At 32.4% G+C, this 52,467-nt stretch overlaps 2 protein-coding genes across 5 annotated transcripts; one reads left to right on the forward strand and one right to left on the reverse strand.

The window, feature by feature from the left end:
• Positions 1-547: 547 nt before the first annotated feature.
• Positions 548-21,373, forward strand: LOC139528751 (sphingomyelin phosphodiesterase-like). Its single transcript, XM_071324928.1, has 13 exons — positions 548-1,350; positions 2,030-2,194; positions 4,662-4,782; positions 5,310-5,416; positions 5,697-5,866; positions 6,195-6,305; positions 7,043-7,123; positions 7,785-7,872; positions 13,186-13,268; positions 14,297-14,489; positions 15,260-15,349; positions 18,125-18,219; positions 20,911-21,373. Exons 1-13 carry the CDS (start codon positions 1,009-1,011, stop codon positions 21,035-21,037), a joined length of 1,773 nt encoding a protein of 590 aa, XP_071181029.1. The 5' UTR covers positions 548-1,008; the 3' UTR covers positions 21,038-21,373.
• A 486-nt stretch (positions 21,374-21,859) lies between these two features.
• Positions 21,860-50,688, reverse strand: LOC139528755 (transmembrane protein 120A-A-like). Of its 4 annotated transcripts, none has more exons than XM_071324939.1 (12): positions 50,526-50,686; positions 43,717-43,835; positions 42,842-42,958; positions 41,872-41,931; positions 41,282-41,377; positions 38,665-38,754; positions 37,880-37,945; positions 33,606-33,667; positions 30,433-30,525; positions 28,867-28,931; positions 24,798-24,866; positions 21,860-23,643 (listed from the first exon to the last, which is right to left on the reverse strand). In XM_071324939.1, the coding sequence occupies exons 1-12, from the start codon at positions 50,634-50,636 to the stop codon at positions 23,497-23,499; spliced, it is 1,095 nt and encodes a 364-aa protein (XP_071181040.1). In that variant the 5' UTR covers positions 50,637-50,686; the 3' UTR covers positions 21,860-23,496. The 4 variants fall into 4 exon arrangements, with proteins under 4 accessions (XP_071181040.1, XP_071181039.1, XP_071181042.1 ...); XM_071324938.1 differs by lacking the exon at positions 33,606-33,667 and adding an exon at positions 33,727-33,788; XM_071324941.1 differs by lacking the exons at positions 21,860-23,643; positions 24,798-24,866; positions 28,867-28,931 and adding an exon at positions 29,030-29,115 and having other exon boundaries at positions 50,526-50,688.
• Positions 50,689-52,467: the final 1,779 nt, after the last annotated feature.

A 52,467-nucleotide genomic window follows, 5' to 3' on the forward strand; every position in this document is an offset into this window, starting at 1 on the left:
TATAGATTAGACCGTTGGTTTCCCCGTTTGAATGGTTTTACACTAGTAATGTTTGGGGCCCTTTGTAGCTTGCTGTTCGATGTGAGCCAAAGCTCCGTGTTGAAGGCCGTACCTTGACCTATAATGATTTACTTTTATTAAATGTACACTTGGATGGAGAGTTGTCTCATTGGCACTCGTACCACATCTTTCTACATCTATTTGGTAAGTTTTTCTAACGACTTTTGCGCTGTTTGGAATTGTAAGCAGGAGAAAATATATTTGGTAATGCTTTTATCTATTGTTTTGTTATTTAGTGAATGAAAATTTTATATAAGAAAAAAGGGATATAAACGTCTTTTTATTCCCAGTAATTGTTATTTTTTATTTGAAAACAATCTACAATGTATATGAATGGACGAAATAGAAATAAGACTCTCCACCCACCCATGCCTAAAAAGGAACCGATGCGTAAAAAAGTGCTGATGTACTTAATTTCTATATTAGAAAACTTTAAGAAGTAAATTTGGAGTAAGACACTCCGTTTATTTATGATATGTATTGTGACATACATTTGAATCATTGCCAGGTTGAAAGGAGTTATATTTATTATGATAAATTTACCAAAATAAGTTTGATACATGTATTTGATAAACTATATACACATATGATGAATACATGTGACGGTAATAAATTTCTTTTAGGTTGAAAGTTTATTTACTTTAACAGTTTCCTTATGATCTAACGTATATATAGTACATAATTGAAAATACTTTGTTTCGTTTCCGATTGATTAGGGGTAAACTCGACCAGGAAATTCAATTTATTCAAACGCAGTATATACATGTATTTTAATCTGAGGTTAACATGTTTAACATATGTAATAGGTTGACATTGTCATCCGATTAAGTGGTCATATGTGATGTTATGATAACACCTTATATACACACCAGTGATAAAATAAAATGTTATCACATGGACTATCAACCTACTTTTGAATTTAGACGTTTAGTTACATAAGTTATAACCATGGACAAGACATACTTCTTTGTTATTTCGGCAGTAGTCTCTACATTTTTCTTGTCAGTTGGACCAATATTGTACAACCGCTTTTTGGGTGGTACCGACTCGACACATGACTCGAACTCAATTATAGCTGGAAATATACGACAGAAGCCTCGGATAAAAATAGTTTGTGGCAATCTAGAAAATATACCGTGTGATGTCTGTAAATTATTTGTGGTTGGACTACGCGAATTAGTAGGAAGGCAAGCACCAGAAGCTGACATAGTAAAATTTGCAATTGAACTTTGTGACACATTTCATATTGAAGATGAAAGGGTTTGTCAGGGTATTGTTCGAATGTTTAAGGTAAGTCTGTATACGTCAAAAAGCACTTTTAAATAATTTATTTTGTATTATCAAATGCAATGCATTTACTCCAGTCTACGTATGAATCGGAACTATATGTTAAAGTGAAAGTTCTGGATCATGTAAAAGTGCTGAATAGTAAATATAGAGAAATTGATACATACATAAATACTAAAACATCACATAAAAGCACCACTTGGAACAATACAAAAAGTCATGTAGACATTACTATTACATAACTAAGAACACATGCGTTGAAAAGCAAGGATACTTGTATACCTGTTCTAATATTTGAATATACCATACTATACTTCAAAAGAATGGTTCAGCATTAAAAAAAGTCCATAGATGGTCAAATGTATATTTAAACGAAACACAATTTATATTTAAATGAAACAAAATATATTAAGCTATGCATCCAAGTCCTCTTATAATTATGTCATATCACAAAATCTAGTAATGATGACAATGATAACTGATAAGGGAGATAGAAGAAAGACTATATGATTTGATCATGTTTATATATCTAGTACAGTTTTTACAAGTTATCTCAACTTATCTACCTTTAGACGTGGAAAAGTACTAAATGACACACAAGACAAAACAAACAGAAAATAGTCTTTCAAACGAAGACATATGAAGGAACCAACCTAAATATAAAGATGTGTTGAATTTACAGGATGAATTCGTCGGAGTAATTGAAAAATTGGTATTGTCTCCTGAAGAAGCATGCGGTCTTGTAGTTGGAGAAAGTTGTGGAAAATCTTACAACCCAGAAGATATGTGGAACATCACTCTACCAAATGTTCCAAAACCTCCAGTAAAACCATATGTACTCCCACAGGTAACTTGTTTTAGACCCAAACGTTATGTGGAACATCACTCACCAAACGTTCAAGCTTCAAGCGAAACAACACGTTCTCCTAAATCTTTCAAAATTTCCCAAGAAACCACACATACTCCTAACGGTAACTTTGTTAAGACTGTATATTTTATGGTTCATCACTCTCCAAAATATCACAGAACTCCAATGAAATCACATGTACTCCGACAGGTTAAATATTTCAGACTTAAACATTACGTGAAACATCACTCACAAAACGTTCCCAGCTTTAAGCGAAACAACACGTTCTCTCAAAAGTGAATTGTAATCCAAACGTCATGTGTGAAACATTCGTCGCCAATTGGTAATTTGAGGGAGAAATCGAAATAGGTGAAAACCTTTCTTAATTTTTTGGAAAGATTAGAACTTGTTCTAAATCTTTACTTAGGCACCGACCTCCCTAACAACAGGACAGGTTAGCTACTGTTACTAAATGTATTCACACTGAAATATAGTTCCCTATGGTTCTCATGTATGTGCACATAATACACATATAAACTGAAAAAAACTCGGTATATTATTGGAGCAGTTCATTCAAGAATGTATGTTATAAAGGTGTGTTGATGTACAGGCTTTTAAAAAAAACAACATTTTGATTAGGTAACTGGGTATTGATTCAACTAGTATGATTGACAACTGTCCTTATCACTAAACAATCAGAGACAAGGTGGACTTTTGATTACAATGCCCCACCTCCTAAACTGCCAATCAAATTGACCTCTTACATAATTATACAAACCACTCAATATACATATAATTCTTAATACACAAGTATTTGACCTCATAATTGAATACACAAATGTGTATATTAGATATTTGATATTTATAGGGATGATAGATTTATTTATTGCCAATTACTTTTGATCTACATTACATAAAGTGATTCTGTAAATTATATCTGAAAGATAAATGATTAATGGATTAACAAGATCTTAAAAAAAAAATGAAATTTGAATATAAATATGAATAAATAAAAGGTATTAAAGTAAGGCCTATAATTTACTAGATAAATTTCCAATAATCATCTGTAATTAATCAACAATTAAATTAGTACACTTTTTTCAGGCATTGGCTTGAAACAGTTTAAAAATTTAAAAACTTTTAATTATAACAAACCAGTTTATTAGTTTATTTCATATCAATCATTATGTCTATTTTAGTCATTTGAATTTTTATTAGAAGTGAATATATATTTTTGCAATCAAGAAAGAATCCACATTTCAATAAGATAAGTTATTTAATTGGTTTACGTTGAAAAGGTACATTTTCAATGCCCTGTGTTGAAAAATATTTTAAAAATTGATCAAAAGGCACTTTAAAACTTTTAATCTTCAATGGCATATAACCTCTGTTTCAACTTACAAAATCATCGCCCCAAAACAACATTTTTCAATTTTTTTTGTTGACACTTTAAAGTTAAGCTGTTAGTCCAGATTTATGTCTTACAAGGATAGTTGGTAACATTTACTAGAAGAATTTTTGCATTTTTTTTGTTTTTTTGAAACATGTTCAGAACCGGCAACATAATTTCGATAAGATATAAACTGCAGTTTAAATAAAATTGTGCAAATTAAGAGACCCATATTATTTAATTTGAGCTCATTTTATCCTCATACCGGAAAAGCAAGTTTCCTTCTAAAGACCTGCAATAAATGCAATTTTCAGCAATTGTGCTTTATAAATGTTCATTTTTCCCCACCATACCTTAATATGAAATAATTCAAACTACTCTTCTAATCTTTCCATGAGTGATTTTCATCACTTTGATTCTTAAAATCACTAAATCTATAATTTCTACTAGTTCATACATGTGTATTCCAATACTATGCTGTTGATACAGAAATTTCCTTCCATTTAGATTTACCAAAAAAATATAATGCATAAAAACTATCCGGTAGAAAATAGTCAAACAATGAAAATACCGAGCTCAAAGGAAAGATCAAATAGAAAAGTCCCTTATCAATTGGCAAAATCAAAAGCTCAAACACAACAAACGAATGGAAAATCATATTCCCGAATTGGTACAGAATAAAGGTAAAATAAGCATACCGCTGTTCCAAAAGTCATAAATTGATTAAGTGAAAACAAATCCACGTTCCAAACTAAAACCGAGGGACTATAAACTATAATAGGAAAAAAATGGAACAACAGAAGCACGTCTGAACTGCACCAAAAACAATGGCCAACATACATAGAAACGGATTATTTAATAAGTTATTTAGTACATATATTTCATTATGTAGAAAACTGCAAATTAAACAATAGAATAAGACAGCAAACAAGATAAATGATTAACAAGAATTTATAAAATAAAAAAATAATTAATTGTTAACTGGTTGTTTACTTAACTTGCTTCTTTATGTGCTTCGATTTTTCGGCGGGAAAACCTTTCTCATATAATCAAGGATATTATTTTTTAACAAACTAGCCTGGATCTCCTAAACTTCGGATACTACACCTAACAGATATCCATATCGACTCCCAGTATCTGGCAGGGGCTAATGCTGATTGTGGTGAACCATTGTGCTGCAGAATAGGAGATAAAATGAGTAAGTGTATATAATGAAAGTAGAAAAATGGAAAGCTCATCAAAATATTTTAATATTTTTATTTGAATAATGATACAAACATGATTGAAATTTAAACATCTAATGAGTTGAAACAATATTCTTCTATATAGTTACTCAATGATAACAAAATCATATCATATTGAGCATACATAAACAACAGTAATTCATTCCAACTCATTCTTATTCAATTTTCCCATAGTCTACTTTTCATTCATAAGTAGCGGCACTCAGGGCCCACCTAGCTGTTTATATCATATATATTCTCCAGGTGATACGATTTTTAAAAGTTTACCATTATGAAAATCCGTGTCAGAGTAACTGTCTTTTATTTTTGCCACCTTGATGTCTTCCTTTTATGTATTTTTCTCTCTTGGTGTATTTTCAAACATTTTTTCCGAAGCTTTTATTCTTATTAGTGTGGGATTGTTTTCCTCTCAATATATATACTTTTGATGTTTTTTATATTCACATGTTTATTACACATCTTTATGTCTTTTCTTTTTTAGCAACTGGTGCAATGGCTGCTGGTAAATGGGGTTCGTTGAATGATTGTGACCTTCCTTATGTTACATTACAAAGTTTATTTGAGTATCTCAGGAGTATCAAAGATCAGGTAATACCTTCCTATTGTATTTATATATATATATACGTAGTTCAGCATATTTGTCATTTACTTTAAATTGAAGATATACATTTTCTTGAACGTCTCAGTCTTTGTAGTAGTTTGCTAACATTTTGACATATTCTTTTGACAATCATTATATAGGTGTTTTTTTAGCTTCTTTTAAGGTAGATGGTGTTTTTTAATTTAGAACTTAACCTTTTACATAAAATATTTTATGTTGACCGCATGTTTCAATTATCATATTGTTGCACAATCTATCTTACTGTAGTTTGACTATGTAGTGTTTACTGGAGACCTACCAGCTCACAACGTTTGGAACCAATCAAGATCAGACATTACGGGAGCTATGGAACTTGTTACCAAAATGTTCCTAACATATCTTCCGGGTAAAAAGATTTACAACACACTAGGCAATCATGAAAGTGCACCTGTCAACAGGTACGTTCTTCATTCATTCTTGAATTTATGTCTTTGTTTCCTTGATTGAAATCCTAATTGAGATGAATGTCGGTTCAGGTAAGTCTTTGTTGTTTTTAATTATTGGTTTCTTTTAATATACTATGCAAATGTGAAAGAACTTGAAAACCTCACAAAGTTCATTGAAAATTTATTTTTCAGTTAAATATGTCTTAATTTTTCTTTTCTTTTCGTAAGAAATCTTTCTTGTAATGATGATTAAATTATCTTCTACCTCTTTCGGGGAACACATATTCCAATAGAATGAACTAAAACATGTTTTGAAATATGGTCGGTTTCCTAATTTCAGTTTTCCACCGAGCTACATAACCGGAAACGATGCTGAGACTTGGCTCTATAATGAAACAGCTAAACTATGGAAAAACTGGCTGCCTGCAGATACCATGAAAGATATAAAAAGGTAATAACACATTATAATTAATTCATTTATTTTGATAATATATCAACTTGACACTACCATATATGCATATTTATCTTAAAATAAAGTTAATGGATTGAAACATGAGTTTCTGCAAAACCGGTTTCAATTGACCAAATCTAAATTTTATCTTAATTATCTGACAATTAAAGTAAAAAAATTGAAATGAACTATTTCATTTTAATTGCATTTTATTTGCATGGACATACACTCAATGGCTTTGCCTCTTTCATTGGGGGTATATAAACATACAAAGACGGACGTCGCTAAAATGAATAGACATTTTAAATACGTAGCTAGATTTATAAAGACTTTTTAAATGCTCATGATTATAAAATATGCATAGCCAAAATATTAAAAAAAATACATTTAGACTTTGAAAATGCCTTATAACTTAAAAAGCCACAATGTTATATAAATATTACACGGATACATTCGGAAAACAAGTTAACACTGTTTTCAAATCTAGTTTGTACTTTACATACATAGATGTGTGATTCAGTGAAAGTATTTCTTTCAATCATAATTGTGAATATAGTCCTTTTTTTAAATCTTGTTCTGTATTTTCGGAAATGTAGTCAATGTGAATGTATCAATGTTATATTTTATTTCGAAAGTCTTGTGGTGTCTGTAAATTCTTCGGCATAGTTTGATGAGTTTAACCGTCACATAGTTTTGATCATAAAATATCGTGTCATGGGATTTGTGTTTCGTTGTAGAGCAGGATATTATACAACAATGATACAACAAGGGCTCAGACTTGTGTCACTCAACATGAACTACTGCAATAATCAGAATTGGTAAGCAAAATCATTAGTCTGCCAGAATACTAGGTTGAAAATTATATCAGAATACTAGGTTGAAGATTATTTCACAATAGTAGGTTCAAGAGGATTTCATAATTGCCTTTGTTAACATAAAGGAGTTTTAAAATGAGTATTTCGATTTTTGATAACCATTTAGCCATTTAAAAGTTAGGAACAATTGAATGTGATTATGTATTACTTAAAATCTTGCAAAGGATATGACTTGATGACAAATGTCTGTGTTAATCTATGTTTTTTTTTAACTTGTTTCCTACTGTTGACGACTTCTACTTATTTGACGGAAATGAACAAACCACCAATAGGATATTTGTTATATTATGAGTGTGTGATTTTTGTTAAAAAATAAAGTTAAATTATGAGAGAGACCCAGTAAATTGATAACAACAAAATCGTTAAGGGTCTCCTAAAAATGGTAGTTTGCATTATTTCTAATTTATAGTATTTGCTATTTTTGTATATTTTGAAAGAGGGACAAAAGATACCAGAGGGACAGTCAAACTCATAAATCGAAAAAACTGACACTGAACATAGTTAAGTTAATACCCATAGACTTTGAGATATAAGTTCAAATACGTTCAAATTTTCGTAATTAATACACAATCAACATTAGATAAATAAAATGTTATATCTGTAGGTGGTTATTGATAAATACAACTGATCCAATGGGACAACTCAGCTGGCTTATGAATGTTTTACAAAAGGCCGAGGACAATAAAGAAAAGGTACGACACATATGAAATACAGCTGATAAGTATCAGTACAAGATATGTAAAAAAATAAAATTGAGAATGGAAATAGGGAATGTGTCAAAGAGACAACAACCCGATCAAATAAAAAACAACAGCAGAGGGTCACCAACAGGTCTTCAATGTAGCGAGAAATTCCCGCACCCGGAGCCGTCCCTCAGCTGGCCCCTAAACAAATATATACTAGTCCAGTGATAATGAACGCCATACTAATTTTCAAATTGTACACAAGAAACTAAAATTAAAATAATACAAGACTAACAAAGGCCAGAGGCTCCTGACTTCGGACAGGCGCAAAAATGCGGCGGGGTTAAACATGTTTGTGAGATTTCAACCCTCCCCCTATACCTCTAACCAATGTAGAAAAGTAAACGCATAACAATCCGCACATTAAAATTCAGTTCAAGAGAAGTCCGAGTCTGATGTCAGAAGATGTAACCAAAGAAAATAAACAAAATGACAATAATACATAAATAACAACAGACTACTAGCAGTTAACTGACATGCCAGCTCCAGACTTCAATTAAACTGACTGAAAGATTATGATTTCATCATATGAACATCAGGCACAATCCTTCCCGTTAGGGGTTTAGTATCATAACATCATAACATATATGAGAAGAACATAACCCGTGTCATGCCAACAACTGTTTTTAGAATAAATGTGTTTAGTTCCGATGCAAAGACCTTACCAGTGACTCAATATTAACGCCAAAATATGCAATCTTTAATGACTTGACAACAGTATCGTAATTATATCCCTTCTTAATAAGTCTTTTCAAAGGTTTTGTAAGTTTCTGAGGTGAATACTGACACCTTTGTACTTTATAAAGAATATTTCCATAAAAAATTGGATGTGAAATACCTGAACGTATTAGAAGTCTGCATGTAGAGCTATATTAACGAATGATAGATATAGGAAGATGTGGTGTGAGTGCCAATGAGACAACTCTCCATACAAATAACAATTTAAAAAGTAAACCATTATAGGTTAAAGTACGGCCTTCAACACGGAGCCTTAGCTCACACCGAACAACAAGCTATAAAGGGCCCCAAAATTACTAGTGTAAAACCATTCAAACGGGAAAACCAACGGTCTAATCTATATAAACAAAACGAGAAACGAGAAACACGTATATATTACATAAACAAACGACAACTACTGTACATCAGATTCCTGACTTAGGACAGGTGCAAACATTAGATGTCTTTATACCGATGATAAAATTTAGTAAATGTTTTGACTAGTTTGTGATATCGAAAACCCTGGTGTAATAATTTTTCAGTAATACATAAATTTCTCTCGTTAAAATCTAAAACATTGTTACATACACGAGCGAATCGTACAAGTTGAGATATATAAACACCGCAAGGGAACGTCACCATCTAAAAACGGATAATTAACGATAGGAAATGAAAAATCATCCCTTTTATCATAAATTTTAGTATTCAGCTTTCAATTAGTGATATAGATATCAAGATCGAGAAAAGGGCAGTGGTCATTGTTAGTATTAGCTTTATTTAAAGTAAGTTCAACAGGATAAATTTCATTAATATACATACTGAAGTCGTCATTATTGAGAGCCAAAATATCATCCAAATATCTAAAAGTATTATTAAATTTGTTTATCAGATGTTGTTTCGATGGGTCTTTGCTTATTTTTGTCATAAATTGTAACTCATAACAATACAAAAACAGGTCCGCAATAAGTGGTGCACAGTTAGTCCCCATTGGAATTCCGATAATCTGACGATATACGGAATCCCCAAAGCGAACAAAAATATTATCTAGTAAAAATTCAAGGGCATATATAGTATCAAAGCATGTCCAATTAACATAGTTTTTTTGTTTATTGCTACTAAAAAATGACCTAAAAGAGTTTGAACATATATATTCACATTCTGATTTTTTGAATGCCCATTTAATTAGATGTGTGAATTTTTTCTTAATGAGAATGTGAGGCAATGTGGTATACAGGGTAGAAAAATCTAAACTTTGAACAGATTCAAAATCACTAATATAAGCATGCAATTTATCAAGTACTTCCAACGAGTTCTTGACACTCCAAAAGTAATTTATTCCACTATTTTCGAAGGCCTTATTTGAACAATTTATTATCAGGTTTTTAATTGTACCAAGTGTGCTGGTAAGAAGAATAGACAATTTAGTAGTTGAACAATGGCTTGAAGACGAAATAAATCTATATTTGTAAGGGGTTTTGTGTAGCTTCGGAAGCCAGTACATAGTTGGGACTTTCATTGTATTAGGCTCTGCCTGTAAAGCGGTGGCTAAAAGTTTATGTTTGTTACAGATTTCGTTTTCTGAAAATGTTGGTGAATTGGTGATTTCCTTTTTCAGAACCTCAATGTAAAATTTACGTCAAACAATAATAATATTATTAGCAGCTTTATCGGCCGGGACAAAAACAAATTCCTTGGCTAGTTATTTTAGTTTATGTTTGATACGAGAAATAGGTTTATTGTGGTTATTGTTTATTAGTAAAATGTTCTTTAAAATGTTGAATACGTATATCAACTATCTTCATTACTGAATTAAAAAAAGAGTCCAAAGATTTTTTGTTAGCTTTTTCCCGTTTTATCCATTTCATACAGTAAGTATGGAGTGAGTCGTGGATGATATTACGACACTCATTCCAATTAATAATTGACGGGGGACGATATTTAGGTCCTTTACTGAGGAATGATTTTAACTCTCGGTCTTGAACGATGTTAAGATCTCCTGTTATAACATGGGAAATGGGTCCATAAATATATTCGGAATTACTGCAATTACATGAAGTAGGTGTATTTTCACTGATATTAACATCTTTACACAATTGACTATAATTAAACACAAATTTCCGGGTAGATTTCTTGTAAATATAACAAATAAGAGGTAGCTCACTATTGTCAAAATATCCAGGAATTTGTTCTTAAACAGAATGGTCGTTAAATATACCGGCAATATTTACAAAATCAAAGCCTTTATTGACATACTTAATTTTAATAAAATGTTTTTTATGATCTTCAGGGCGATCAATTTTGGGAAATAATTTAGAATAACAATATGCCATAATAGTTTGAACAATTTCATACTTAGGACTGCTATATGAAATTGTGTTGCAATCCTCCAATATTTTATTTAACTTATTAACCGGTAAAGAACAGAGTTTTGTTAACAGATAATGTCTGCCGTTGTTTTTTGAAATAGAAATTAGGTCCGAAATATTGGTATGATTGGCCCGAAATTTTCTTTGATTGCGATTTGTTCTACGACCGTGAGAACGTTTTTTACGAACAGTTTTAGAAACTATATCCAAAATGTTAACGGAATTGGTTCTAGATATATTACCAATTCCCATGATATTATCATTTAGACCGAGAGGGTAAACTGTCTGTAATCTTTTAATCCAATTTAATTCAATTATTTTCCGTGATCGTACAAACTTTGAATGCGATTCACCAGGCTGCTTATTTACTACTTCTAAAGGTTGAACTGCTAAATATTTAAAAGGATGGTTGTGCTTCTTAAGGTGTTGGTAAATGATACTTTTGAATTTATTGGGTCTTTTAAACCGATACAGATGTTCTTGAGTGCGTTTAGATAAATATCGTCCAGTTTCTCCTACGTACTGAATACCACACCCCGGTTTGTTTCATGTGAGTAAATAAATAATACTGTTTGTTTTTCAAGTTATATCAGTTTCAAAATTTAAAGAAAATGTGCGACCATTAAATGTATTTATAATAGTCCAATTAAGTAATTGATTGAAAATTTAAACCTAATAACAGATACAAAGTGATCCATTCATTTGATGTGTTTCATTTTGCCCTTTGATTAGGGTCTTTTCGTTTTTTTACTTTCTTCTGAGTTCTGTCATTGGAATTTTACCTTTTTTATACCCACCTTAAATAAAAGCAACATAAGTTTACCGGTGTTCAAAAGTCATACATACATTGAGAGAAAACAAATCCGTGTAACAAACAAAAATCAAAGGGAACACATCAACTATAAGAGGAAAACAAAGGAACAACAGGAACACTGAAGTGCAACAAAAACTAACGCCAACATACATAGAAACGAACTATTTGATGACATTAAAAAAAAAGTGGGTTGAACCTGTTATTATGGCTAGCCAAACCTGTCGCTTAAATGACAATGTAAAACAATATCGTTAAAATGACAGCACAAACACAAGCAAGAACCTTCATAACAGAGGAACGCACAAACAAATAACATAATGGTCGACACAACATGCAAACAGCAGAACAACAACGGACATCTTACATCAACAAAACATACACCAAAGGACAAAACGAACAGTGACGCACTTACGGAATGAACATGCAATCTCGAACTTTATACAATTATTTACAAGTTACCAGTCCAAACAATTTTCGCGACAATGATAGTATTGAAAGGCATTTTTTTTTTAATTATTTGGAATACAAACGATAAGACATAATACTATCCAACTAACTGAAACCATAATAGAACTTCAAATATAAAAAAAAACCACATTAATGTTGGATACACAAAATACTGAGACACGTCGTAAAGAATCGCAAATTCACACTCGATGTACTAGTTATACTCGGTAATATATATTGTCACTTTCGGTACTTATAACACGGATGTAAATTTCTTATATAAGATTCATTTGAACGGAACTTCCAAGTCTGTTGTAAACTGAAAAGGGCGCAGGGAATTAAACATGATGACTCTTTACTCTTTCACATCAGCAGATTTTAGTACTATTATCTCGGACTAGATAATTTACATACGCAGAATAAAGGACCTTTCATTGACAACATGACACTTGCAATCAATAATTATATTTCAAACCAAAACCATAAAATTATTGACAATAACAATTATAAAATTGAGAATGGAAACGGGGAATGTTTCAAAGAGACAACAACCCGACCATACAACAGACAACAGCAGAAGGTCACCAACAAGTCTTCAATGCAGCGAAAAATTCCCGCACCCGGAGGCGTCCTTCGATCAGCTGGCCCCTTAACAAATACATATACTAGTTCAGTGACAATGAACGCCATACTACTAGTAATCTCCAAATTATACACAAGAAACTAAAATTAAAAATAGAACAAGACTAACAAAGGCCAGAGGCTCCTGACTTGAGACAGGTGCAAAAATGCGGCGGGGTTAAACATGTTTATGAGAAAACTGTTTACTTATCGTATTTCTTAATGTCATTTTCAACAGTGTCTCTTAGATATCTGTCGCCTCTCTTTTATCATTATTTGACCATTGCTCTTGTATAGGTTCATATCATTGGCCATATCATCCCCGGTGGTGGCAGTTGCTTAAAAGCTTGGAGCTGGAACTACTATAAAATTATCAACAGGTATATCTTATTCTTTTTTTTAAAACTTGCTAGGAAGAATGCAATTTTTTTTTAGAGTGTTGTTTGTCTAATATCTTTTATTATAAGAATATAACTGCGTTGATCAGCCTGTATATTTAACAAGCTATGACTTACCGTGTTATTGATAATACTCCTGGATTTACGCAGTATATATTCGTGCAGCTCAGTTTTGATATTTGTATCAAGCTTTATTTTTTACCTGTATTTCATGATTGTATCTATTTTAGCTTATTTTTATTACTTCAAATAAAATCCTCTTTTCTTTACATTATAAACTCGTCATAGATTTAAATTTAGTATATATACGCCAGACGCGCATTTTGTCTACAAAAGACTCATCAGTGACGCTCGAATCCAAAAAAGTTAAAAAGGCCAAATAATGTACGCAGTTGAAGAGCATTGAGGACCAAAATTCCTAAAAATTTTGCCAAATACAGCTAAGGTAATCTATGCCTGAAGTAGAAAAGCCTTAGTATTTCACAAAAATTCAAAAATTTGGTAAACAGTAAATTTATAAATATAACCATATCAATGACAATTCATGTCAGCACAAAAAAGTGCTGACTACTGGGCTTGTGATACCCTCGGGGAAATAAATCTCCACCACCAGTGGCATCGACCCAGTGGTTGTAAATAAACTCATCATAGATACCAGGACTAAATTTAGTATACCGTTTTCAGTTTTCTTATTCGAATCGTATGTACAGACTACCCAACAATGTAGAACCGTGTCTTGCCAGTTGCTGTCGCAATACATATAAGGAGATATAAATACGACTCGACTAGCTCGGTGTATTTGGATTTCCGATATTTGACCTCCTATAAAGGTTTGAGCTATTGTTTTGTATCAAATATAGGTATCAGCCTAACGATGTAGAATATTCTAATATAACTGTGGTGCTGTGGTTTTTGTTTAAACAAAAATAAGTAAATATTAAAAGATTGATAGTTCATAATTCTTATTCTTATTTATTGTTTTTTTCTTTACAAAACTGTTTTTTTACCAGATATGAGAGTACAGTTACCGCACAATTTTTCGGACATGTCCATAATGAAATGTTTACTATGTTCTATGATGAAGTTCAGTTTAAGAGACCAACAAGTGTCCTCTATAACCCAGGAAGTGTCACTACGTTTTCTAACTTAAACCCAGGATTCCGTATATATGAAGTAGATGGGCATTACAATGGAAGTTCATGGGTATACATATTATTTTAATTTTCTACTGTGTAATCCTTCTTCCGATTGATAATGCATATCATATTTCAGCTTTACTTTTACTAAAGGTATCTATTTACTCCTGTTTTACTTGGTTTACATCAAACACCTGATGAGTAATTTCGAAAATGCTTCGGTTTAAATGAAGCAGATATTAAGGGGCAATCAAAAACCTCAAGTTGATGAATTTATTTTAAGAATAGCTACTTACTATTATTGAAGATAATTCCCTCTAAGAGAAATGTCTCATACAAATTCAGAAACAAGCCTGTTAGAATAAAACATATTCCAAACGCATTGAAAACACGCATAACCACATGTAACCAGTGTGTTGTCATTAAAATCATTTTGATTGCGTAAAGATATTTTTTTTATTTACAATTCTGATTTGTTCCTTCATTATAGGTAATGTTTGTATCTACGTTGGGCTTATTTTTTCATGGAATAAAAAGTTGTCTCAATTTAGGAAAGAGGATATGTTAAGATTGGAAATAAATTTATGCTATAATTTTGCACACGCAAAACGAATTAAATTGAATGTGCTTTAGCAGATTCTTGGATTTCAATATAAGTGTCACGTCTTTCAACATTTATGTATCGATTGCTTATGAAATAGATCTTATCAATTTGGAAATAGATTTTGTGTAGCATTGAATAAAAAACATAGATGAAATATATCATAGTTTTGCACCAACGATCTTCAATACATATACTAGTAGTGATACAGGTTTTATCCACTGTTATCTTTTCAGTATCCTCTAAATTACCAGAATTATTATTTGAATTTGACAAAAGTAAATAAAGACAATACGCCAGTTTGGGAACCGGAATACAATGCAAAGGTAAGAATTTAGATAGCTTCACACAACTTAGCACACAGAAAAATATCAGATTGTCAATTTTATCTTGAAATCATTGTTGCCTGAAGAGTTTGCTTTACACACTTGATAACGTTGCCCATGTTCAAATCTTGTCAATCGACAAGGAACAGACAAATCAAGGTAAACAAACACCTGGAATTTTAATAATTTCAAAAGGAGCGAAACCAGGTGCATCGACAGAGTAAGGGTATCCTGCTATGCAGACATCACTGTCGTGCGAGTTCACACTCAATCAAATTCCACAATCGAAATAGGACAAATAAAGTCATAAATCGATTAAGAGGAAACAAAGCCGGATTACCAACTTAGATTGAGGTAAACACATCAACTATAAGAGGAAAACAACGAAACAACAGAAACACTGAAGTGCAACAAAAAAAAACCAAACACACAAACGACCATGTAACACACAAACGACCATGTAACACACACATAAACGAACTATAAGATAACAACTGCCATCTTCCTGACTTGGTACAGGACATTTTTAGAAGGAAAAAAATGGTGGGTTGAACCTGGTTTTGTTGCTAGCCAAATCTCGCACTTATAGGCAATGTTAAATATAACATTAAAATGACAACACTACATAACAGGACTACAGTACAAATAAATGCAAGAACATTCAGGACAAGTAACGATATTTTGACAGAGTAGATGATTATACTTGTATCTAAATATTTAGGACCACGAAAACATGGTTCAATGAGTTGAGACACCGATATGTCGTATCGGGCAACAAGTTTGTGGGGATAACCTTAATTAAGCAGTGTCGGTTTCGTGTGTTTTCCCTAGTAACTCTGATAGAGCGATACATGTGTAAGGATCACACCACTGTTAATAAGGTCCATATATTGTGATTTTTCACGAGGTGTGACTTATTAACTGAGATATGTAAAAGCCCTACAATGGAGCAGAGGGTATATCACTGCTGAGAAGTGGGAAGATGACACTGGGAATGTTTAAATCATCCCGTGTGCCATTGATTCTAGGTATAATGTATCCATCTGTGTCAATATCGATGAAGAAGAAGAACAAAATATCAAAATATGTAGCAGACCTTCTACTTTTAATAGTATCCTTAATCTCAAATTTATAATAATAAATGAGAAATAAGGACAAAAATATATCACTGCAAAATTGTTAAGATAGTAATCTCAAATTTTGGAGTAGACCTTTAGATTTTTGAAGGATCCGGCCACATCCGAATGACACCGCTGGTTGAATAACCTATGACATGTCAATAGTTAGGAAGGCCATCTTTAACTGTTGATATAATGGTATTCAGTTGAACATCTTGATACCTGGCTATGTTGTAGTGGTTCTCTATAAGGATTTTTGTGAAATGTATAAAGATGGGAGATTTTCATCCTCCTTCTTTTGATGTTAATACTATAGTAGTAAAGGATGGATTTGTAATTTTCTAAAATCTCTTTTGCGAATAATTTAGATGAGAGCGGTATTCAGTTTTGCTGTGAATTCTCTTATTATAACAGAAAGTTGACATCTGTATCCCTATTTTTTTGGACATTTTTACCAATGATGTCTATTTGTGTTGTTCACACAATGTTGTCAATATAAAGGAATAACAATTGGATGCGACTTTCATATAAGTGAGAGATTTGTCTAGCTATAAAACCACCATTTTTTATATAAAGAAATCACTGTTTTTTCCCATTTATTTGATGTGTTTTAGATTCTGATTTTTCCAAGGAACTCTCATTTTTGCATTTTACGTGGAGTTCGATGTTTTTGTCATTTTAATTTTTTCCAAGATCTTTAATGATGCATCGTAGATTTTGAATGCTGTTCTGAAAACATTGTTAGCTTTGATTCATTCAGATGAAGTGTCTATGTTATGTTAACCTGTCTTGTCTTCTACAAATTTACCAATTTCTGACATAGTCCTCAAGTGCATTCATCAGTGACCTGAATTTCTTATCTCAGATAAAGAGCTGGTGAATTCGACATTTTGAGCATTTATCTAACAACTCTCCAAGTTATCAGTAAGGTACCATGTAATAACATGACTAGAGGGATTCTACTTATAAGGGAAAGATGCAAAACAACAATCGTGAGGTTTGGATTTTACACCCCTAATTTCCTCTTTTGGTTATAGTCACGAAAGCAATAGGTTTGGTGTAGGTAAATGAAATGACAGTTGTAGATTTATCTATGAAGGAATCAGGTATTGTTTTCTATAGATTTTTGGTGTAAAATTTTCCTTTTATTGATGGCATTCAAAGGTTTTACATGTCATACACTACAATTACAATAACTTTGAATAACCTGTGGTGAACATTGTTCAAATTATTGCAACCAATATGTGCTGAGCCGAATTTGCAACAATATAATTTAAAGTGTTTAGCCTCTTGAACTAGTAAATTGAGCTTTGATAAAGGTATGGGATAGATATTTTTCCTCATATGGTGAGTTCCTAAAGGTTAAGGAACTGAGAATAAATGAAACATTTGAAGTCGATAAAACTACATCAGATAATTCTTTTAGTCTGAATTATGTAGGGAAAGTGCCGACTTTGAAACACATTTCTTTATGACAATGTAAACATCTAGAAACATGTAAATATAAATTATATTATTGAGGTCAGTTTTGATACCAATAAATACAAAGTGCTTTAGTTGAGGGCCAGTCTTGTTATATATTGGCTTAAACTGCTTCAGAAATACTAGGGAATTGATCTGAAGTTTATTTTTTAAATATTTTGTTCGTTTATTTCAGGCTGATCTTGGACTAAAAAGTCTATATCCAGAAGATTGGGATGATCTTATCAATAGGTTTAAAACTAATGACACACTGTTTCAAATATATTATAGGTAAGGTTATTAATATATATATTCGAATGGAAGATTGATTAAATGTATAAGTCATCCAAAAAGGAACAAATCAACATAAAACTTGATTCTAAACTACAACTAAATGTATGTGTCACCTACGATTACCTTGTTTTCAAGCAACACATTTTGTTAGAATTATACAGGAGAAAACACTTTTCTGCGACCTGTAGGAAAACTTCAACTTAAAATATTGAAACGAATAAGGTAGTCAGTCAGGAGTGAATCTTTTGGCAAATAAAAAAGTAACAAGAGGCTGTCACAACGACAGCAAACCGGATTTATTAACATTTATTTGTGTCCTGGCAATATCACAAGAACCATTACTGATGAATGGTGAAAGTGAAAATCGTCAATATCAAATTTGACCTCCATTTTGTCATCAGTATCAACATATTAAAATTTGAAAAGCTTAGATTGAATGGTTCATGAGTAAATGCAACAACCTGAATGGAAACGCCATTTTACGATCTTTCAAGAACCATAACTCATGAACGGTAAAAGTCAAAATCGTCATTATTGTACTTGACCTCTATTTTTGTCATCAGTAACAACATATTAAAATTTCAAAAGCTTTGGTTGAATGGTTCATGAGAAAATGCACGGACACGACTGGAAACTCCATTTTTCAATCTTTCAAGAACCATAACTCCTGAACGGTAAAAGTCAAATTCGTCATTATTGAACTTGACCTCCATTCTTTCATTAGTAACAACATATTAAAATTTGGGAAGCTTTGGTAGAACAGTTCATGCGTAAATGCACGGACAACTCCATTTTTCAATCTTTCAAGAACCATAACTCCTGAACGGTAAAAGTCAAAATCGTTATTATTGAACTTGACCTTCGTATAGTTGTCAGGAATAACATATTAAAATTTTAAAAGCTTTGGTTGAACGGTTCATGAGTTAATGCACGGACAACATTTGATTGCCGCCCGCCCGCCCGCCCGCCCGCTCGCCCGCCCGCCCGCCGTACATCCCCAAATCAATAACCGACATTTTTGTCACAAAAATCCGGTTAAAAATGAAAACCCTGAATTCGTTTTCTGGTTAATAACAACATTATAACATTACAGTATCTGTAGATCTTTTAGTAAAATATAATTGTCTGATTTAATATCTCTCCTTACACAATATGTGCTATATGTGAAGCAGGATCTGCTAATCCTTAAGATCAGTTCCTATTTTGGTGATGTGGTGTTGCTCAGACTTCAATATTGTGTTTTTCATACTGTTGTTGATTTGGTGTTGTCCGTTTATATTCCACTTAAAATTTTGAATGTATCTCTGATAACTTTGAAATATTTGGAATTTGATGTGTTCCAATTCATCTAAACAAACCCTGAACAACAACCAACAGTACATAAAACACAACATAAAAAACAACAAGAGGCTGTCACAACGACAGCAAACCGGATTTATTTACATTTATTTGTGTCCTGGCAATATCACAAGAACCATTACTGATGAATGGTGAAAGTGAAAATCATCAATATCAAATTTGACCTCCATTTTGTCATCAGTATCAACATTTTGAAATAATAATATTTGAAAAGCTTAGATTGAATGGTTCATGAGTAAATGCAACAACGTAAATGGAAACGCCATTTTACGATCTTTCAAGAACCATAACTCCTGATCAGTAAAAGTCAAAATCGACATTATGGAACTTGACCTCTATTTTGTCATCAGTAACAACATATTAAAATTTCAAAAGCTTTGGTCGAATGGTTCATGAGAAAATGCACGGACACGACGGGAAACACCATTTTTCAATCTTTCAAGAACCATAACTCCTGAACGGTAAAAGTCAAAATCGTCATTATTGAACTTGACCTCCATTTTGTCATCAGTAACAGCATATTAAAATTTCGGAAAGCTTTGGTAGAACAGTTCATGCATAAATGCACGGACACGACTGGAAACTCCATTTTTCAATCTTTCAAGAACCATAACTCCTGAACGGTAAAAGTCAAAATCGTCATTATTGAACTTGACCTCCATTCTGTCATCAGTAACAACATATTAAAATTTGGGAAGCTTTGGTAGAACAGTTCATGAGTAAATGCACGGACATGACTGAAAACTCCATTTTTCAATCTTTCAAGAACCATAACTCCTGAACGGTAAAAGTCAAAATCGCCATTATTGAACTTGACCTCCGTATAGTTGTCAGTAATAACATATTAAAATTTTAAAAGCTTTGGTTGAACGGTTCATGAGTTAATGCACGGACAACATTTGATTGCCGCCTTTCAAGAACCATAACTCCTGAACAGTAAAAGTCAAAATCGCCATTATTGAACTTGACCTTCGTATAGTTGTCAGTAATAACATATTAAAATTTTAAAAGCTTTGGTTGAACGGTTCATGAGTTAATGCACGGACAACATTTGATTGCCGACCGCCCGGCCGCCCACCGTACATCCCCAAATCAATAACCGACATTTTTGTCACAAAAATCCGGTTAAAAACTGAAACATAAACCCCCACAAAAGCTCTGGCGATCTCAGGTTCTCTGCAAATCTTATCACATTCTGCTCCACATATGGCACCAGTAGTGTGTTTCATGTGAGTACAAAATTGGTGTGCTTCATGTAAAGAACCATCTCTGCTAAACTTATACAATTTTCAAATTAACATTTCTATCTATATATATTTGTTATTTTAGGTATACTCAAAAGTTGGCAACCAAAGAAATATGCGGTACAGACTGTAAAAGTTCTCTCTTGTGTGATCTTAAATCAGGACGTTCACATGACATTGCCAATCTATGTAAAGATATCACTGGTTATTAGTATTAATCTGTGTGACAGTTTGATCGGATTCTGAAGTCTTTGAGATTGTTTATATAGACGTGCAATATACATTTTTCTATGTGAGATTCAACTAAACTATTTGTTACCATATAAAATGAACTTTAAAATCTCAGATTGTTTACAAATTTTATGATGTAAGAAATGTTTCCATTGGTCAATTATAGAAGTATATATCCATGTTTACTTTTAAATCAACTCTGAGCCTAGAACAGTAGATTTGTTATCATAACAAATGAAAATTGTTCTAGCCAACTCTGATTAATGAGTAGTTATATTTCTTACATATGTTATGTGCAATAAATTCTTATTTTTACTGAATGATTTACAGTGAATGAATGTTTACAGGACCCATCCCTACCCGTAATGCATAAAAAATGGCAGTCCTTGACAAGAGTAGAAAATGAACTTAACCAATTCAAAGGACAACTTTAATATGTATTATGCATTTTTCAAAAACAATGTTAATTCATACAATATGGAAAATGCAAGGTTCTAATGGATATTCATTAGGTAAACATCAAAGATATGCTATGTGGTATGGAAGGTGCATTTTCTTTTGAGAATAGTGCAAATTAAAATTGTTATGTTTCCCATATCAAACAGAGCTAACTTCTATGTCGTTTGGTCTCTGGTAGAGAGTTGTCTTATTGGCAATCATACTACATCTTATTTCTATTCATTGAATGCAATGTTCATGTGCCTTAATAAGGTATCCAAAAATTTATATCCAAGAGAAGTCTTGACCCAACAAAGATACCTTATAACTAGAAGTGTTCACAAATGATGACAATATATAATAAACTAAACAGATATAGATATTTTATTGTTTTCAACAAGCTGTATCTGGTAAGAATGGCAACTTAAATAAACTCTTTTATCAACTAACAATTCTGTCACAGGGAACAATTATTTTTACAGACATCTACTGATTTAATAGTACTGAAATGCATATAATAGAACAACAGCATTTAGTGGCTGGCTTAATTATCTACTATAATACTACATTTATTTATTTTTCCATTGAAGATAATACAATTATAAAAATAGAACAATATGCATTACAAGCCATTTGCCGAAAAAAACCTTTCATTTCTTAAACACAAGATTGTACAAAACTATTATAACATATAAAACAGTTTTATGTTTATTTTGTTCCCTCCACAGGTATTTACTTAATTTACCTGAAAACATGTTTTGTTGCAGTAATATGGAGCCAATGTTTCCACTTAAATCTATCAGAAATGTTAAGAAAATAATACAACAGTTGATAGCACATGTGTCTATTGAGATGTGTGTTGACTACACCATGTCTTTTTCTCTCATTTATACTGTTTGTTTGCTGTCCCTAAACTTTCATTTTCATTTAAGGGAAAAAATACCATTTTTATCATTAATTATCTGTAACATATCTATTTTGTGACATTCTTAAATAAGCACCCTACAAAGAATCTAAGACTCAAACAACTAAGAAAGCACCAATCTGAACTCTTCTTCCTACCTCAGAAAACAAAAAACATTCTCATTTGTTTGAAAGATGGATGGATGATATTGCTGCTTAATGTCCAGTAGCAAATAAAAATATTCAGTAAGAGACCATGTGATATGAATATGAACTCTTGATTTGTACTAGACTTTCATACTGAGCAAGATTTTTAATTCAAAAGTTCACATGGTGATAGTTAACAGGAAGCAGACCTGTCATCTTTCAAAGACATGTTATTTATTTTATTTGGCTCGACTCAACTGGCAACATACAGCATACCAAGAAACACGAACCTAAAAGACCAATGATAACTAAATTAAACTGATAAAAATTTATATATATAACTAACATATATTAAAGTGCATTGTCATGTGAGCTGATTTTCTAAAATAGTTTTTCAGAGTATTTTTACACATATAAAAAAATCATTGATGCCAAAAATTATATTGTTTTCAAAAGCTCTAATTGAGAATGAATCAATAAATTTGGAGAAAGTGCTTCAACCAAAACTATAATGCCCAAGTCCTTCACCTGAGATATGACAATATAAAATCTAAAATATTTTTAGATATAAAAAAAATTGAAAACTAACAAAATAACAGAATGTGCATATAAGTACTATTTTCCAAAATACTTCCAAACCACAAAATACAATTGTGAAATTAGAAAAAAATTGCATATGTACTGTTATTTTATTTTCAGCATAATAAATGGTTTCACATTTAAATTTTTCTTCTTTTGCCAATTTTGTACTCTAAAAATCTAATTTTTGGGCAAATACAATGTAGACTCATGCTTGTCAAAAATACAACTGTGTGTCAATTCTAGATCTATAAATGCAACAATATTATGGTATAAAAGTCTTCTTCGAAATTCAAAACAAATTGTGACAGCTGTACAAGAATTTAAAAATAAATATTCTAAACATCTGATTGGTCAGGATTGTGTCATGTGACTATTTTGCAACACCATTATTGAATTTGTATTTGCTTGTTAGACTACGACTTCTCATTTCTCCTTGAATCTTGCCTTGTACGACCTTCAGAGTAGTGGTAATATTCCCAACAGACAGAATAAAGTGAATTATAGCTAGGGCCGTCACCTTCAAACAAACAAAAGCATAAATTATCATGTTGTTAATTATAGAAATTATTATAAATAAGCAATCAGCTGATTTTTTTGCATTGTCCTTCAGAGAAGAATATCAACACACTGATTGTTTACTTTCAGGCACATGCCTGGTAAATTTTTTGGAATTTAAAATATACCTGTTCCCTCTTCAATACTTTTTTTCTGTAAGTCCCCTCCCTATGATGCAATTTTTGTCTGTTAACCCTCCTCCTCCTTTTGGAAAATCCTGGATCCACCAATGATCCCTTCATTTAAATTGTCAGTAAATGCATCAACGAACGTACAAAACTCTTTGGTGAAATCAAAATAAATTTGATAACTAATGTTTGATATGACTTTTGCTTGTTGATGATGGCTGTACAGTGACCTATGGTGGTTTACTGTGACTTCATTTGGTCTCTGTTGAAGAGTTATCTCATTGGCAATCATACCATGTCTTTTTTTTATAAGTTGGGTGATTCGTTGAATGAGATTGCTTTAAACTCAGGTTTCTAACTCAATCAAAAGTTCTTTTAAATTTTAGATAAAAGTGTACAAATGACAAAAGGCCTAATAAGTATTTTGAAAAACAATACACACCTGCCATTCGTTAGTTTGTGGAAGAAGTAAAACAATACACACCTGCCATTCGTTAGTTTGTGGAAGAAGTAAAACAATACACACCTGCCATTCGTTAGTTTGTGGAAGAAGTAAAACAATACACACCTGCCATTCGTTAGTTTATGGAAGAAGTAAAACAATACACACCTGCCATTCGTTAGTTTGTGGAAGAAGTAAAACAATACACACCTGCCATTCGTTAGTTTGTGGAAGAAGTAAAACAATACACACCTGCCATTCGTTAGTTTGTGGAAGAAGTAAAACAATACACACCTGCCATTCGTTAGTTTATGGAAGAAGTAAAACAATACACACCTGCCATTCGTTAGTTTGTGGAAGAAGTAAAACAATACACACCTGCCATTCGTTAGTTTGTGGAAGAAGTAAAACAATACACACTTGCCATTCGTTAGTTTGTGGAAGAAGTAAAACAATACACACCTGCCATTCGTTAGTTTGTGGAAGAAGTAAAACAATACACACCTGCCATTCGTTAGTTTGTGGAATAAGAAAAACAATACACACCTGCCATTCGTTAGTTTGTGGAAGAAGTGACAACTGGAATAATGTGTAGGCATTGTACATCTGGAAAAACTGAAATCAATAATATAGGTTATAGCATGTATGCAAAATTTCTTGAGCATAATGGTTTTCTGAAGCCACTAAATTAAAATTCCCAATGAGTTTTACAGATAATTTGAGTTTAGTCGAAGAACTAATGCTTGGTTTAAATAACGGCAATCATTATTTCATAAGATAATATTGTTTGACTTTGCTTTGTTAGTTTTTGGATTTAAGTCACACAGAACACATTTCTTTTGAGTTAAGGTGGCTCATGGGTACAAAAATTTTAGCAAAAAATTAAACCTTTATTTTTTCATTACAAATTTTATTTATTACACTATTAGTTGTTACTTTATGATATGGTACAAAAAACAACCCAAAAAAATTATTTGGTTTGGCCCCAGATGACTTTAAAAATTGAAAAAGCTCCAAATTATCTCCCTTTGGTACAAAAATGACATTTTTTGGCCTTAAATTTGAAATATCTTTTTTAACTCATCGGTGACCTATATTTTTTATTATTGTTTTCAAATAAGCTGTACATAAACTAAATAATTGTAAAATTTAAGCGATTTCTTATATTAGGTTATTTTTTTATTTCGATATTTCCTCTTTTTCTCCTATTAGTTCAACAGAAAAAAGGACATTAACAAAAATGTATGCTTCTTCTAGAGGCAGATTTTAGCTTAAATGAACGGTGACCCCATTTTTTTATTTCATTTTTCTTTTAAGTATATGATAAAGTTCATTTATGAAAAAATATAGCGAAATCCTATATTAGAAAAAAAAATTCATTTATACCCAGGAGCCCCCTTAAGTGTTTTTTTCTGTACTGATTTTTATTATTCAACCGTAGCAGAGGGGGCATCATTATTTTACCCATATCAGTATGTACATCCAAAAATTGGTTTCCATTCTCTGTCTTTAGTTTGTCTCAACCAAATGTTATGAATCTTATACACAACCCTTATTACCACAAACACAGATAAAGATTGAATTTGGGTGGTGTCCCTATACAAATTGAATCAAAGAGCTGATAGCTCTGAAGTGGAAGAAGGTGAATAAAAGGTAACTTGAATTACCATAAAAGCAGCCCCACTTACCCAGGCTGCTTTGTTCCATTATCGTTAAAATGTATTTTTTTTCTTCAAACAAGAAAAGGTCATAAGTACATGGATTTCCCATCCGTACAATCATTTTCTATGTTCAGTTGACTATGAAAATTAGGTAAAATCTTTAATTTGGCAGTAATTAAGAAGATCATTTCAAGAGGAACACATGTGTACTAAGTTTCAAGTTGATTGGATTTCAACTTCATCAAAAACTACCTCGACCATAAACTTTATAACCAGAAGCAGGACGGACGGACAGACTAGAAAACATATTGCCCATAAATGGAGCATAAAAATAGTAAGACTTGTAACATACCTGCCAACTTTTGAAAGTTCCCATATGGGTTTTTACTGCACAACAATTTTAAAGGTTACAATTTTTAGCGACGATCTGGATTGTCTAGAAAAAGTGTCATATTTGTATGATGAACTTACATGCCTTTTCCTTAAGTCTGTTTGCATGATTCTAGTTATATATTAAATCGGTAGAAAAAATATACATGAAGCTAGCAGACCAGGGTTTATTTTCCAGATTAAGAATATTAGATGCTTGTTGAAATTTCCAATTTTGAATTATGCACAAAGATGGACCTTTAACAGGTTGGGAACAACACTCCAAATGAGGGTAACCTAACTGGAAGATCATCACAACCCACTGTAAAAAATGAACACAAAATAGAATTTTTCAATAAAATGCTGAAAATAGGCTTTAAAGTATTAAAATGCATTGCAAAAAACAAATATTTCATTAAATAAATTTAAGTAGAATATTCCTATGATATTCCTTTTCATATTGGATACAAATTTTATTGAGTCTACTGCAGACACTTTGTAGTCAAAGTGTTTCAACTGAGGTACTACACAGGCGTCAAAAGGCGTCATTATGGAGTAAAGGGGGTGGCGTCAAAAAGCGTCATTATGGAGGAAAGGGTTAAGTACTGAATGGTCAAAACATCATGTTTTTTTATCGACATAAATTTTGTCATAAATGTAACCAAATGATGTAGAAATTGTGTTTTTTCTTCAAATTTCCATCAAATTGTAATGTTTATAGTTCCATTATTGCCTCTCTATTTGAATAAAATAAAATAATAAGAAGAATCTGTTTCTTGTTTTGTTTTGTTTTTGACAAATGATTGTTCACTGCTAGCAAATGAATCATTATATTTATATATCTTATCTGTATATATTTTTGTTCATGTCTTCATCTCCTTATCATTTGTAAATGTATAGACAAATAAGAAAGAAATAAGCTCCACATGTATATTTGCAACATCGTAAAATAATTAAAATAACATTCTGTTGTAAACAAAATTATGATATAAACTTCAATTTAATCCTTGAAAGGAGGTCTAGATTGCTAAAATAATTTATAAATTTTAATTTTTTTATTTGTCCAAAATCATTTAAATTCATTTAATCAACATCCTTTTATGATTATTTGATTAAAATATTAATCATTTATAGTCTTTTTACAATTTACATTTTTAAAAGCAAAATAACTGAAAACAGGATAAAACAAAGGGAAGTAACAAAAAAGTATTTCAATATTCCCAATACACATCGTTTTGATAACACAACGGCAGTTAGCCGGAGGTAAACATCGTTGATTACCAGTATGTTTGACACCCAAGCTGTCAAGTGAAGCCATATAATTATACATCTTCTTTGATGTTCAGGTAAAATTTAACACAGGTGTCAATTACACCCGTACAGTAGTAAGAAATGATCAAATATGGCGTCTGAAAAATTTCATACACGGGAGTTTTTTCTCCTAAACGGGAGGTTCACATGTATGTTACGAAGGGTATCTAATTCACATGACAAAGGAAAACCATGAATAAAGACAACACTTTATATATCCTTTTTATTTATATAAAAACAAAATCTTCTTGTCTGCAGGATTGCAAATTCGTAACTTCAAGGGCGAACTTGTAAACAGGGCGAGTTGTCCTGATACCAAATTCACGCATGCGTAATACAGTTAAAACATCCTGTTACAAGTAAACAAATAGCTTTCATGTGGATGAGATGAAATCTAATAATTTACATAAATAAAAGGGTCATATTTACGATAGTGATTGTTTTACAATCATAATTTACAAATTAAATGATTCAGATGCCTAATCATGTGTAAAAATCGGTGTCAGGAATCTAAGTTGTTTTGAAATTGTAATACACGAAATGAATGCGGCATACGGAGACTCAATGCCAATGGTCAGCCCCTTAAGTCTTCAGAAGACTTGACGTCTTCTTCCACTAAAAATTGTTTCAGTCTCTAATTTTAGTTTGCATCATTTCTAATTTGTAATTCAATATTTTTTCTATTTAAGGCCAAAAAAAATTATAGTTACGGTTACCTTGACCGACCCTAATTTGAGCGCCATTTTATTTCCGTCGTAAAGTGAAAAATTAATAAAACTTGTGTCAAAAGTAAAGTAAGGGTTTCCAATAAATTTAATCAATTGCCTGATTCATCCCAATGTTCACAATCGCGAATATGACAGCTGTTTAAAGGAAACTTGCAACTCGTGTAATGAAATAAAAAATTCGCCGCCATTTTCTTCCAACAAATAACCAAGGGGAATAATCCTATCATTAAAAATACGGGTAAAACGGCCCATGGACAACTTAGAACCACAGCAAGACGGACTGCACAACTCTAAATCATGGCGCAAAAAATAAAATGGAAAAATTAATGAAATGGAAATAGTGACTTACCTATGCTATTTATTTTGATGATGTAACCTTAAACAGACATATATTTTTTTGCCTAATGCAATGAAAACACAACTTCTTTACACATATCTTACAGGGTGGTGGGCACTAAAATTAAGATTATTGTTTTTAGACCCTTATTTAAGCACACATTCAGTTAAAAATAACATGTCTATAAGCAGTAAATATTTCATACTTACATAACCTGCAAACAGGAATGGCAACAGGAAAACTAATCCTTTAAACATCCAGGACATAAATCCCTCTAAAAAACAAATAAAAAGCTTTAAACATCCAGGACATAAATCCCTCTAAAAAACAAATAAAAAGCTTTAAACATCCAGGACATAAATCCCTCTAAAAAACAAATAAAAAGCTTTAAACATCCAGGACATAAATCCCTCTAAAAAACAAATAAAAAGCTTTAAACATCCAGGACATAAATCCCTCTAAAAAACAAATAGAAGGTTACATTAAATTTTCAAATAATTGATACACTAAATAAGAAATAATGCAGGAACAATGCTTGAATGCTTTATGTTATATAACTTTAATGAAAATGAAAAAGTCAATTTATTTTGTCCCCAACAACATAATATGGTTTTGATATGAGGTAATAATTCTTATATGATTTGCATATTAGGAAAAATGTTGATATGATTGGTCGAGAGAACTTCTGGTAGTTGATCTTGACGTTGGTTATTTTTCGATAAACGACGTTGACCAAACTCCTTTTCTTAACCAATGTAAACAAGATTGCGGCGATAACAACATCGATCTCAACAAAATTTATTTGCATTGCATGTTATTCGTTTAATTAAACATTACACAATAACATTCGTTTGAATGATTATAAGAGTTTTTGCAGTTTACTTTTTATCAGATATCAAATTTTATTGTGTACATATTTCTGCGTTAACCAACAAATATATTCATGCGCCAGGTCTATTCAATGACATAAATATACAATTAATGTGTGATAGAGGTAATGAGTGTGGAAAAATATATTCCTTCAATATATCTTCAATTTTAAAGAATTATAAGGATTAAACGCCTTTTTAAGTAAGTTCGCTACTCAGTTTCAAAATAACAAGCTTTTCATATAAACACTGGTATATATTTATACAGGATTAATAAAGAAATTAAAAGAGTGAAAAAAAGTTATAGGTCCGTATGCTTGTTTTTGAGATATTAGCCATTAAGAATTTGGCTGGAAATTGTTCCCTCTTGATTTTTCATAGCTTTATCATTGACAAATTTAAGTTCTCAAAAAGAACTAAAAAATAATAAGGATTTTATAAGACTTTAACAGATGGCTTATAATTATAAATGCAAAGATTTATAATAATAAAAATAGGGGTTAGTGGGCAATTTTTTTAAGGCTTTCAAATGGATAAAACCAGAGGATTCTGAAATTCTGACAAAAATCCCAAAAACATGACAAACGAACATCCTTAAATGAATTTATTAGTGTAAAACTGAACCAACTCACAAACATATCATAATAGTCCTTAGGACTTTTATTTGTTTGTGAGTGAATTGGTCGAGTTTATACACCAATAAATTCCTTTAAAAAGGCGTTCAATACTATAATATTTAATAACAAGGAATTGTTTGAATGTGGAAAACTTCTGAATTCCAAAAATTCAAAAATTTAAATGGGCTTCCAAAATCCCCCAAAATCAATAAAGATACTTTATATAATTTGGCATCACAAAATGTACACAGATGGGAAAGAAATGCAGACATATAATCTAAATACAAACCAACAGTAACATCCATATCATGACCCTGTCCTAATGCTCTCAGTCTGTATAAAGATCCCTTCTGGTAGAAAAACTGGAACACATATAATAAACCTAGAAGAGATGGTACATAAAAATAAGATGATCAACAAGTCAAGGAAATAAGCAGCTCAAAGGGAAGTAATCCATTTGAGGAACACATAATAAACCTAGAAGAGATGGTACATAAAAATAAGATGATCAACAAGTCAAGGAAATAAGCAGCTCAAAAGGAAGTAATCCATTTGAGGAACACACAATAAACCTAGAAGAGATGGTACATAAAAATAAGATATCAACAAGTCAAGGAAATAAGCAGCTCAAAGGGAAGTAATTCATTTGAGGAACACATAATAAAACTAGAAGAGATGGTACATAAAAATAAGATAATCAACAAGTCAAGGAAATAAGCAGCTCAAGGGGAAGTAATCCATTGAATCAATTTAAGGATTTTTTATAACTAACTTTTTTCATGAGCATTATTTAAGAAATGAGAATTCAAAACAATAAAACAAGAATTTCATACAATTATAAAATTACATACAACGACCTACAAAGATCAATTTTTTGGAGGAATATTTAATAATAAATACTAAAAAAAATTGTAATTACAGAACAAAACTTTACTTCAAATTTAATTTTTAAACGAATTGGAAGAGAAGGAAACTACTCAAGACAAGAAAAATTACAAACTAGAGGCTCTAAAGAGCCTGTGTCGCTCACCTTGGTCTATGTGCATATTAAACAAAGGAGTCACAAATGGATTCATGACAAAATTGTATTTTGGTGATGGTGATGTGTTTGAAGTTCTTACTTTACTGAACATTCTTGCTTCTTACAATTATATCTATAATGAACTTTGCCCATTAGTAACAGAGAAAAATATTTGGTAAAAATTTACATAAATTTACCAAATTAATGAAAATTGTTAAAAATTGACTATAAAGGGCAATAACTCCTTAAGGGGTCAATTGACCATTTAGGTCATGCGGACTTATTTGTAGATCTTACTTTGATGAACATTATCGCTGCTTACAGTTTATCGCTATCTATAATAGTATTCAAGATAATAACCAAAAACAGCAAAATTTCTTTAAAAATTACCAATTGGAGGGCAGCAACCCAACAACCGGTTGTCCAATTCATTTGAATATTTCAGGGCAGATATATATTGACTTGATTAACAATTTAACTCCTTGTCAGATTTCCTCTAAATGATTTGGTTTCAGAGTTATAAGCAAAAAACTACATTTTACCCCTGTTCTATTTTTAGCCGTGGTGGCCATCTTGGTTGGATGGCCAGGTCATCGGACACATTTTTCAAACAAGGTACCTCAAAGATAATTGTGGTTAAGTTTGAATTAATTTGGCCTAGTAGTTTCAGAGGAGAAGATTTTTGTAAAAGATAACTAAGATTTACGAAAAATGGTTAAAAATTGACTATAAAGGGCAATAACTCCTAAAAGGGTCAACTGACCATTTCGGTCATGTTGACTTATTTGTAAATCTAACTTTGCTGAACATTATTGCTGTTTACAGTTTATCTCTATCTATAATAATATTCAAGATAATAACCAAAAACGGCAAAATTTCCTCAAAATTACCAATTCAGGGGCAGCAACCCAACAACAGGTTGACCGATTCATCTGAAAATTTCAGGGCAGATAGATCTTGACCTGATAACATTTTTACCCCACATCAGATTTCCTCTAAATGCTTTGGTTTTTGAGTTATAAGCCAAAAACTGCATTTTACCCCTATGTTCTATTTTTTGCCGTGGCGGCCATCTTGGTTGGTTGACCGGGTCACGCCACACATTTTTTAAACTAGATACCCCAAAGATGATTGTGGCCAAGTTTGGATTAATTTGGCCCAGTAGTTTCAGAGGAGAAGATTTTTGTAAAAGATTACTTATATTTATGAAAAATGGTTAAAAATTGACTATAAAGGGCAATAACTCCTAAAGGGGTCAACTGACCATTTCGGTAATGTTGACTTATTTGTAAATCTATCTTTGCCGAACATTATTGCTGTTTACAGTTTATCTCTATCTATAATAATATTCAAGATAATAACCAAAAACAGCAAAATTTCCTCAAAATGACCAATTCAGGGGCAGGAACCCAACAACGGGTTGACCGATTCATCTGGAAATTTCAGGGCAGATAGATCTTGACCTGATAAACATATTTACCCCATGTCAGATTTCCTATAAATGCTTTGGTTTTTGAGTTATAAGCCAAAAACTGCATTTTACCCCTATGTTCTATTTTTAGCCGTGGCGGCCATCTTGGTTGGTTGACCGGGTCACGCCACACATTTTTTAAACTATATACCCCAATGATGATTGTGGCCAAGTTTGGTTCAATTTGGCCCAGTAGTTTCAGAGGAGAAGATTTTTGTAAAAGTTAACGACGACGGACGACAGACGACGGACGACGACGACGACGCCGGACGCAAAGTGATGGGAAAAGCTCACTTGGCCCTTCGGGCCAGGTGAGCTAAAAATCAATAACTTAATTGTTTACATATCTCTCTTCTAAAAATGAATTCCTCATGTCAAAGTATTCTTTTTAATTACATTATTTAACTATGAGACAAATTACCTTTATTAATGAAACAACAAAATATAGATATTAAAAACTCATTTGACAATCAAAATGAGGTCAAGGACAACACCCATGAATGTCAGACCATTTGACATCTGTGTATCAGATCAGATAGGTTATGCAACACATCTATCTTCTGAAAAAGAAGCAGTAAACAAACAGGAAACCAGCATGTGTCATATTGATAACAAACAATATTATCATCCAATACTATTGATACCTTTGTTGCTCCTTTTTGATGCCTACACTTTTCATTATGTTATAAATCTTGATTATCATATCAGTCAGAAGATTGTTACATGGCAAAGTAAACTAGCAACGGATAGGAAGGAAGTAACTGGGTAGAAATACAAAGAAAACGGTTACAAAAAAGGTATATACAGGTGTTAGCCAAGGAGGAAATATATTGGTAGAACTAGAAATGAAATGGTTATAAACAGGTTCTGCATATAACAGAAACAGGTGCTTGGCTGCAACAGATAAGAGTGCTTACATAAAAGTTAACAAGGTCTGGTTATAGGTAAATGATTTTAAACATATACATACTTAGGTACAAACTAAAACTAAGATTTTGAAATCTATATGATTGGTAGGAATATCCATCTTGCCTGAAATGTATAAAATATTGTGTAAAAATATACCAACTAATGAGTAACAATATACCTACTTAGGTAAAAACTAAAGAAAAGATACTGGAATCTGAAGGACTGGTACGAAACTCCATCTGGCCTGAAATTATCATATAAAAGTTAGAATATACATTCATAGGACAAAAGTCAGTTCCCACTCAAAAAATGTCCTATCATTCCAACTAAAAATATTTTTCGAGAGGGAACTCACTTTTGACTGACGTTGAGCAAAAGAAAGAAGATCCTTCTGAACCAATGTTGATATACAAATAAAGAAAAATATGAATTGTCACCTTCTGAATCTTTCCATTTTAAAAAAAAATAAATTGTACAAATAAATGTTACTCAATGTTGTTCTATTGTAAATTGTACTATCAAAAGTTTTTTCATTACCAATTTCTTCATTATTCCTTTCACCGATAAACACCCTGAAAGAAGCTACTTTGAGACAACAGCTCCCCTGCCTATTGTCACACAAGTCGGAGATCTTCATGTTAAATATCAATTAACTCTTGTCTGTAGTTATTTACGTCCTATTTTTATTCACTTACACCATGGAGAGAGTTTTGTTAATGTTTTGATAATTTTTTTGTCTGAAAAGTGAGGTTGGTAATTGGTCTGAAGTAGTTATCCTATGAGGTTGACTTGGAACAATTACTGCAAACTGGAACATGATAACAATTAAGATTATTCCAAGTTACTGTCATTACCCAATCACCTTTGTGGTATTTAAATACCTATTGCCTGACCAGTATAAAAAATTGTCAACACAATTTGTCCATTTAAATTGTATGATAGGTATTGTGAGAGCTCATAAACAGGTGGTCATTTAACTACCCAGTAAAAAAAATCACTAAAAGGTAAAATTTAAATGACTGATAGATAGCTTGCTTTCCTCATGTATCATGACCAATGTCCTGAATAGACTATTCTATTTAGAGATGGGACATTTTAAGCCATTTCTTTTTGTGTCTCTTTACAGTGAAGATGGAAATTCAATCAGTGAATTTAGTTTATAAAAGAAAGGAAATATATGTTTGCTTCATGGTGTTTTAATGTGGGATATATTTTAAGTTTCTGATTCCTGATATGGAATTAAAGTGTTTGTGAAATGGATTTTTTTGGATAGCCCATCTAATTGTGAATAATTCTACAAGATGAATTATGTGTGGCTTGGTGTTTTATAATGGGATATATTTTCATGTTATATTACGATTCCTGAAATGGAATAGTAGTGATGCTAAGTTTCATTTAATATTCAGGATCTTCTTCAATTGGAATTACTGTGAAAAATTTATTTTCAATATATCAAAAAAAGTACAAATGGCTTAGTGAATAGAAATTTCAGTGCTTTATTCTTCATTATGAAAGTGGGATTTACCAGCAATGATTTATTTGTGATTGTTAGCAAAAAAAAAAAATTTACAATAATTGTCTTTGTTAGAAAGAACAAATAGTGTATCAAATGTAAAATGTCCCATACCTAAATAGAATAGTCCATTCAGGACATTGGACATGAGGAAAGCAAGCTAGCTATCATTCATTTAAATTAGCTCTGTTAAAAACAAACCAGGTAAATCTACAGGTAGTTAAATGACCACCTGTTGATAATAGCTCTCACAATACCTATTGTACAATTTAAATGGACAAATTGTATTGACAATTTTTTAAACTGGTCAGGCAATAGGTTATTCACTACCACAAAGGTGATTGGATACCCACAGTAATTGTATTTGAAATACCAAGTATGCCAAGTAATATAAATATTCAAACTAGAGGCTCTAAAGAGCCTGTGTCGCTCACCTTGGTCTATGTGAATACTAAACAAAGGACACAGATGGATTCAAGACAAAATTGTGGTTTGGTGATGGTGATGTGTTTGTAGATATTACTTTACTGAACATTCTTGCTGCTTACAATTATCTCTAAAGAGCAATAACTCCTAAATTGGTCAACTGACCATTTTGGTCATGTTGACTTTTTTGTAAATCTTACTTTGCTGAACATTATTGCTGTTTACAGTTTATCTCTATCTATAATAATATTCAAGATAATAACCAAAAACAGTAAAATTTCCTTAAAATTACCAATTCAGGGGCAGCAACCCAACAACAGGTTGTCCGATTCATCTGAAAATTTCAGGGCAGATAGATTTTGACCGGATGAACAATTTTATTTCATGTCAGATTTGCTCTAAATGCTTTGGTTTTTGAGTTATAAGCCAAAAACTGCATTTTACCCCCATGTTCTATTTTTAGCCATGGCGGCCATTTTGGTTGGTTGACCGGGTCACCAGACACATTTTTAAAACTAGATACCCCAATGATGATTGTGGCCATGTTTGGTTTAATTTGGCCCAGTAGTTTCAGAGGAGAAGATTTTTCTAAAAGATGACTAAGATTTACGAAAAATGGTTAAAAATTGACTATAAAGGGCAATAACTCCTAAAGTGGTCAACTGACCATTTTGATCATGTTGACTTATTTGTAGATCTTACTTTGCTGAACATTATTGCTGTTTACAGTTTATCTCTATCTATAATTAAAGAACCTTAGTGAGCACGCTCACATACCCCACGTCCCCACATTGTCATTGGAGAAATTAAATAAGTATAAGAAAAAAAAATTGTATGAGAAAAAATATTGAATAATAATTTCCTGTCAATATACATAGTATGTACTTATTATCTACAAAATTTCATGAAATTCTGTTGTGTGGTTTCAGAGGAGTTGAGATGACAAACTGTTGCAGTAGTACATTAAAGTAAATAAGTTCAAAGGGGCTTAACTCCTAGAAAAAAAATTGAACCGTAATTTCCTGTTGATATGCACATCTACATAGTATGTCCTTATTATCTACAAAGTTTCGTGAAATTCTGTTGTGTGGTTTGAGAGGAGTTGCGATGACAAACTGTTGCAGTAGTACATTAAAGTAAATAAGTTCAAAGGGGCGTAACTCCTAGAAAAAAAATTGAATGGCAATTTCCCGTCGATATGCACAACTACATAGTATGTCCTTATTATCTGAAAAGGTTTCGTGAAATTCTGTTGTGTGGTTTGAGAGGAGTTGTGATGACAAACTGTTGCAGTAGTACATTGAAGTAAATAAGTTCAAAGGGGCGTAACTCCTAGAAAAAATATTGAATCGCAATTTCCCGTCAATATGCACAACTACATAGTATGTCCTTATTATCTGAAAAGGTTTTGTGAAATTCTGTTGTGTGGTTTGAGAGGAGTTGCGATGACAAACTGTTGCAGTAGTACATTAAAGTAAATAAGTTCAAAGGGGCGTAACTCCTAGAAAAAAAATTGAATCGCAATTTCCCGTCGATATGCACAACTACATAGTATGTCCTTATTATCTGAAAAGGTTTCGTGAAATTCGATTGTGTGGTTTGAGAGGAGTTGCGATGACAAACTGTTGCAGTAGTACATTAAAGTAAATAAGTTCAAAGGGGCGTAACTCCTAGAAAAAAAATTGAATCGCAATTTCCCGGCGATATGCACAACTACATAGTATGTCCTTATTATCTGAAAAGGTTTCGTGAAATTCTGTTGTGTGGTTTGAGAGGAGTTGCGATGACAAGAAACAGGACTGACGGACTGACGGACGGACGGACGGACGGACTGACGGACGGACGGACTGACGGACGGACGGGTCAAAAACATTATACCCTCCGCAACTTCGTTGCGTGGGGTATAATAATATTCAAGATAATAACCAAAAACAGCAAAATTTCCTTAAAATTACCATTTCAGGGGCAGCAACCCAACAACGAAATGTCTGATTCAACTGAAAATTTCAGGGCAGATAGATCTTGACCTGTTGAACAATATTACCCCATGTCAGATTTGCTCTAAATGCTTTTGTTTTTGAGTTATAAGCCAAAAACTGCATTTTACCCCTATGTTCTATTTTTAGCCATGGCGGCCATCTTGGTTGGTTGGCCAGGTCACCGGACACATTTTTTAAACTTGATACCCCAATGATGATTGTGGCCAAGTTTGGTTAAATTTGGCCCAGTAGTTTCAGAGGAGAAGATTTTTGTAAAAGTTAACGCAGGACGACGACGACGACGGACGACGACGACGGACGCCGGACGCCAAGTGATGAGAAAAGCTCACTTGGCCCTTTGGGCCAGGTGAGCTAAAAAGGCTAATTTTGACATCTTTTAAAAAACATAAAACCTACCAAATCAATGTTATACCAGCACACACCGTTGATATAAAGTGATGAGTTATCCACCAACCTTTTATTCTGTAATAGACATCATATATACAACCAATATTATATTTGGAAACGAAAATGATGTAGCATGCACTATACTGAAAATAAATATTCCTCTCAATATTAGGAATTGTAACCTCTGGTAACAAACTCAAAATGCTAATATTTAATCGTTAATTGTGCCTTATTTTTTAGCAATTTTTTTGTTATATTCTTGAAACAATAATCAAAGTCTGATTCTCTGATACTGATTTACTTATATATTTGTTGCATTACCTAACTTTATTGGGAAATTGTATTGACTGTTGTCTTGCTAGTGTTCATGCATATTTGAACTAAGACAGCTGCTATCAGAGTCTTAAATCTCTCAGAAAATTAGATTTTAAAATATCTGTTGAAACGTTCTATGCCGTCACTTACAATGCCTGTACCAAGTCAGGAATATGACAGTTCTTGTCCATTCGTTTTTGATGAGTTTTGTTATTTGATTTTGCTATGTAATTATGGACTTTCCCAATTGATTTTCCTCTGCGTTCAGTATTTTTGTGATTTTCCTTTTCACAATCTGAACTTTAAAGATGCTAAAAAACTCAGATTATTCCTCCTCTTTTGATGACATTTATAACTTCTATTAATTTTATTGATTGATGTTTCTTCTTTTTATCCTTAAATCAAAAAAAAATAAAAAAAAAATACATGTATTAAAAGATAAAATATGGTTTAAAAATATTTAAATATTTGAGTTTTACCTGGACCCATTAATTCTCAGTATGTTTTCTCGAATAGTCAATGTACAATAATACCACACCAGAAGGAAATGTAACACTGCATCCATCCATCTGCAAAAATGATGAATTAAACGTAGAATCATATAGATGATACTTGTGACACACTTTATCAAATTGATAAGCCAGTCCTTCTGATAAGAGAGGGTTCCTAGAGAGAAACCTTACAGTAGTTGAATTGTTATCACTCCTGATATATCTGAATAAGAATGTCCTCATAATACAGAAACTAGAGGCTCTAAAGAGCCTGTGTCGCTCACCTTGGTCTATGTGCATATTAAACAAAGGACACAAATGGATTCATGACAAAATTGTATTTTGGTGATGGTGATGTGTTTGAAGTTCTTACTTTACTGAACGATTTTGCTTCTTACAATTATATCTATAATGAACTTTGCCCATTAGTAACAGAGAACTATATTTGGTAAAAATTTACATAAATTTACCAAATTAATGAAAATTGTTAAAAATTGACTATAAAGGGCAATAACTCCTTAAGGGGTCAATTGACCATTTAGGTCATGTTGACTTATTTGTAGATCTTACTTTGCTGAACATTATTGCTGTTTACAGTTTATCGCTATCTATAATAGTATTCAAGATAACCAAAAACGGCAAAATTTCTTTAAAAATTACCAATTGGAGGGCAGCAACCCAACAACCAGTTGTCCAATTCATCTGAAAAATTCAGGGCAGATAGATATTGACTTGATTAACAATTTAACTTCTTGTCAGATTTGCTCTAGATGCTTTGGTTTCATAGTTATAAGCCAGAAACTGCATTTTACCCCTATGTTCTATTTTTAGCCGTGGCGGCCATCTTGGTTGAATGGCCAGGTCATCGGACACATTTTTCAAACTAGATACTCCAAAGATGATTGTGGCCTAGTAGTTTCAGTGGAGATTTTGTAAAAGATTACTTAGATTTATGAAAAATGGTTAAAGATTGAATTGACTATAAAGGGCAATAACTCCTAAAGGGGTCAACTGACCATTTTGGTCATGCTGACTTATTTGTAGATCTTACTTTGCTGAACATTATTGCTGTTTACAATTTATCTCTATCTATAATAATATTCAAGATAATAACAAAAAACAGCAAAATTTCCTCAAAATTACCAATTCAGGGGCAGCAACCCAACAACCGATTGACCGATTCATCTGAAAATTTCAGGGCAGATAGATCTTGACCTGATAAACATTTATATCCCCATGTCAGATTTCCTCAAAATGCTTTGGTTTTTGAGTTATAAGCCAAAAACTGCATTTTACCCCTATGTTCTATTTTTAGCGGTGGCGGCCATCTTGGTTGGTTGACCAGGTCACGCCACACATTTTTTAAACTAGATACCCCAAAGATGATTGTGGCCAAGTTTGAAATAATTTGGCCCAGTAGTTTCAGAGGAGAAGCTTTTTGTAAAAGATTACTTTAATTTACGAAAAATGGTTAAAAATTGACTATAAAGGGCAATAACTCCTAAACGGGTCAACTGACCATTTTGGTCATGTTGACTTATTTGTAGATCTTACTTTGCTGAACATTATTGCTGTTTACAGTTTATCTCTATCTATAATAATATTCAAGATAATAACCAAAAACAGCAAAATTTCCTCAAAATTACCAATTCAGGGGCAGCAACCCAACAACCGATTGACCGATTCATCTGAAAATTTCAGGGCAGATAGATCTTGACCTGATAAACATTTTTACCCCATGTCAGATTTGCTCTAAATGCTTTGGTTTTTGAGTTATAAGCCAAAAACTGCATTTTACCCCTATGTTCTATTTTTAGCCGTGGCGGCCATCTTGGTTGGTTGACCGGGTCACGCCACACATTTTTTAAACTAGATACCCCAATGATGATTGTGGCCAAGTTTGGTTTGATTTGGTCCAGTAGTTTCAGAGGAGAAGATTTTTGTAAAAGTTAACGACGACGGACGACGACGCCGGACGACGGACGCAAAGTGATGGGAATAGCTCACTTGGCCCTTTGGGCCAGGTGAGCTAAAAAGTAGTATCTTAGTGTTGTGAGCAGACTTTCATCTAAACCCAATTGCTTATAGATCTAGAATCTTCCACTTCCAGTACTTGCAGACTTTTTAACAGAACAAACACATTGATAATCAATTCATGTGAAGCTTATGTAGTGTAATAATTTGAGTTAGTAAGTAATTATTATTGTGGAGGACAGTGGCGGATCCAGCCATTTTAAAAAGGGGGGTTCCCAACCCAGGACAAAGGGGGGGGGGAGGGTTCCAACTACATGTTCCCATTCAAATGCATGGATCGGCCAAGAAAAAAGGGGGTGTTCCAATCCCGACCCCCCCCCCCCCCCCCCCTGGATCCACCAATGGAGGATCAGGGTTAAGATAAATAGCTCTTTAAGCAAGTAATGCATTTGTTATAGGCAGTTTTTTCAATGGTTTTTTTATAAGCATTTATGTATTAGAATCCAGGAATATATCCAGGAAAATTGTTGACACAAAGTTACTAGTGTTTTTTTTTTTAAGTCCTATACATTTACTTGGGTCTGCATGTACATCTTCAAATAACTATATCCAAGTTAACCCATATAAATACCTGTAGCCTGGGTTGAAGAATAGTAAAGTAGAAAGAGCCAGTGTTATATAACTGACAGTCACTTTAAACTTCTCATAATCATGCTTGTAGGTGTATCTGAAATAAAAAAATTCTGTAATGTATAATCAGAGAGTTAACTTAAAGAATTTCTTATGGTATTACATGTATTAAATATAAGTATTGGTAATACCTACATTATTAAGTATTTTATTTTTCCATGCTACTCGGTTGAAAACTACTTCTCAGCTATGACATTACATCTAAGTACATTGTAACTTATAATTATTTTGTCAAGTTCTAGCTTATCAAATGAAAACAAAAAGTAATTTCAGCTAAAAATACCTAAGCCAATATTTTTTTCATTGACTCTCATTTGAAAACAATACAGAGCTTTCCGTTGACTCTACATGTATATATATTCCTATGACAAATGCGTTTTGTTAAAATATACTTTTTTACTTTTTTGGTCTTTTGTCTTTCATGTTGTTTTGTATTTAGAACCAAGATATTTGTTTTACATGCACATGTATAAAAATTGCAGTTTTTATACAGCGCAATCATAGACTTGTTTATATTACTATAATACTTACTTGTCTGCTTTGTTTAGGAGTGACACACTCACTTGTCCAAGAATAATACTCAGGTAAAGTCTGAAAAATATAGTTCAAAATCTGTGAGTACTAAGTAACAGTACCATGTGTTTTGACGATTGTTGGCAAACAGCCAAAATGATTCATACTGTTTTGACTAGATGTAAAATAAATAGTCTAATATTTTTTTATCATGTAAATACTGAAACAACGTAACTGGGTCAAAAGTGATAGTTTCAGAAAGCTATGACACAATGATTTTCTGAACTTACCTCAAAAGATATGGATAAAGAGAAATACTTAGGTGGTACCTAACACTACAGGGAGATAACTCTGTTAAATCAGCTAAATGTTTTAATCACATTCTATTGTTAAGGAAATATTACGGAACGCCATGACTGCCTTATGTTAATGATCAGCATTATATGCAGTGTTCACAACATTTGTATGGAGCACTGTGCATATAATGTTGTGAACACTGCATATAATGCTGATCATTAACATAAGGCAGTCATGGCGTTCCATCAAATATTAAGCTTCTAAATAATCAAAATTAGTGTTTGCCAAACTGATACGAATCCAAAATATTTTTTCTGAGAAAGTGATTGGTTCAAGCTTTTTGACATTTTTATATTTTTTTCAAAGGGTCAAAGTAAATATTTTTGTTGAAATTTATGAAAATTAAATGAGCCAAATTAATTTTAGTCAAAGAGATAGGTACCACCTTAAATGAATCATTTCAAAATACAACTGTCAGACATGTTGATAAAGTTATTTAGTCCAGAATCTAAAAGTTAAACCACACAAAAGTGACATGAATCATAATCTTAAAATAGTATTCAATCATTTTAAATGCAATAAAGTAAAGTCAGGAAACTTGTACAAATCCTGTTGTTTTCATTTTGTGTGTTTGGTTATTCTATCTTAGTTTGTAAAGTAGTAACACGTAGTCATTTATATAATATCTTACCCATTTTTGTGAGGTAGAATATCTTCCATATCTCTGAGAGAGTTTTTACGACCTAGCACCTTCTGGTTGAGCTCTTTCCCTGTTGCTCTCACTTGTGGATCGTCTGACTTATTAGCCCTAGAACAATAACAAAGAATTAGTACTTTATTAAACACTCTGGTATATATGTACAATGTTATTTTACCCAGGATTTTACATATCACTCGACTCAGCTGAGAAAGGAAATTATCAGTCAGAAAGATCAAAGGAAAATTTCCTAAAATACAAGCAACTCTATCATATATATGTTGATGAAATAAGTTTAAGAGTTTACAATAACTGATGTCCTGATGAAAAGATTAAAAACAATCACCAATAAAATGTCAGGGTTGTCATTCAAAAAATAGATTGTTCTGAAACCCTATTCACATACATCACATGTATACTTATTTTGCCTAAGTTGATTTGTACATGTGTAATGATTATTCTAATGCAACATTGTTTGTAACGTACATTTTGATTGGATAATGTTGAATTGATGCTATGAAAATGTGTGCGCAAGTGCAGACGACATTTGACATATTTTAATAGTATTATTTGACGTTGTTTTCTGTCGGTTTCATCAACATGTGTTGTATTTTAAGCTCTAATAGCATCAAATTGTGATTTGATGGTTGCAAATACCTGTTTGCTTGCTCCACTATAGTGTCGTCAGTAAACTATTATTGCAACCATCAAATCACCAATCAATGCTGTCGGAGCTTAAAATACAATACAGTTATCTCCTAAGTATCATACATTTATGTGTTTACTGTCTGATTGTTCGTTATTTTCATGATACACTAAGAAATTCTTTTACATACATGTACATGTACATGCCATTAAAACAATTTTACCTTTTAAGAGATTCATGTATTTTTTTCATTCTGTATCTTTGGTGTGCCACCCCATTCAGACATTTTTTCTGCAGTAGTCCAAGTTCTTCCAAAGTTTTCTTGTATGAATCATGATCTACCTAAAATTATATTCATATATATTTTTAAGGAAAATAGCCATTAAACAGTTTTGCATTTTCTTTTCAATTATGTATACAACTTAATATCGCTATTTGGAAATACGCGCAGGCTTCCTTAAATTCCTTATGAATGTAAACTCAACCAAATATATTGAATTTAATTTACCCACAATGAAAATGAATGAACAAACAGTTTAGTAACTAAATGTACATTCAATTATACCTGTAGCTAATTTAATGCATAACAGATTTTTGAAAGGATTAGTTTTTGTCGAGCCTTGCAAGGTCCTAATGCCTGTCAGACAGTTTTCACTTAACTCAGGGCTCACGCTACCAGGCGACTTGGGCGAAGAAGTCGCCTTCCCGACCGTCACTTCGCTTTCCCCGACCCCCAAAAGCGAAAACAAGTCGCCCTGTTCTTGAAGATAGTCGCTTTCAGTCGCTTCCGTCATCGGACATTTTCAATTTTTACCAAGTTGATGAAACATCAATTTTTTTATTGATAATTAAAGAAATTCAGACATAAACCATTCATTATCTTTTGAAAAGAGGTTGAAGCATGTTCTTCGCAGTGTGTAGCAGGTTATTTGATAAAAATACAACTTTTTATCACTTCGTGCATTTCTGCAAGTTCCGGTGCTTGTTACTCGAAAACGTACATCAACCTCAATTTCAGCGGCAAAATAAGTTTGTTACTTCATTTAAACGTGATAAAAGTTGCCTCCAGTAAATTTTTAATCCATTTATTGCATTAAAAACGTCATGTTCCTTTCCAAATAACTTATCAAACATCGTTTATTTTTGTAAATTTTCTTGCATTCGTCCGCCATTGACCGATTTCTAAACTCCAAATCTGAACCGGACCAGCTATGACCGAAATCCGTACTTTAACAATAATTACTACGGACGCACTGATGGAACAGCTGACAGAAGAATATTGATCCCAAAGGGAAAAATTACGCATTCCACACGCATTAAGAGACTTTTGGTTACATCTAATTGATTGGTGTATATAATTCCCTATATTTTTTATGGATTGTTTCAAACTATTGATTAAAGTTGCTTAACTCTGAGACTATTATACTAGTATCAATATATTATGGCCCAGCTTAATAACTTTTATATTTTTTTATGAGAAACACTGAATGTCATACACAAGATAATTTTTAATTAAATTGTAATTGATATATATATATTATAATTTCTTTACATTTTTTTAAAATATTTTTTTTTTTAGTGCTAGATATTTAGTTGGTAGTTTCTCACAAGCTTAAACAACTTTTAATTTCAAATGTTACTTTAATTGTAATTTTTTTACTCAGATATGAATTGAACAATATAAAAAGAACATTATTTATATATGGCCCTTTATACTATTGTAAAATCCAAACATTGTATCGCACCGCGCAAATGAGCACTTCTCTTTCAAATCTCACCACTTCTCCCTATCAGTTTCAAAAAGAGAAGTCACTTCTCCCTATAATTCTGAAGTAGTGTGAGCCCTGTTAAATGTTGAATTTTCTCTTATTATAAGTAATAGGATAACTATATTTGATATGTGCGTACCTTGCAAGGTCCTCGTGTCTGTCAGACAGTTTTCACTTGACCTCGACTTAATTTCATGAATCAGTGAACAAGGTTAAGTTTTGGTGGTCAAGTCCATATCTCAGATACTATATGCAATAGGTCTAGTATATTCGGTGTATGGAAGGACTGTAAGGAGTATGTCCAATTGGCAGGTGTCATCTGACCTTGACCTCATTTTCATGGTCCAGTGGTTATAGTTAAGTTTTTGTGTTTTGGTCTGTTTTTCTCATACTATATGCAATAGGTCTACTATATTTGGTGTATGGAATGATTGTAAGGTGTACATGTCTAGCTGACAGGTGTCATCTGACCTTGACCTCATTTTCATGGTTCAGTGGTCAAAGTTAACTTTTTGAGTTTTGGTCTATTTTTCTAATACAATATGCAATAGGTCAACTATATTTGGTGTATGGAAATATTTTATGATCAATGTGCGCAGGTTTTATTTGACCTTGACCTCATTTTCATGATTCATTGTTAATTGTTAAGTATTTGTTTTTTGGTCTGTTTTTCTTAATTTATAAGCAATAGATCTACTGTATTTGTTGTATGGAAGAATTGTTCGCTGTACATGTCTGCCTGGTATGGTTCATCTGACCTTGACCTTATTTTCATGGTTTATGGATCAATGTTTAGTTTTTGTTTTGCCTTGACGGAGTTAAAAAGCGAGACATAGGGATGCTGTTTCTGGCATCGGCGTCAACATTGAATTAGTTTGTGATTAGGTCTAGTTTATGGTGAACCACAAGTGGTAGGTCAATCATATTTGGTATGCAGTTGTATAAGCATTGGCACATCTCATTTCCACGGAGATTATTTGGCCCTGCCCCCTCAGTCATGGCCTATTGACTTCGAAACTTTTGCTTATTTTACATGTATTCCATTGTGATGAGGTCAGTTTACGGGGAACCATAAGTGGTAGGTCAATGATATTTGGTATGCAGTTGTGTAAGCAGTGTTCTCCCCAGGCCGTTTTAGCGCAGCCCTATTACTATTTCCCGCTGTTCTATTGCACTGACTGCAGAGCTATCCAATGCAAGCGCGTCGCTATTATTTTTCGTAACTTTTTCAAATTTCCCACTTATTTTTCACTTTAGATCACGTGATCAATTGGTATACTATTTCTGAATGAATTATTTCCGTTGTACTAAGGAACTCCTCGGGACCAGTCTAATAAATTTTACAAAATGGCGACTGTGGAAGATCAAAATAAACAAAGATTTCCTAATTGACATCTATTTTTAAATTAAAATAATATATAGAGGCATATATGAATGAAATGAGATGAAATGAATTGACCGACGACACTCACAAACTTGTTTTTTCGAACTTTGAACAAACGATGAATTTAAAAACGATCAAACACAGGGTTTTTTTACAATTTGCTGGACGGAACCCCGAAAATGAGCAAGTCTTTGAAGTTATAATCATCACCTATTCGAACTAATAACTGTTTAGTCAGCAATTCTGCAGTAATAAATTTTACCATTAGAAAACAATTGGGAAGATATCATTAGAAAAACAAACCACAAGCTGATAAGACTTGAGAATATAAAAAAAGAAGATGTGGTATGATTGCCTATGAGACAACTATCCACAAAAGACCAAAATAACACAGACATTAATAGTTCACTTTCTCCGTGTCCAGCTTGGATAAAGCAGAGACATGTTTTCTTATATGTCTCTGGATGAAGCCATTTGAATATTATAAAACGTTAAGGTAAAAAAATTGCTAAAAAATGTCAATTCCTGTCAAACGTGGTAAGGTTAAAAGAGAAAACCTCAATAGCATAATATAAGAAAAACAAATAACAAATCAATTACAAACAAACCACGCGCTGCGACAAAGTTACTGAGATTTGTCGAAAATTACAGGCTTACCACGTGCACAGCGCTATCAAAAAATCCTAGGGAGAACACTGGTAAGCATATGCATTGGCATATCTATTTCCAAGAAGATAATTTAGCTCAGCAGCATTAGTCATGGTCTATTGACTTTGAAACTTTTGCTTATTTTACATGTATTAGTTTGTGATTAGGTCAATTCAAGGGGAACCATTAGTGGTAGGTCAATGATATTCGGTATGTAGTTGTGTAAGGATGGGCACATCTCATTTCCATGGAGATAATTTGGCTCCGCCCCCTTAGTCATGGTCTATTGACTTTGAAATTTTTTCTGAGTTATCATGTATTAGTTTGTGATTAGGTCAATTCAAGGGGAACCATTAGTGGTAGATCAATGTTAATTGGTATTCAGTTGTATAAGCATTGGCAAATCTCATTTCCATGGAGAATATATATATTTGGCCTCGAACTTCATTCACAGTATAACGACTTGGAAACTTATCTTAGTTTACATGTATAAGTTCGTGATTAGATCAGTTTAAGATGAGCTGCTAATTTTAATTAAATTACATTTGGTATGCAAATTTATTGGCATATGCAAGTATCGTTTCCATGGAGATTACATAGCCCCACCCCCTCTTATTGACTTTCAAACTTTTCAATTGTTTACTAGTTAATGGTTCTATTTAGATTTGGGATTGACTTATAATAAGTCAATGGTCATGATGGTATTTGGTTTGCAGTTGTATAAGTATAGGCAAATCTCATTTACATGGAGATTTTTTAGCCATATAACTCAGTTATGGTTCATTGACTTTGAATATTTTCATAACTTGTGTAAGATGTTAAAGTATTGCTATTTTGATTTCAACATTTGCTTAATCAAAATTACAAAAAGGCGAGACATATCTCTGTCAGTGTCTGTGATAACATTTTATCTTGGTTAATGTTGAGTTTATGTGACAGTTGAAATAAAGCTAAATATATTTATGACTATCAACATAATATCAATGATAAGTAAAGAAGGCGAGACATTTCACCATGTGCACTCTTGTCTTTAATAACAGTCATAGAATATTATTGATTTATTTTCTATTAAAATAACTCTTATTTCTATCAAAAATATAATTATGGTACATAACATGGTGGAACTAATACATTTGGCAGAAGAAGAAAATGTTTTAAAAGCAAAGTGCAACTCAAGAAAAATTATGAATTTTAAAACTATAATTTTAACTTATTTTCTAATTCACACCAAGCTTCATTCCTATGATTGTTTGATGTGATTTACCTTGCTACCATTGGGAGTGTTTTTTTCATATACATGTACATGATAAATAATAAAATTATGGAATGCAATAAAATTCAACAAGTGCACTAAACTACTTCATATGAATATAAAGAGATAAGATATTATAACAGGACAAAGACAAGGATTTAAACAATTACTTGTTCTGTCTACATGGCCTTGAACAAAGAAAAACCCAATACTTGATCATGTTGATGTGTATGGAATGGAAAGGTTCAAAACTTTGGTTGTTTGTATATAACTATGACTTTATCAACCTGACTCATCCAGTGTTATAAAAGATTATTTTAATCAAGGTTTGGAAAAAGACTTCAGATTTATGAGATTACAACTAATTGAGTTACAAAGTACACTACTATCATGAGTACTATAGATACATGTAGTAGCAAATGGTTCCATTTTGTTCTTTATTGAACTGGCCCATCTGATTTTTATCTTCATTAGGCCTAAAAAAAAAAGATATGTGTTTCCGATAACATCATTTTGAAAAATAGGGTCGGTAGGTCGGAATTCTTTTTTTTTTTTTTTTGACATCGTAAATGAAATCCGGAAAATTATCATGGTTTTTCCAAGTCCGGATCCGTAATTAGTTTCAAAAACCGGAAGTGTGCCATTTGCAATGTTTTTGAAGCACCAGCTGTGCAAATTTCTTGGATTTTAACCTATTTGGAATACCTTTTGACATTAATAAAATGTTTTACTGGCTTTCTATGCAAGTAGAAGCAAGAGAGAAAAAATATTATGTCATCTATTAGAAGCCTGTGTCAAAAACGGGGTCGGTTGATACAATTTTTTTTTTTTTTTTGAAGATCCAATAAAAAAAGTTAGGGTCGGGGCTAAAAAACAGGGTCGGTCGGGTTACCGGAAACATCGATCTTTTTTTTCTCGGCCTTAGGTTAATAAACGATGTCTAAGACACATCAAACAAGCCGACCAAGTGATCAGAATTGTACAGAAAAATGCCAGAAGTTGGCCAATAGCACAGCTCTGAAATTTGTCATTCCAGGGTAAATTCAATTCATTTAATTGGGACATTTCATGCACATTGTTAGAACCCCCCTTTGAAAATCTGCTCCTCAAAAGACCTGCCGAGTTATTTATTTTCAATAAGTTGTAGGACAAAGACAAATTTGCTAAAATAAACAATGTTTGAAAAGTGATATGAAAAGGAATATGATGCTATTCATTAATGCAAAACATGGAAAAAATTGCTGTATTAACAACTTTGTATAACGGAAAAACTGCCTATTGACGAAAGTGTGGCTGCGTGTGACTAACAATTGTGAACACCAATGCAACAAGACATCACTTTTGAGGGTAGGGCTTCGGCAAATATACCAATTGGATAGTGACTTAGACCTATGCCCAGTCACCTGCTAGCATGAGCCCTTTTATTAGCAGTTGATTTGATATGGATATTTAACAGCTACCTGAATTATGGATTATTAACACCACTTGTGACATACATGTAGAGCGGTAGTAAGTGGATGATAAAGATTCAATGATCAATGCAAATTTGGAAGACTAGCCTAATTATGTCACTTATCCCAAATAAACTTATTACTCAATTTATTTATCCCATACAGTTGCATGTATGCATAGTGTGTATTCAGAAGTTAAATTAACAAATCTCAAGGCCAAAAAAACATGATAATGAAATGTTTTACCTTGAACTCACTGGCAGTGTCATTCAAGCTTATCAGCTGTTCACACTATGACAAGGTACATGTAACAGAGTTTTAAATAAATGCAATATTGACCTCAAATAAAGTACATTATTATCCATTTTTGTAAAGCATCCTTTAATTGCAAATAGAAAAAATAGCTGTCATCTTGCACAGAACAGACTGATAAATGAGGCCATAAAAGTTATGATTTCATCAGAATTCGAATAGTACATTTTGTTGTAAAGTTATGACGCATGTTATTTTTAACCATTGCCATATTACCTCTAGTTGCATATAATCTTTTTCTAGATCTTCCCAGTCCTCCATCATGGATCTAACAATAGTGTTTTCGCATTTTTCTCCACTCTTTTCTTGGTCTGACTGATCATCCATCTCTGCATGCAAAGTTCCTTTGAACAAATTACTTCCGGTTTTATTTCAAAAGGTCATCTTCTTATTCCTCTTCTATTTAATGTCCACCCTATTTGCAGGGTCACCGCATTAAAAAAAAAATATGCGTTCGCTTTAACATTAAATAATTATAATTATTTAATTACCTTGTTAATATCATAAATTTTAATTAAATAAGATAAAGGTAACATGGCAAAAGGATTGGAAAATGTATTTACACACTGTCAGTGACAAGACTTGGAAATTATCGAAAGGCCCTGCATGACGAAGACATACTCTTTCAATCAGTTTAATTGAGGACTCACTCAGGAGCTGGCATGTCTGTTACTGCCAGTAATCCCTTGTTAATTTATGTATAATTGAAATTTCTCAGTTTTGTTACCTATTCCAGAGACATATATACATGTATATATGTCTCTGCCTATTCAGACATCGGACTCGGACTTCTTTTAAATCGGTCCTTCAAAAGGCGACCGGGAACGCACGAGAGCGCCCGGGAAAAGAAAAAGCGCCCGGGGAATACAAAAAAGCGCCCGGGAGGATAAAATAATAATATTTTATACTCAATAAATGTTTTCCTGAATAAAAAAATAAATTAATCATTGCATGTTTTGTCCTTAATATAACTGGGGATATGTATGATGCTACATCTAAAGTGTGTTGCTGCACTTTTACATTTTAGATTTCAAAATTGTATACAACTGAGTAAGTTAGTAAAAATAAACAAGAGCATATAGAAGAATCAAGAACGATATTGATCTCGATCAAAACGTATATTTGTTATTTGAAGAAAAAAAGCAGTGCCCGAGGTCTAATATTCGCAACTGCATGTGTAGTACTGCTTTATTTGCTGATTTATTATTTTTTTTTAACCAAAACTGTTAACATCGCGGCATGCGATTTGTAATGCTTATCGGTGATTCAATGTTATTTTTTTTTTTATAAATCTTCAGCATAGACTGTATAAATCCATTATTATATGTTTTTTGAAATAGTATCGATCATATATTATTGTTAAAATTGAAACATTCATACTTGTTTTGGTGCTTTATTACAAATGTCTATAATCTAAATATGCAAAATACTTGTCCAAGATTAAAAAAAAAATGTGCATAACTTGTTTCATCGACACAAAGTTGTCTTATGCCAATACAATATATATATATATTCCCCGGGCGCTTTTTCTTCTCCCCGGGCGCTTTTTCTTCTCCCCGGGCGCTTTTTCTTCACCCGGGCGCTCTTTCTTCACCCGGGCGCTCAGTATGCATGGTTTAATTTTGTCAAAATAAGCTAACACACATCGATGATGAATTATTCACTTGCGAGAGAATAATTCAACCTCATTGAATCATTATTCATTTTACCTTCAATTTAACCCCTTAGCGCTAGAGATGGATTATTTATCTATCTTCTTCTATACTATTAAACGAGAAGACCTCATTTTGTGTGTCGCTTTTCCTCCTTCCACAATAAATTAATCATCATGCCTCTGTGTCCTGTAGGTAACATGTATAGTCGCATTTGTCATCCATTCTTATGATCATTCAGTTTGGGTTATTTTGGGAGAAAAACGAAGAAAATGCGTCCGGGTATTTTCCCGTCATTGGACAAAACTTTAAGTCAGATTACATTCTGCTATCATTTTGAGTTCTAGCATTTATCATCCCTGCTTAAAGTGTTTCAGTTTGGATTATTTTGGGAGGAAACCGAAAATAAATAATATTTGCTATTTACTAATCAATTCCAATAGTTTACTATCTACGGATATATTCTGTTCACTTACATACATTTACTATAAATAAATTGTATTTGT

This window comes from Mytilus edulis, chromosome 6 (assembly GCF_963676685.1).
Source record: "Mytilus edulis chromosome 6, xbMytEdul2.2, whole genome shotgun sequence".
In the NCBI taxonomy this organism is placed as follows: Eukaryota; Metazoa; Mollusca; class Bivalvia; order Mytilida; family Mytilidae; genus Mytilus; species Mytilus edulis.

Bases quoted from the DNA above. Each gene is read 5' to 3' on its own strand.
- LOC139528755 (XM_071324939.1), bottom strand. From the start codon at position 50,636: ATGGATGATCAGTCAGACCAAGAAAAGAGTGGAGAAAAATGCGAAAAC. The intron at 41,932-42,841 runs GTAAGATATTAT...TATATTTTTCAG, and splicing joins ATTCTACCTCACAAAAATGG to ACTTTACCTGAGTATTATTC. The intron at 33,668-37,879 runs GTAGGTTTTATG...TATACATTTCAG, and splicing joins GCTGGTATAACATTGATTTG to GCAAGATGGATATTCCTACC.
- LOC139528751 (XM_071324928.1), top strand. From the start codon at position 1,009: ATGGACAAGACATACTTCTTTGTTATTTCGGCAGTAGTCTCTACATTT. The intron at 6,306-7,042 runs GTAATAACACAT...GTTTCGTTGTAG, and splicing joins ACCATGAAAGATATAAAAAG to AGCAGGATATTATACAACAA. The intron at 7,873-13,185 runs GTACGACACATA...GCTCTTGTATAG, and splicing joins CCGAGGACAATAAAGAAAAG to GTTCATATCATTGGCCATAT.